At 47.9% G+C, this 62,055-nt stretch overlaps 5 protein-coding genes across 9 annotated transcripts in view; 2 read left to right on the forward strand and 3 right to left on the reverse strand.

The window, feature by feature from the left end:
- TAF12 (TATA-box binding protein associated factor 12) overlaps positions 1-4,155 on the forward strand; it is a gene marked incomplete at its 5' end in the record, with an annotated part of 21,765 nt that extends 17,610 nt beyond the window's left edge. For both annotated transcript variants that reach the window (XM_081087834.1, XM_081087835.1), the window contains 2 exons: positions 683-771; positions 2,481-4,155. In XM_081087834.1, coding sequence (XP_080943960.1) covers positions 683-771; positions 2,481-2,516 — 125 coding nt within the window. In that variant the 3' untranslated portion in view covers positions 2,517-4,155. The remainder of the gene's footprint in view (positions 1-682; positions 772-2,480) is intronic.
- Positions 4,156-9,580: 5,425 nt separating this feature from the next.
- RAB42 (RAB42, member RAS oncogene family) lies at positions 9,581-11,282 on the reverse strand. The gene is made up of 2 exons (XM_081087833.1): positions 11,021-11,282; positions 9,581-10,312 (listed from the first exon to the last, which is right to left on the reverse strand). Exons 1-2 carry the CDS (start codon positions 11,257-11,259, stop codon positions 9,892-9,894), a joined length of 660 nt encoding a protein of 219 aa, XP_080943959.1. The 5' UTR covers positions 11,260-11,282; the 3' UTR covers positions 9,581-9,891.
- Positions 11,283-19,121: 7,839 nt separating this feature from the next.
- Positions 19,122-21,641, forward strand: LOC308516754 (uncharacterized protein). Of its 2 annotated transcripts, none has more exons than XM_081087840.1 (5): positions 19,122-19,398; positions 20,328-20,373; positions 20,665-20,745; positions 21,041-21,092; positions 21,412-21,641. In XM_081087840.1, exons 1-5 carry the CDS (start codon positions 19,269-19,271, stop codon positions 21,487-21,489), a joined length of 387 nt encoding a protein of 128 aa, XP_080943966.1. In that variant the 5' UTR covers positions 19,122-19,268; the 3' UTR covers positions 21,490-21,641. The 2 variants fall into 2 exon arrangements, 1 of the variants encoding a protein (XP_080943966.1); XR_013995778.1 differs by having other exon boundaries at positions 19,123-19,398; positions 20,328-20,417.
- Positions 21,642-22,680: 1,039 nt separating this feature from the next.
- Positions 22,681-42,021, reverse strand: TRNAU1AP (tRNA selenocysteine 1 associated protein 1). Of its 2 annotated transcripts, none has more exons than XM_081087838.1 (9): positions 41,481-42,021; positions 40,639-40,736; positions 33,045-33,144; positions 32,379-32,431; positions 30,735-30,866; positions 29,621-29,740; positions 26,529-26,691; positions 26,018-26,051; positions 22,681-22,947 (listed from the first exon to the last, which is right to left on the reverse strand). In XM_081087838.1, exons 1-9 carry the CDS (start codon positions 41,505-41,507, stop codon positions 22,811-22,813), a joined length of 864 nt encoding a protein of 287 aa, XP_080943964.1. In that variant the 5' UTR covers positions 41,508-42,021; the 3' UTR covers positions 22,681-22,810. The 2 variants fall into 2 exon arrangements, with proteins under 2 accessions (XP_080943964.1, XP_080943965.1); XM_081087839.1 differs by having other exon boundaries at positions 26,529-26,688; positions 41,481-41,581.
- A 1,790-nt stretch (positions 42,022-43,811) lies between these two features.
- RCC1 (regulator of chromosome condensation 1) lies at positions 43,812-60,139 on the reverse strand. Of its 2 annotated transcripts, none has more exons than XM_081087836.1 (10): positions 60,049-60,139; positions 51,514-51,595; positions 49,860-50,047; positions 49,539-49,718; positions 48,613-48,709; positions 48,376-48,498; positions 47,526-47,681; positions 47,169-47,288; positions 46,654-46,806; positions 43,812-45,633 (listed from the first exon to the last, which is right to left on the reverse strand). In XM_081087836.1, the coding sequence occupies exons 2-10, from the start codon at positions 51,584-51,586 to the stop codon at positions 45,458-45,460; spliced, it is 1,266 nt and encodes a 421-aa protein (XP_080943962.1). In that variant the 5' UTR covers positions 51,587-51,595; positions 60,049-60,139; the 3' UTR covers positions 43,812-45,457. The 2 variants fall into 2 exon arrangements, with proteins under 2 accessions (XP_080943962.1, XP_080943963.1); XM_081087837.1 differs by lacking the exon at positions 60,049-60,139 and adding an exon at positions 50,856-50,963 and having other exon boundaries at positions 51,514-51,592.
- Positions 60,140-62,055: the final 1,916 nt, after the last annotated feature.

Raw genomic sequence — 62,055 nt, forward strand, 5'->3', positions numbered from 1 at the left:
TTATAATCATAACGTGTATATAAATTTGTATTCTGCTTTTCTACATAATAGACACTAAATTCGAGCTTGGGTTTTTCTGGGAGATACTCATCTAACATTTTATTTTTTTACATTTATAGTACTGTAAATGTATTTTTTCTTCCTTAAGATTTTCTTTTCTTTAGCTTACTTAATTGTAAGAATACAGTACACAATACATGTAACACCCAAATTTTGTTTATTAACTGTTTATGTTATCGGTAAGGCTTTTGGTCAACAGTAGACTATTAGTAAACTTTTGGGGAAGTCGAAAGTTATACACAGCCCTGGCCGGTTTTCTCAGTGGACAGCCCTCAGACCAAAGGGCACGGTTCGATTCCTGGCCAAGGACGTACCTCAGTTGCAGATTTGATAGGAGTAAGACAACTGAAAAATGACTTCCTTTCTGCATGGAAACATTAGGACTCAGCACCCATGGCTTTGACCAATTTACTTTGCAAGAAAATCAAATGGTATCCGTTACACCTTGAGGCACGACATGAGATTCCCCCATTTGTATTCCGTAGAATCCCTCTGCAGGGTTACTGTTACTCAGCTTAGCTGATTGCTGAGATTCGTCCCCCCGACCCTTGTCTGAGGGTCACACTGCACCCTGACCCTGCCTGCCAGTCCTCTTATCTCTGTGCTGGCCTCTTCCTTGCAGAGCGCCAGTGGAATATGTGGATCCCAGGATTTGGCTCTGAAGAAATCCGACCCTACAAAAAAGCTTGCACCACAGAGGCTCACAAACAGGTGAGGAGTCATCAGAGCCCCAGGGCAGCCACAGCTGACCCCTTGCGCTACCATTGCAGGTCACAGCTACCACCACTGCAGTTATCGCTCCCTCTCACAGCAGCAGAGCTCCATGGAGATCAGTCAGATGTTTCCTTGATGATTGGCTGTTCCCACACTGGGGTGGAGGGGGAGTGTCTCTGGTTTGTCTCTCAACTCTGATGGGCATTGCTTAAAGCTGTTGAATGTAGGTTGTTTAATATGGATGGAACTTGAACCTGCCCATCTCCTTAATGAAGTCGTCCTTCACTGTTGGCATTGCTTAAAGCTGTTGAATGTAGGTTGTTTAATATGGATGGAACATTATGGATGTTACTTGAACCTGCCCCTCTCCTTAATGGTGATGTGAACTACATATGGTCCTGTGACTGAGGACAGGTTAAGGAAAGCAGAAATACGTGTACTTGTGGTGAGAGGTAGCACCCAGACTGCTCTGCCAGGTATTTTGATTTCCGTCCTAGCTTAACCTTTGTTCTCTGCCTCTCTTACCGTGGAACTGAGGAGTCAGTTTAAGAACCTAACACCACTTGTGGAGCAAGTTGTCCCTGTCATTGGTCAGTCTCGTGGCAGTGGTGGCCTCCCTTGACAAGGCTGTCATTCCTGTCTTAATGTAACTGGCTACTCGGAATTGAAAAGTGAGCTTGCCCTGGCCAGTTTGACTCAGTGGATAGAGCATCAGCCTGGGGACTGAAGGGTCCTGGGTTCGATTTGGTCAAGGGCACATGCCAGGTTGTGGGCTTGATCCCCAGTAGGGGGCATGCAGGAGGCAGCCGATCAATGATTCTCATCATTGATGTTTCTATCTCCCTCTCCCTCTCTGAAATCAATAAAAATATATTTTTTTAAAAGGAAAGTGAGCTTAATCTAAGCTTGACAGGCATAACTGGGAGCTTCTGTCACTTGCTATTCCATAGAGTGGATCTCTGGAGCAGGTATGTTTCTGGAGCTCACAGAGGAAGCCCTGCAAGGAAGCTGTTAATAGTCTGAATCGAAGGACCACAGTGTTCAGAAATGAGTCCCTCCAGATAACAGATGGTCCTTTGGTCTCTGTTCCCAAATTATCCACTTTCTAGCCATATATGTATATATTTATCAACAAATATAATGTTTGGACAATCTCTTGGTCAAAAAGAGTGAGCCAAGCAAATCAGTAATTTGGCCATGGCTGGTAGTAGTAAAATTCGAAGTCCGTGATCTGACTGTTTCCCTGATGGGTTGTGGTAGAAGTTGTTGGTGTCACTTTCCTTCATTGCAGGTCAACAAGTGTGAAATGGCAGCAGGCTTGGAACAAAGGCCCTTCCTATTTTCCCCATCATCAGAGAAGAGTCTGGGTGTGGGTGGGAGGCCTAGAAATCACCTGCTTTGATGGCTTTTCCCCTTAAGTCCCCAAAAGGCAGGAGCTGTCACCTTTTAGCCTTTTTGCCATCCTGCTAGCCTAGAGCAGTCTGTGCCTTTGGTGCATGGAATGGGTCGCTGGCCTGTCTGAACATCTCTGGGGCCCTGCACATGGTACGCAGGTTAGGTGGAGCTTGCTGATGAGCTGCCCGGTGCCTGTGGTTCCCGCAGGCTCCAGGCTGTGCTGTAGGTCGTGCTGCCTGCTAGCCACGCACGGACATCCCAGAAAGTTCCTCACTCTAACCTGTGCTTTGCTTATTTCTCTCTTCTTTTAGAGAATGGCATTGATCCGGAAAACAACCAAGAAATAACACATGGAAAGATCAGGGAATGGACAACATTGTATTTGGAGATACTTGAGCTGAGACCTCAGCCATCTCATCTTTGGATTTTTTTTTTAATGCTTTACAGAGAAGCATATATTTTTTATTAACAGTGCAGCAATATCTATAATGACTGAGAGGATCTGCCAAAAGAATAAAGCCTCCTGCCCCCACTTTGGCCCCGTTTCCCTGCCGTCTCAAAGAGGAGCAATTTATCTTCCAGAGAAGATTTTATTTGTGGTTTATTATATAAGTGATTGAATATGGGACAAAGCAGTATGGTCTTGTTTGGTGAGACAGTATTAGCAGGATTGGTAGAGGTTTTTGTTTCCTTCTCCCTTCCTCTTCCCCTGTACTTTGTAATGTCAGTGTTTATATGAATATGACTTTCATTTGCTTTTCCAGAATAAAAAAGTTATAATTGAAAGACACAGGACGCATGGCTTCCAGCCTTTGAAGTCCAAGAGGGAGTTAGGAGCAGCAGCAAGGCCGATGCAGCTTCCCAGTCAGCAGGTGGCAGCAATGTTATTCATTTCTGTGGTTAAGAAAAAACCATGGGGTTTTCATTACTGTACTCGAAGGAAGGCTACACCATTCGCAGAAACTGAGTTCAGTTTCTCTGCCATAGAATTGGGTAGGGTGACTTCTCTCCTGAACCCCAAACTGAAGAGGCATCCTGGTTTTGGCAAAGCCTGCTCTTCTGGAATTCCTAGAGAAAGTTGTGCTCATCCTGAGCCCAAAGAAGGGACGGGGAAAGGCCTGTCTATGCTGGGGCCTGTCTGCACTTAGTTGCCGGTATCCCTGGTCCTGGTATTTTCACCATTGTGTAGAAGAAACAGCTCACTTAGCATCGTCTTGTCCTGTGCCCAGCATAGCCCTTGTGGGTCATGAAGGTTTCATGGGCTTCACGGGGTGTGGCTGTTCCACCCAGGGAACACCAGCACAGGCACTTCCCCTTGCCCTGCTTTGGTTCTCTGTCGCCTGAGGTTGGCCTGCAGTGGGACCCTCCTTTTCACTCCCATTTATTTTGGCCCCATGACCCCTCTCCACATCTTCATAGATCTTTTGAGTGAGCAGCTCAAAGGCTGTACTGATGGTACTGTTGCTCTTGGCTGAAGTCTCAACATAGTGAGCACCCAAAGAAGAGGCAGCCAGCTTCTCCCCTTCTTCTGGCACCACCTGTCACTCAGCCACCAAGTCACTCTTGTGCCCTACCACCAGGAAGAGGATGCCGAAGGGTTTCACTTTCTCCAGAATCTCCTGATGCCATGTTCTGTTGGTGATACCAAACAGCAAAAGGCCTCCCACCAAGTTTTGATAGTAGGAGCCAGTCACTGACCTCGGTAGCCAAGAAGGATTCCAGAATTAGTTTTGAATCCTCCATTGAGGACAGAAGGGGATGGGGAATTCGGGCCATTTAATGGAAAGAGCTGGGGTAGAGCCAAGAGACCTCAATTCTTGATCAGCTGTGTGACAGGTAAGTAAGTAGTTTCACCTGAGTCCTGTCCTATCTGCATATGAAAGGACCTTATTTGTTCAACAAGCATTTGTGAGCTGGGCCCGGGCCTGGCAGTGGGTTACTGTGATGAGTAAAATAAAAACACAGGGAGTAATCCTGTGATTGGATAAATATAAAACTGTCACTGTGACAGGCTGCAACGGAGAAGTTCACAGGGCCAGGGGGAGGGCGTCTGACGAGTTGAGCCATAATCTTTTTTTTTTTAATCCTCACCTGAGGATATTTTTCCATTGATTTTTAGGGAGAGTGAAAGAGTGAGGCAAAGACAGAGAAAAACACTGATGTGAAAGAAACACATCAATTGGTTGCCTCCTGCAGCACCTGCCTGCAACTGAAGTATGTGCCCTTGACTGGAATTGAATGGGTGTGTGTGTGTGTGTGTGTGTGTGTGTGTGTGTGTGAAGAGGCGGCTAGGGCTTGAGCTATAATTTGAGGGACCTGAGTGAAGGGATCTCTCTCGTGGAGAGAGAACTGCATGTATGCCAGCCCTGAGGCATGTGGTGGGCCAGGTCATGGTGTTCCTTGTCAGCCCCAGCAAAGGGGGTCTTTACCCAAAAACTAACAGGAACCGTTGAAGGAATTTAAGCAGGAGCATGACATGGTCAGCTTTGCATTTGAAAAGAAGATCACTGGCCAGGCAGTGGAGAACAGACTGGAGGAAGAAGAGAGAGATAAACTGTAAAAGCAGAAACTCATCAGAAGGCTGCTGCCTGGATTGGAGTGGAGGTAGGTGGTAAGGTGGAAGAGTGATAAATTTGGAAAGTTGTTTAAAGTGGTGCCCTCACATGCCTTGGTGACTGGATGTGAGGGTATAGGAGAGGGTGTCACCCAGTGAGCTGCAAGGGATTCTCTGACTTGGTGTGTCCATCTCTGGTGCAGTTCCGCCCCCACCCTGGGCATGAGGCCCTCTACCCCCTAAGCTAAGTAACTTCACAGGGTCTCTGCAGGGTTGATAATAAGCAACTAGCGAAAGAAGTAGCTCACAGTGTGTAAGCCCCTCCGTGTGGTAAGGTTCATATAATAATCATTTAATCCTTACCACCACACTGTGAGATAAAACTATTATCCCCACCTTACAGATGGGAAACCTGACATTTCTGGGGAGAGGCAGCTGGGACAATGGGCATTGTCTCTGCCTTGGAGGTGGACCCTGCCCTGGGTGGGACCCCCTTCCTTCTGGTTCTTCAATACTTGGCCAGGATTTTGAGAGGGAATGGACAGTTTTTCCTTTCCTCCAGGGATGTGGGACTTTGTTTTGAGCACCTGACAGTCAAATCCCCACCTCCATCCCCAGGATTAGCTGCTTAGCTCCCAAGCAAGCTCCAGTTCAGACCTGTATCCTGGGTGGGGAAGCTCTTGGAGATGAACCACACACAAAGTTAAGGGCATTTCCTGCTTCTTCACATCATTCTAATCTAGCCGCTAGATCTCCAATAGATTCCTAGAAAAAACCCAGCTCGTACTTGCCTCCTGGTTCTCCCTTGTACTTACTGGCTGCTGCTTTTTTTATTTTTTATTTATTGATTGATTTTTTTATAGAGGAAGGGAGAGAGATAGATAGAAACATCGATGAGAGAAAAATAATTGGCTGCCTTCTGCACGTCCCCTACTGGGTATCAGACCCACAACTATGCATGTGCCCTGACCGGAAATCAAACCTATGACCTCTTGGTTCACAGGTCGATGCTCAACCACTAAGCCACACTAGCCGGACCTTACTGGCTTCTTAACCTCTCTGGGCCTCAGTCTCCATATCAGTAAAATGGAAAATTAAAGTAACTACCTTATACAATACACTAGGGGCCCAGTGCACGAATTTGTGCACCTTGAAAGGAACTGTGGGCCATGAGGCTGCGATGGGCACAGGGGTGGGACTCGACCCATCCTTTGCACCCCTCTCGCCGCAGCTCCTGTCCCCTGTCTGCTGGCAGCCCCGCTCCCGCCGCCACTGCTCCCACAGGCTGATGGCACCCACTGACAGCGCAGAGCGATTGGGGCTGGTGCCAGCAGTGGGTACAAGGAGTGGCTGCTGCCCCAATTGCCCCTCAGGAGCAGGGGGAGGTGAAGAAGCCCTCAGGGGCAATGAGGGCCGACAGCCGCCGCTTGTACCTGCTGATGGTGTCAAGCAATCGGGACCGGCACCAGGCACCAGCAGTGGGTGCAAGTGGAGCCGTCGCTGGCAGCAGGTGCGAGAGGTGGCTGCTGGCCTCAATCGCCCCTCAGGAGCAGGGGGAGGTGGAGAAGCCCTGAGGGCGATCGGGGCCAGCAGCCACTGCTCACACCCACTGACGGTGCTGAGCGATCGGGGCCAGCTCGCACCCATGCCAACAGCAGGTGCGAGCACTAGGTAGGACCGTGGTGTGCTAGAGCAAAGAATTTTCAGTAACCACCGGAATCTCACCCCGATGACAGCGACCAGCGCCCCGCCTTAGTGTGGTGTCCCCACTCACCTGTTCCACCATCCCGACGCCTGCCATGTTCTGCGTGCACGCCCTGGTGGTCAGCGCACGTCATAGCGACCGGTTATTTGGTTGTTCAGTTGTTCCACAGTTCGGTCTATTTGCATATTAGGGTTTTATATACATAGATAAGAAGTGCTCAGCCCTGGTTGGGTAGCTCAGTTTTAGAGCATCATCTCGATACACCAATGTTGCAGGCTCGATCCCTGGTCAGGACACATACAAGAAGGAACCAATGCATGCATAAATAAGTAGGACAACAAATCAACATTCCCCTCTCTCTCTTAAGTCAATGAATAAAAGTAAAAAAATAAAATAAATGCTCAGTCGGTGCTGGCAGCTGTTCCTTCTGCCCAGATCTCTCAGCTCTTTGCTCTTAGCTTGGCTCCTTCTCCTCCAGGTTTCAGCTCAAAGGTCATTTCCTCAGAGAAGCCCTCCCCAACCACCTGCTCTAAAGGACCCACATCACCCTTATCTGTGATCTTTATAGCACCACAACTAGAAATAGTTTGGTTCACTTATTTACTCATTTCTTTCTCTTCCATTAGAATGTCAGCCCCAGGAGGGCAATTCTGTATCACCAGAGCCCAGAACAGAGCAGATGTTCATTTTTAAAAATCTGATGAAGGAATAATAATATGCTCTAAAGCAAATCATTTCCCTCTCCTGGCCCAAGCTTTCCCATCTGTAAAATGGGGATAATTGTGCCAACCTTGCAAGATTGTCATAAGGATGAGTGAAGGTTTTTTTTAGAAGAGGAGACAGGGAGACACCACCTGTCCCAGCTGCCATGGGGAGGAAGCTAAGAAACTCATCCTGATTGAAAACCTCCCAAGAACCCTAGGATGGAGGGGATGTCAGTCACCTGTTCCTGAGAAAGAATCTGAGGCTCAAAGAGGTGCAGTAACTGGCTCCAGGTCACAAAATTAAGTAGTCAGTGCTCTTTTTGCTGTGGCAACTATCCATGCCCTGCCCATGACCACTGGCACAATGACATCCTCAAGACACCCCCTCTACACCTGTTGAGATTCTTCCCAACACAAACACCATCTCCTCCATGAAGCCATCTTTGATTGCTCCAGGACATTCCCTGCCTTGCAGTTTCTGATGCAAATTAGTTTCCCCAGGAGGCAAATTCTGAGATTAGTGTGTAGACATTTACATTTGACCTTGAACAGCTCTGGGGTTAGGGGGGCTGACCTCCTGTGCAATAGAAAGTCTGGGTGTAACTTCACCTGACCTCCTTCATCCCCAAAGACACATCCATGGAGTTCACCCTTGAATAACAGGTTTGAACTATATGGGTCAATTGGAAAAATCCACATGTAAGCAGACCTGCACAGTTCAAATAGTTCAAAATCGTGTTGTTCAAGGGTCAACTGTATTAGGGCATTATTGAGATCAATACCTGCTTGGGCCCAGCTGGTATGCTCAGTGGTTGAGTGTTGACCCATGAATCAGGAGGTTGCTGTTGGATTCCAGGTCAGGGCACATGCCTGGGTTGTGGGCTCAATCACCAGTAGGGAGCATGCAGGAGGCAGCCAATCGATGGTTCATCATTGATGTTTCTATCTCTCTTTCTCCCTCTCTCTGAAAATCAATAAAAACATATCTAAAAAAATAAACCTGTTTGGGGGAGAAAAGGAAGGAAGCAGGACTGAGCAGAGGGAGGATTTATCTGTGATGTCACAACAATGGCTTCAGTGGACTCCATAACCCTATATAATAAAAGGCTAATATGCAAACTGACCGAACAGCAGAACGACCGATCGCTATGACATGCACTGACCACCAAGGGGCAGACGCTCAATGCAGGAGCTGGCCCTGGTTGTCAGTGCCCTCCCACGGAGGAAGTGCCGCTCAGCCAGAAGCCAGGCTCATGGCTGGCGAGCACAGCAGCGGTGATGGGAGCCTCTCCCACCTCCATGGCAGCGCTGAGGATGTCCTGAAATTCCCTGCACTCATCCTCACCTGTGCAGCAGTGTACAGACTCAGTGTCCCAGCCCTGGAAGGCTGCTGGAAATGGCCACATCCCAGCCAAGAGGAGTAGTGATGACAGTTCTTGTCATTTAGTTCTCAGCTAGTGGCAGTCGGACATCACCCTAGGGCAGTGATGGCGAACCTATGACACGCGAATTCATTTTTTTTGGTTGATTTTTCTTTGTTAAATGGCATTTAAATATATAAAATAAATATCAAAAATATAAATCTTTGTTTTACTATGGTTGCAAATATCAAAAAATTTCTATACGTGACACGGCACCAGAGTTAAGTTAGGGTTTTTCAAAATGTTGACACACCGAGCTCAAAAGGTTTGCCAGCACTGCCCTAGGGCTCCCGGAGTGTGAGAGGGCATAGGCGGGGCTGAGGGACAACCCCCCGCCAAGTGCATGAATTTTGTGCACCAGGCCTCTAGTGAGTGATAAAGTGAGATTTGGCCTTCAGAGTTGTTCAGCATTGAGACAAGAAGGCCTGGCCTTTGAATATCCTGCCCCCATTAGATCCACATTGGATGTGGGCTGTCCCTGAGGGGTGGCGAGTTCCCAGAGAGTGTCTTCCTCATTCCACAGCACTCCCAGCAGCTGGGGGGCGTGGGGTGGGGATAAGGGTGAGGAGGAGGCTATGGGTTCTTCAGCCCGGCCTCCCAGATCCAGATCCAGTCCCTGGCCTTGGACCAAGGGCACTGGGCAGCAACAACCACACCTTATTTCCATGCCCAGACTCATCCAAGCCTGAGGACCTAAGGAGGCTCTGAGCCAGGCTCCCCCTGAAATTCCCTGCACTCATCCTCACCTGTGCAGCGTGTACAGACTCAGCGTCTCAGCGTCCCAGCCCCAGAAGGCTGCTGGAAATGGCCACATCCCAGCCAAGAGGAGTGGTGATGACAGTTCTTGTCATTTAGTTCTCAGCAAGTGGCAGGTTCTGGCTGAGCTTATCCCATCCATTATCTCATTCATGCACCTCCCCACCCCCTACTCCCTTGAGGCAGGGTGTTTTATGACTAAGCAGGCTTAACAGGGAGCTGTATACCTGCCTCTAGAACTTTCTTTTGTTGATTGATTTTAGAGAGAGAGGAAGGGAGAGACACTGATTTATTGTTCCACTATTCGTGCATTCTTTGGTTGATACTTGTATGCGATCTAACGGACAACCTTGGCGTATTGGGACGACACTCTAACCAGCTGAGCTACCTGGCCAGAGCCTAGACCTTTCTGGTGGAAAGGGGCTGAGCTCTAAGACCCCAGACTCAGGAGCCATGACTAGGCCAGGATATTGTTTCTATGATCCCTTCGGGTATATTCCGCCATTTGAACTTTGGAGAAACAGTCTCCATCCCACCAGCACATCTGAGGTTCGCACTGGTTTAACCCCTTCCCTCCCAGAGTCAACACTGGCAGGGGCCTGCATGCTGCTTCCTGCTGGGGAGCCTGGGGATTTGAGGCTTGATGAGCCGGATGCCTCCCCAGTCCTCCTCCAGCTTGATGTCCCCCTGCTGCAGGGCTTGCTGGATGGCGTTGGCAAGTGTCTGGAAAGCTTGGTCCACATTGCAGTTCTTTTTGGCGGAGGTTTCCATGAAGGCCATGCCCAGGGAGGCAGCCAGCTCCTCTGCCTCCTGGGCCGAGACACAGCGGGTGCTCTCCAGGTCACTCTTGTGGCCCAGAAGCAGGAAGACTGCCTTGTCGGGGCCCTGAGTGGCCATGACCTCCTGGTGCCAGTCTGGAATGTGTTCAAAGGACTTCCTGTTTGTCACATCGAAAACCAGCAGGACACCCACCACATTCCGGTAAAAAGACCTGGTCATGCACCTGATGGGATTGAGGAGTAAGGAGTAAATGGGGAGAGCCCTGTACCTACCTTCAAGGCCCCCCCAGAGGCAGGACCTCCCCTGCATCCACTGCCGCCCCCCCCTTCCTTCTCCCCATTACAGCTCATTTCACACGGCCTGTGCCTCGGCTCCTGGACGCCGTCTCTCTCCCAAGGGTGCGCGCCTCCCAGGTAGCGGGTGAGTTTGATGCACATTCTCTCCCGACCATTCCTCCCGCCCTTCCTGGAGGAGGCCGGACGTGTGCCCGCCGGAAAGTCCGCTTCCCGTTCTCTGCCTGGCAAACTCCTACGCATCCGTCAAGGCCAACGCAAACCTCTCCTTTCCCATCCCCCGGACCTCGCGCTCCGTGCTCCCGTGGGCCCGCTCAGCACCCACATCCTTCATCCCTCCGGGCTTCCGTTAGGGTCCTCCCCCACCCAAGGCCTGCATTCCTGACGGGGTGGGGGTGGGGGTGGGGGTGGGGGGAGGCGCAACAGGTCTCCAGCACCTGGCTCGGGCCGCGCCCACCAGCTGCATTTGTAGGCGGCGGGACTCGAGAGGGAAGGGCTGGAGACCCGCACCTCTAACGGGGCCACTGAGGCGGACCCCTCTGAGGGGATCCCCAAACCCGAGGTCCCTCACCTCCTCGCCCCCCGCTCCGGGCCCCTCCGCCGCCCACCGCGCACCCACAGCGCGCCCTCGCCCGCACCTGAAGCGCTCCTGGCCCGCGGTGTCCCAGAGCTGCAGCTTGACCCGCGGGCCCGCCGGCAGCTGCACCGCGCGGCCGTAGAACTCGACGCCCACGGTGGGCGCCGCCTCCAGCTCCGGCTCGGGCTCCAGGGCCCCGGCCGCGCCCTCCACGAAGCGTCGCAGCAGCGATGTCTTACCCACCGTCGCGTCCCCCAGCACCACGACCCGAAACTGGTAGCGGCAGCCCTTCCCCTCCATGGCCGAGTCTCGCCTCCAGCCTGTCCCGCGGTCACCGGCCGCCCCGCCCCGCCCCGAGGCCGGGAAGGGTGGCCCCGCCCCCGCCCCCGCCCCCCGCCCCCCGCCCCCCCGGGCTCTGAGCGACCCGTCCCCCGCAAGTGGAGGACTGGAGCCCGGGTGTTACCAGCCCAGGAACCCTGACCCCGGGGAAACGGGCCGGTGAAGACACCTGGGCAAGTCACTGACTCTGTGAGCCTCAGTTTCCCCTCTGTACGATGGGGATACGAGTAACCCCACGTCACGGGTGAAAAGATTAAACGAGATGTCGGGAGGAGGGTGGGAGAAGTGGGGAGACAGTCCCGCGGGCACTGCCTAAGCTGCAGTGCTGGATCGGCCACGTCGTTCCTGCATCCGTCTGCGGGGATGTTTCTCCCTCGGCCCCACCCTCCTGCTAGGTCCCCAGTTGGGCCCCTGCGGCTGGACCCGGAGACACCACTCCAGAAAGCTGATGGGTTATAGATGCTTCTTTCCTGCCCCCGAGGGGGGGGGGCGGGGGGCGCCCGAGGCGCTTTCTGGAGCCCCACGGACCCTGACCTGAGAGGAGACCTCTCGGAGGAGGTGACGCTGAAACGGTCTCTAAGGACAATGGCAGCTGGGCGGCCAGGGCAGAAGGGCTGCTGAGCAAAGGCGGCGAGGCATGAAACAGCCTGGAAGGCAGTTTGAGCCCAGTCTTCCTAGAAGCCTTACGATCAGCACATGCGGGCAGTGCACTGTCAGCATCAGGCCCCCAGAACTTCCTCTCCCTGTGGGCAGGGGTCACGTGCCTGCCTGACCGCTCGGACACTGGAATCCAGATGTCAGCTGACCTGAGGGCAAGTCGTTTCCCCTCCCCATCCCTGCTCCGCCTTCTGCTAAGAGAGGCAAATCACATGCCCACCTCACAGGGTAGTTCAGGAAGAACTGTGTACCCTAACAGGTAAATACATGCATATTTGCATTAGACAGATCTGGGTTTAAGTTCCAATGTGGCCTTAGTCAAGTTTTATTCATTCATTAATTCATTCACTTAGTAATTATTTCAGTAAGTGCTAGCTGTCTTATATACTTAGGCATTTATGCTGCACTGAAAATAAAGAGACACAATTCCCGTCCTGGGGGTTCACATTGTATTGGGGAAGACAGACAATAAATACATAGATAATGTGATGACAGGGCGCAATCAGTGCTATAAATACAAACAGGGCAATGGCTTGAAGGGTGACAGCATGTTGTATCAAAATAGGATGATCTGGTCCAGCCGGCGTGGCTCAGTGGTTGAGTTTCGACCTATGAACCAGGAGCCCAGTCAGGGCACATGCCCGGGTTGCAGGCTCCATCCCCTGTGTGGGGTGTGCAGTAGGCAGCTGACCAATATTTCTCTCTCATCATTGATGTTTCTTTCCCTCTCTCCCTCTCCCTTCCTCTCTGAAATCAATAAAAATATATTTTAAAAAATAGGGTGGTCTGAGGTGACATATGAACAGACATCAGGGGAAGTGAGAGGGTGAGGGAGTAATGAGGCTTATGTGAAATCCAGGGAGGATAGTTCCAGGCAGGAAGAACAGCAAGAGCAAAGGCCCTAAACTGGGAGCAGGCAAAGAGTACTCCAGCCCTCGCCGGTTTGGCTCAGTGGATAGAGCGTCGGCTTGTGGACTGAAGGGTAATTCACTTAGTAATTATTCCAGCCCAGGCACGTATCCTGGCCCTGGTCAGGGTGCATACGGGAGGCAACCAATTGATGTGTCTCTCTCTCATTGATATTTCTCTCTGTCTCTCCCTCTCCCTTCCACTCTCTCTAAAAATAAGTGGAAAGCCCTCACCAGTTTGGCTCAGTGGATAGAGCATTGGCCTGTGGACTGAAGGATCCCAGGTTCAATTCCAGTTAAGGGCATATGCCTAGGTTGCTGGCTTGATCTCCAGTAGGAGGCGTGCAGGAGGCAGCCCATCGATGATTCTCTCTCATCACTGATGTTTCTCTCCTTTCCTCTCTGAAATCAATAAAAATATCCTACATAATAAAGAGGTAATATGCAAATTGACCAGCACACTCTCACACAAGAAGGCTGCCCCTATGTGGCCAAAGATGGCCGCCTCCATGTGGTCACAAGATGGCCAGCAGGGGAAGGCAGTTAGGGGCAACCAGGCTGGTAGGGGAGGGCAGTTGGGGGAGACCAGGTGGGGAGGAAAGGTCAGTTGTGGGGGACCAGGCCGGCAGGGGAGGGCAATTAGGGATGACTAGGCCGGCAGGAGAGGGCAGTTGGGAGCAATCGGGCCAGCAGGGGAGCAGTTAGGAGTCGATCAGGCTGGCAGGGGAGCGGTTAGGGGGCGATCAGGCTGGCAGGCAGAAGCAGTTAGGGGCAATCAGGCAGGCATGTAGGCGAGCAGTTGGGAGCCAGCAGTCCCAGATTGTGAGAGGGATCCCAGATTGGAAAGGGTGCAGGCTGGGCTGAGACACACACACACACACACACCACCAGTGCACAAATTTCGTGCAGCGGGCCTCTAGTATCTATAATAATAAAAGCATAATATTCTAATTAGACCAGACATCCTTCTAGACAACCTTCCAGACGACCTTCCAGATGAAGTGGGCTGTGAGGGAAGCCTGGGTCCCGGGTGCCAGAGGGAAGCCAGTGGAGGCAGAGGGGGAGGGAGGGGGGAAGGAAGGCCTACTCTTGCACAAATTTCATGCATTGGGCCTCTAGTTTAAAAAAAAAAGTGGAAAAATATCCTCAGGTGAGGATTAAAAAAAAAAAAGCGTACTCCAAGAGCTGAGAGGCTGGGAAGAGGGAACAGAAAGGAGGAAGTAAGTGGTGGCGATGATGGTAGAGAGGAGGAGGCTTCATAGGCCAGCCTGGGGACTTCAGCTTTCACACCAAATGTGTTGAGAAGTCAGTGGTTTGGGGGCAGGCAAATCACATGATCTAAATGTTTTCTTGCTGTCCCATCAGTGTGGCTTGAACAAAGAGGTCACCGGTTTGATTCCCAGTTGCGGGCATATCCACAGGTTGCAGGCTCAATCCCTAGCAGGGAGGCATGCAGAAGGCAGCTGATCAATGATTTTCATCATTGATGTGCCGGGGTCCAGCCCCAGAGGTCCGGGGGTTCCCAAAGGTGTGGACGGTGTCGGCAAAGAATGAAGGACATGGAGACAGCGTTCAGATGATCAGCATAGTCAGGTTCTTTTTTATTGCCCTGTTACAACTGTATTTATACGATTTGATTCTATAAGCATGCGTCTACAGTTACGTCATGGTATGTTTTGGGTCCTCCTTTGACCTTTTACAGTTTCTTGTTTTATGTTTACAGTTTCTTACCTGACCTTTGCTAAAAATCTTAGTTCTATTTAGCTCTGCTGATTTTAATCTTATCTATTGCCCATGTTTCTACATTCTATTCTAAAGGTTAGTCTCTGTGTTTCATTATAAGGGCTAGTTTGTTATTTCTATTCTAAGGTTACTATTCTATTGCTCTACTGTTAAGCTATAAGGAAATAACTGAAGGAGGTTTTCCTATTCTATGGCCTGAGTAAAGGTTATGTAGCTTAAGCGTGATTGTTCTTAGCTATGGTGATTAGCTACCTGCCTGGCACTTAGATTAAGTCTTTCTGCTTGCATAGCTCGCATAAGATCTTTAGATAAGGAGCCTGCCTGCATTGTTTGCAGCGGTATTTCTTTAAGTGTTTGATAGTTATCCTTTTAGCCTTACTGATGGTCTCGGGCTTTTAGGGGCACAGGTTTTGGTACTTCCTCTGGTGGGCAGACCCCTGGGGCTGTGGGCCCAGCAAGTCCTAAATTTATTGCTCACAGTCTGAGTCTGAGTTTCTTTTTCTTTTTTTTTTTTTAATATATTTTATTGATTTTTTACAGAGAGGAAGGGAGAGAGAGATAGAGAGTCAGAAACATCGATGAGAGAGAAACATCGATCAGCTGCCTCCTGCACATCCCCCACTGGGGATATGCCCGCAACCCAGGTACATGCCCTTGACCGGAATCGAACCCGGGACCCCTCAGTCCGCAGGCCGACGCTCTATCCACTGAGCCAAACCGGTTTCGGCTGAGTCTGAGTTTCTTATCAGTGGCACACGGTATTTCTGTAACACTGGGGGGTTTTACTGATTTATTCCCTTCCCTAGTCCCGTTAATCCCTAACTCCAGGGAAACATTCCCAGCTGGGGAAACAACCTTTCCCGGGGAGGTGGCCCTGGTAAGAGCACATAGCGCTAAGAAGGTGAGCAAACATATTAAGAACAGTATGCCATATACACCAGGTCCCTTGGAGCATATGCTGTGCAGATGTTTCTTTCCTGCAGCGACTGTGTCAAGCAGCAAGGATGGAATGGCTCCCAGCATTGATGTTTCTATCTCCCTCTCCCTTCCTCTCTGAAATCAATAAAATATATATGTAAAAATGTTTTCTTGCATTTATTTACTTACTTACTTACTTATTTTTGTTAATCCTCACCTGAGGATGTTTTCCCATTGATTTTTAGAGAGAGTGGAAGGGGGAGAGACAGAGAGTGACACTGATGTGAGAGAGACATGTTGATTGGTTGCCTCCCACATGCACCCTCACTGGGGCCGAGGATGGAGCCTGAAACCGAGGTATTGAACCCAGACCTTTCAGTCCCAGGGCAAATGCTCTATCCACTGAGACAAATTGGCTAGGGCTCTTGCTTACTTTTAAAAAATATCTTTATTGGGATATAACTGACACACAATAAGCTGCACATATGAAAACTGTACAATATAAGGAGTTGTGACATGTGTATACCCTTTAAAACCATCACCATTAAGATAATGAGCAGTAATTACCCCCAAAAGTTTCCCCATGTATTTAAATAATTTATATATATATTAGAGGCCCGGTGCACAAAAATTTGTGCACTCGGGGGGGGGGGGTCCCCTCTGCCCGGCCTGTGCCCTCTCGCAGTCTGGGACTCCTTGAGGGATGTCCACCTGCTGGCTTAGGCCCACTCCCCGGGGGATCGGGCCTAAGCTGGCAGTCAGACATCCCTCTGGCAGCTTGGGAGCCCTTGGGGGATGTCCACTTGCCAGTGGGGAGCAGGCCTAAGCTGCAGTTGGACATCCTTAACGCTGCTGAGGAGGCGGGAGAGGCTCCCACCACCACCGCTCTGCTGGCAGCCATCAGCCTGGCTTGTGGCTGAACAGAGCTCCCCCTGTGGGAGCGCACTGACCACCAGGGGGCAGCTCCTGCATTAAGCATCTGCCCCCTGGTGGTCAGTGTGTGTCATAGTCAATTTGCATATTACCCTTTTTATTATATAGTTTATATATAAACTTCAGAGAGGGAGAGAGAGATAGAAACATCAATGATGAGAGAGAATCATTGATCAGTTGCCTCCTGCAAACCCCACACTGGGGATCGAGCCTGCAACCTGGGCATGTGCCTTGACTGGGAACTGACTCATGACCAATTGGTTTATAAGTTATGCTCAACCACTGAGCCATGTCAGCCAGGTTCCCCATGTATTTTTTTTATTTTTTATTGATTTTTTACAGAGAGGAAGGGAGAGGGATAGAGAGTTAGAAACATCAATGAGAGAGAAACATTGATCAGCTGCTTCCTGCATACCCTCCACTGGGGTGTGCCCGCAACCAAGGTACATGCCCTTGACCAGAATCGAACCTGGGACCCTTCAGTCCACAAGCCAATGCTCTATCCACTGAGCCAAACCGGTTACGGTTCCCATGTATTTTTAAAAATATTTTTTTATTGATTTCAGAGAGGAAGGGAGAAGGAGATAGAAACATCAATAATGAGAATCATTGATTGGCTGCCTCCTGCACACTCCACACTGAGGACCGAGCCCACAACCTGGGCATGTGCCCTTGACCGGAATCGAACCTGGGACCCTTCAGTCCACAAGCCGATGCTCTATCCACTGAGCCAAACCAGCTAGGGCTTTAACCCTTTGAATGCCAACCAATATCCTAGGAACTATGCTAAAATTGCCAAGGCATTTTTGCTGATTTTACAGCAATTTAGGAAAAAAATTATGAGTTGCAAGTAAATGAAGTTACATATTCAAAAACTTAAGGAAACCTTTACTACATTTGTTTTCTGCACTTCGGTGCCATCTGTCAATAAAGAGTGAACTACTAGCATCTAATAGTGACACTGCAGGAGCGCAATAGTGCTCCTGGCACTTTTGGCGAAAGACAGGAGGAGCGCGATCGCACTCTCCAGCACTCTAGGGGTTAATGTATGTTTTAAAATTTATTTTATTTATTTATTTATTTATTTATTTTAAATTGATTTGAGAGAGAGAGGAGGGGAGGAGAGATATTGATGAGAAACATGAAAGCTGTGGTACATTTACCCTATGGAATACTATGCAGCTGTAAAAAAGGATCTCGCACCCTTTCAGAGAGCATGGAGAGACCTGGAGAGTATTATGCTAAGCAAAATAAGCCAGTCGGAGAAAGACAAGTATCACATGATCTCACTCATTTGTGGAATCTAATGAACACAATAAAGTGGTGAACAAAATAGATCCGATCCAAAGACATGGAAGCCTCCCTGCCTGCTGGTCCGAGGGCCTTAAGGGCACGCAGGCCGCATGCACAGGGAGAGGAGACGAGGCCCGAGAGAGACGTGCCCTTCTCCCGCCTGAGTCCTTGCAGCTCTGTGCTCTGGTGTGACAGGTAAGTAGCGTGGGCAGGCTGCCAGGTGCAAGGGCAGTGGCCATACCCATGGGGCCAGAGGCACCTTGACTGCCGCCCACTGCCAGTGCTGCATCAGCAATGCCTGCCATGGCCCGTGCTGCCCCCTGGAGGTCAGCACGCATCATAGCAAGCAATGAACTCCCGGTGGAGGGGACAATTTGCATATTAGGCTTTTATTATATAGGCTTAGCCTTGAAGAGACAAGCCTTGAACAAATAATGCATTTATCATATGAGCAATCAATTGCCTCTTCTTTTTAAAAAAATATTTTTATTGATTTCAGAGAGGAAGGGAAAGGGAGAGACATAGAATGGGAAAGAAAATTGATCGGCTGCCTCCTGCATGCCCCCTACTGGAGATCCAGCCCCTAATCCAGGCATGCGCCCTCCACTGGAATGGAACCCAGGACCCTACCATCCATAGGCCAACACTCTAACCACTGAGCCAAACAAGCCAGGGCTCCATCACCTCTTCTTTTTTTTTAAATATGTTTTATTGATTTTTTACAGAGAGGAAGGGAGAGGGATAGAGAGAAACATCGATGAGAGAGAAACACCGATCAGCTGCCTCCTGCATGCCCCACACTGGGGATATGCCCGCAACCAAGGTACATGCCCTTGAGCAGAATCGAACCTGGGACCCTTCAGTCCGCAGGACGACGCTCTATCCACTGAGCCAAACCGGTTCTGGCTCTACCACCTCTTCTTAAGACGCCCCCTCCCAAGACTCCTCTCCAAGACCTCACAGAGCCCCTGCCCGCAACCCACTGGGCGGCTGCTCCTCCTGATGCCGGTCGGCCCTAGCGGAACCGTCCTCTCCCAGCTTTGAAGATCTTCCCAGGCTGAACTGCAGGGCACGGAGAGGTTGATTCACTTGTAGCCCAGGGCCCGGTGCTCGGCGGCCAGCGAGCGTTGAGCTACGCGAAAGAGCCTCCGCGGCCCCTGAACAAACCATTTACCGGTTTCTCCATCCCGCGCGGAAAGATCTCCCATCCTCACGCTCCGCCCACTGGGAGCCGACGCCCCGCCCCGCCCCGCCCCGCGCCGGAAGCCGGCGGACTATAACTCCCAGCGGTCTGCGCGGGGCGCTGTCCAATCGTCAGGCGCAGCCGCGAGAGGCGGGGCCCATATATACTCCCGCCGGGCGCCCCGCCATCCTTTCTCCGAGCGCCGCGCAGCTGGTGACTTGTGTTGTGGGGACCCGCCGGTCGCCACCAGCGCCGTCCTCCACTCCCCAGCCCGTCGCTCTTGGCCTCGTCGCCATCGGCCCCGCACTCACCTGCGCTGCTCCCGAGGCGGCAGGATGCGAAGTGCGGACTGGAGCAGCCGGCCTCCCCGCCTGCTGGGCCGCGGGCCTTCGGGCGCGGAGGCCGCACGCGCAGGGGGAGGGGCCGAGGCCCGTGAGTGCGCGCGGCTCTGCGCTCGGGTTGACGGTAAGGAGCGCGGGCAGGCGGCCGGTGCACGGCAGTCCTGAGCCTGAAGTGTTTAATTTGGGGACGGCCGCGTGCTGTCCGCCAGACTGAATCGAACCTGAATCTGCCGGTGACCTTGGGGGAGGGACTGCACCGTAATTCCATGGCCGCACCACATGTGGCGGAGGGCGGGTTAGTCATTCGCGTGCCGAGTGGTAACGGACCTACAGGGTGCTGTTTGGCCTCCAGGACGATGCGTGTCCGGAGGCAAGAACGATGCCCAGGATTCGGTAGCTCGGGGCCGAGAGCGGCTGGGGTTGCCCCGCGCGGCACAGTGGCCCTTATCGAAGCTGCAGCTGCTTCCACGTAGCTGCTGCGGTCAAAAAGGAGCCCAGAGTGACAGTTTTCCTTGACGGTCGCCGTTCTGTTTGCTGTAACCGATCTGCAACATTTCAGGAAAAGACAGTTCTCATGGATCTGCCGTCTCTCACATAAACGGACCTTTATGAAAGTTGCCGTGTTTTCAGAGGCCCGCAGAAATGTAGACAGTGCGGCGATTTCCAACCGGTGTGGCAAGAATGTTTAAAACGATGCAACACCTGACTGGTCAGGGCACTGATCTCTTCTCCTTTATATGATCGTTTACTCTGTACCATGAGATGGAAAGGTTGAATGTCCCTGTGATAGGGACTTGCATATAGAATTAACAGAATAAGCGTTTTGAGAAGTAGCTTGTTGAGGCCAACCAAGATAGTATGGGGGGGGAGTGGGAGTGGTTTAGACATCAATATGGGGAAATCCAGTGGCGAGCAGCACAGATCGTGGCCATGCTTTAGGTCATTGCCCTCAAAAGTTTAAGGCGTTAGTACCAGCCTCAAAGGCCAGTTAAACCTTTATGGTTCTGAAGACCCAAGAAGGATCATTCAGGACAATTTCTGTTCTCATCTTAGCGGTGCCAGATGAAGACGGCAGGATGGTTCGAGTTGCTTCTGCTGGGTGAGCACGCTGGAGTCATGCCAGTGAGGGCACCGCAGGACCTGGTAGGTTTCCTGTGGAGACTTGAGAGCCGCCCGGTGGGTCAGTGCCGCATGTTCCCAAGGGCTGTGGCTGGTGTAGCCATGGGCTCTCCAACTGCATGCAAGAGCAACCTGGACAGACTTTGACAGCTCAGGTCAGCGTAATACCTGCAGCTGCCACTCACCTTTCCTATATCTCAGGGCCTGGGCCCATGCAGGGGGATGTACTGATCAACTTTTTGGTTTAGCGCTTTCACGCTTTTCTCCTTAGGTCGCCTCCATGTTTCCTGGCAGTGTCTGATAATGACGCAGCTGAAGATACCAGCTTTTTGCTGCCCTGTTTTAGAATAAGGTAAAGTTAGGTGTTGAAAACAACCGACCCTCCAGTTCCCTTTCCCATCGGATCTGAACACCGATCTTGGTGGTCGCAGAGGAGGAAAAGTAATAGTGAAGCTGGCCTCACAGTGCCTACAGCCTGTGGGCTAGTTTCAAACAGGGTTGAATTCACTTTGAACTTGTTTCGTCCTTTCCTATAAAATGAGATAAAGGGAGGATGGACGGATGTGAATCTGGGCAGTTGGTGTTATGATTGCTGACGAATATTTCTGTCTTTGGAACAGCTTTTAAGTGACTTTTTTTTTTTTTAGATCTTTTACCAGTAAACTGTCTTCATTCGTAATTCAGGATCTACAGAGTTGGGTAAGTTGAATAGCTACCTGCCCTGAACTTTGAGCAGCAACAACTGATTGCTGTGAATATTCTCATTTGGGGTAACCTCAAACCACAGTCTTACCCTCTTTCCCCAGGGAGAGTGGAAGATAGATTTGGTAGAAACAAGTCATGCCATCTAGTTGGGGATTTTTTTTTAGGGTGACTGGTCTGGGATGAAACCTAATCTGAGTGGACATCTATGGATGATAAATGCGGATATGGGACTGAGACCAGCTCTTACGAAAGTGCCTGGGTGGCATTTATTAATTGGGTAGTACTAACACACTGGCTTACACTTCCTTTACAGGAGAGCTCTACAGTAAGAGACAAGCGAAAAGACAAGTTTGTGAAGGAGATGGACTGTTCTGCTGTTCTACTTAAGTAACAAAAATCTCAGCAGCTCCATGCTCCAAGGCCTGCTGGTTCTTGAACTAGGCCTTTGCCCACCCCTCATTGTGGGGCTGGTTCCTTATCCATCCTGCCCTGCAGCATGAATTGTCTTGTGTGCTACATTCCCTTAATAAATTCTTGATGTAATGAAGTTGTCAGCTTCTTTCTTTGGGCTCAGCCCCAGGAAATTTTCCTAATAGGTTATTTTAGGTGGAAATTGTGACATGTCATTTTTTTTTTTCTTTTTGAATGCTGGTATATAAATCTAAATATTAAAGACCCAAGTTAATTCGTAGTCTGTCTCGATATAAAAAAGTCTGACCTCTCAGAAAGGCCAATATGATCAGTTCCATAATTGCAATTAGATGTAGTTCTCCTTTGCTGAGCCTACGATTGGACCTTTGAAGGCTTTTTGTGGTATAAGCACTTGAACTCGGAAGTTTATCTCCCCTTACTTTGCCACCCCCCAAATTACTCTGGCACAAAACTAAAATCTGAAGCAGATTTCTAGCATAGACCCAGACTTCTCAGGAAGAGGGTCCTGAGTACCACATGACAATATAAGTTGGAAAATGGGCTTTCCTGATTTGTTTGGATAATGTGTGGAAGGTCTGATGCATTTTAGCTGTGATTACTTCCTTATACCCTGAACTAGGCAGGCACCCCTTGTTGCTAAAAGTTTTACTAGTGGCCACATTTGAAGCCAATGTTGGGAGTACTTAAATGGCAGGCAGAATTTGCTCATTTTATATAGCAGGTAATCCATATATTCAGATCCCAGAGAATTAAAGGACTTAGGTGTCACCTGAGAAGGGTCCCTGGCTAAACTGATTCATATCATTTGTAATTTCTACTTTGGTTAGTAATTCCAGCCTTGGCTTGTCTGGCTTGGTTGAGCGTCCTCCTGTGTCACAGGTTCAATTCCCAGTTAGGGCACATGCCCAGGTTATGGCTTCAGTCCAGATCAGGGTGTCAACAGGAGGTAACCAATGTTTCTCCCTCTCCCCTTTTTAGATTTTTAAAACCATAAAAAATCCAAATTGTTACCTCCAGGAGTTCAGATAACTACTGGATAAATGATTGTTTGAAGACAGATGGGAACCTTGTTCAACCCTCTTCAAGTTGGTCCCTTGGTTTTCAAACTCAAACGGCTATATCAAATAAAGGCAGCAGTGTTGCACTAATATTCATAATCTCATGAAAGTTGATTATTAAAATCGTATAAAACATTTCCCAAAAGGTGAAAGTTCTTGAGTTTTTAAAGAAGTCTTTTCTCCCTCACATAGTCCTCCATTCTGGCCTGTCTTTTGTCTTGGCTACATCACAGCAGGGATCTCTGAAGACACTGTGTCCAGGGGCTGCCAGTGACAATCCATCAGTGCATCATACAGCTCCTCACTCTGCTCCATGAACTCCTTGTTGGCCTCGGTCACATCCAGCTGTGGCATGGGGTCTGGAACAGAACCAAGCATGTATTTAGGGAGCACCAAGGGGAGAAAGTACTCGGGAGCCACAAGACCATGAGACAGGTTCAGTTCCCTGTTCCCAGGACCTCTGTTTCCTAGGGCAAGTTCCCTATCTGTGCCAGAGTTCCCTCCTAACTTGGGCTGATACAATTGCCTTGCAGGATTCCTGTGAGGATGAAAATAGGATAATGTAAGGTGTAGTTAGTACTCAAATAATAGTCTACATTTATTAAAAGCAACACCTATATTTGGCTATCATGTGTCTGAATTTTCTGGTGTGGTTATTTGAATTTTGAGCTTGGAAATTGATCCAAATTTACTAAGTCCAAAGCAATAGTCTTAGAATTAATATCCATTGAAAATGAACTTTGCCCTGGCCAGTGTGGCTGAGTTGAGTATTGTCTTATGCACTGAAAGGTTGCCAGTTAGATTTCCAGTTAGAGTACCTACCCAGGTTGTGTGTTCGATCCCCAGTCGGGGTGCGTACCAGGGTGCATACGGGAAGCAACCAATCGATGTTTTTCACATCAATGTTTCTAAAATCAGTAAAACACAAAGAACCTTGGCTGCACACAACTTGAGTCTAAACTTGCATTAGTATTGAATAAAAGAAGAGAGTAGTACATTCAGTATGACTGCATTATACAAAGGCCAAAAATGTAAAACTAAACCATATTGTTTAGGGATATATTCCTAGGTGATAAAACTATAAAGAGAAGGGAAAAAATGGTTACCACAAGAAGCTGTGGGTTGTGATTGGGGGAAGGATGGCTTCTGGAGGCTGGTAATCTTCTACTTAACTGGAATTCAGGTCTCATGGGCAACTGCTTTATTATTTTTTATTATTTTATTGATTTTTTACAGAGAGGAAGGGAGAGAGATAGAGAGTTAGAAACATCGATGAGAGAGAAACACCGATCAGCTGCCCCCTGCACATCTCCCACTGGGGATATGCCCACAACCCAGGCACATGACCTTGACCGGAATCGAACCCAGGACCCCTCAGTCCGCAGGCCGACGCTCTATCCACTGAGCCAAACCGGTTTTGGCGGGCAACTGCTTTATAATTATATGTTAAACTATACATTTGCTTTATGTACTTTTCTTTCTTTTTTTAACTATGTTTTTATTGGTTTTAGAGAGGAAGGGAGAGGGAGAGAAAAACATTGATTGGTTGCCTCCTGTACAAGGCACCCTGACAGGGAACCAAACCCAAAACCTGGGCATGTGCCCTGACCAAGAATTGAACCAGCAACCTTTTGGTGCACAGGTGGATGCTCAACCAAATGAGCCACACCGGACAGGGCTGCTTTATGTACTTTACCATGTATGTGTTATCTTTCACAATAAAAGTTCAAAATAATACTTAATTACTATGATAACATTTAATATTTTTGGTCTGTGTTGGTTTAAAATGCACACACACATTGATTAAAACACATTTAAAAACAAACTGGAAGTTAACAGAAAGACATCTCATGTACTTGGATTGAAAGATGATTTTGTAAAGATGGAAAAGTTCTCCAAATTGGTCTATAGCTGCAGCTGTTTTTTTGTTTTGTTTTGCAGAAAATGACAAGCTGATCATAAGATTTTTATGGAAATGCAAGGAATCCAGACTAGCCAAAACAATCTTTAAAAAGAACAAAGTTCAAGGATTCACGCTTCCCCATTTCAAAACTTACTGAAAAGCTACAGTAAGAAAGACCAGCAGTGGTTTAAGGATAGACACAGATCAATTGACTAGGGTTAAGAGCCCCAAACTAAACCTATACATTTATAGAAAACTGCTTTTCAACAAGTGTACCAAAGACAATTCAAAGGGTAAAGAACAGTTTTTCAACAAATAGTGCTGGATTAACTATAATTATATAGGCCGGGGCAAAGTAGGTTTACAGTTGTGAGTATGCAAAAGGTTATTCTTATTTTTTGTATTGTATTTTTTATATTATTTTTTGAAAGGATAGTTTATTGATATTTAGAGAGAGGAAGGGAGGAAAACATGGATTGGCTGCCTCCTGCAGGCCCCCCACTGGGGATCGAGCCCACAACTTGGACATGTGCCCTTACCTGGAATCAAACCTGCAACCCACAGGACGACCCCCAACCAACTGGCCAGGGCTTGTATTATTATTTATTAACTGTTGTATTATTTTCCATATGAACAACCGTAAGCCTGTATTTGCCCCACCCTCTATAAGGTGACTTAACTAGATTTAGTGCAGTGATAATTTTGCAATATATCAAAATTGAATTATATATCTAAAACATACATTTTGTTTAACATATCATGTATTGGATATTTATCTGTACTGATGATTATCATTGGGGATAAAATCTTTCTAGTAAAATTACTGATTCAAAGCATATAAACATAGTAAGAACTTTTACAGAAACATGGTATATTCTAATTTGTATTTATTAATAGTGTGATAGCTGAATTTTATGTGTAAACTTGGCTAGGCTATGATGCCCAATTGTTTGGTCAACCACCAGCCTAATGTTGCTGTGATGGTATTTTGTAGATGTGATTAACATCTGCAATCAGTGATTTTTTTTTAAGTTTTGCTTCTGATTTTAATTATTTATTACTGATTGACTAAAAAAAATTTTTTTAAGCAATTTTTAGAGAGAGGAAGGAAGAAGGCGAGAGAGAAACATCGATGGGAGGGTGAAGCATTGATCAGCTGCCTCCTCCATGCCTCCCACCGGGAATCAAACCAGCAACCTTTTGGTGCATGGGACAATGCCCAACCAACTGAACCACACTGACCAGGGCCATTCATTGATTCTTGTATGTGCCCTGACCAGGGATTGAACCTGCAAACTTGGCCTATCAAGACGGTGATCTAACCAACTTAGTTACCTGGCCTAGGCTGACACACACACTTCTTACTGGAATTATGTATACACTGGCTCTCTCATTAGAATGTAAGTTCCTCTAGGCAGAATTCACCATGCATTCCTTTAGCATCCAGCTAAAGGCACAGTGCCAGCCACACAGCAATCACTGCATTATGGCTGACAGAGGGAATGAGTGATGGGCTCCTTCCTTACCTTCCAAAGCATCATCTCCAACTTCTTCATATGTCTGTCAAGAGACAGAGAGGTTGGGTGAGAGGGATCCTGGCCCATAACAAGGATGGCTTATTTTTATTTTTATTTATTTATTATTTTTTTAAAATATATTTTATTGATTTTTTACAGAGAGGAAGGGAGAGGGATAGAGAGTTAGAAACATCGATGAGAGAGAAACATCGATCAGCTGCCCCCTGCACATCTCCCACTGGGGATGTGCCCGCAACCAAGGTACATGCCCTTGACTGGAATCGAACCCAGGACCCTTCAGTCCGCAGGCCGACGTTCTATCCACTGAGCCAAACCGGTTAGGGCAGGATGGCTTATTTATTTATTTTTTTTAGGATGGCGCAACTAGGTTGCTCCATCTTTCCCCATTTTTTTTTCTGAAGCCCAAGCCCCCGTCCTTATCAATCCCACCCCGGAGAATGACCCATGTCTCTAAAGGATGACAAAACCCGAGAGAGCAGACTTGCCAAATCATGGTTACCTGCATGGTGCTCTGGGTATAGCCATACTGGGGATAACTGTAGCTGTAGCTGCCTGTATTCTGGTCATAGCCCCACTGAGCATAGTAATTCTGGTACTGCTGGTAATACTGGTTGTAGCTGTAACTGTACATCTGACTGTATTCCACGGGCTTCACACGACTACTGTGAAGAAAGAACCAAAAATAAACAAATGTGAGCAAACATTCCTATAACACTTATTAACTGAACAAGGACTTTTCTAAGCACTTTACACAGATTGACTTCATTTCATCCCCACAACAATCTCTTGCAAAAGTATACATTATTCCTATTTTACAGATGAGGAAACTGAGGTACATAGAGGTTACATAATTTGTCCAAGGCCACACAGCTAAACGTGATTCAAGCCAGGCAGTCTGGCTCCACAGCCCATGCTTTGAAGACAGTTTTCAATGGTTACGTTCCTCTCTGTTACCAAACTTTGTCAGTACTGACCTTTTCCTCTTCCCAAGATCTTGGGGGGCAAAGGGGAGGGGCGGTGTCTGCTTTTTACCACCCATAAAGGCTCAGGTAAACATGGCTAAAGAATCTAGATCTAGGATGACCCAACAAGCTTTTCAAACTTCAAAATATCTAATCATCTCTTTCCTACAAAGAATTAAGAGAAGTGCTCCAGTAGCCTTATTGTCCTCACTGTAGTCATAGCTACCATTTATGGAGTAGGTACTCAGGAGCTGTGCCAATTACTTTTCATATACGGTCTCCTGTTTTAAGTCCTGCACAATCCTATGATACAGCAATTATGTATTATTCCCATTATACAGACAAGACTACTGAGTCTGAAAGGTTAAGTGATTTACTCAATACCACGCCCACAATTGGAGCCGAATGTAACTACAAGGTTCAGGCTAACACCAGACCATTACATACAGCAGCTGGCCTGATAGACTCAAGTGTCCTACATCCTGTATTTGCCAGGAAAGCTTTCTTATTCTGATTGTACAGCTGCCCCAGCTGCTAACCAAAGCTAATGTCAAGTCCGCAAAGGACCCATTGCTCTCAAAAACAAAGTACATGTGAGTACTTATGTTTTCAAACTTCTGAAAAAGGCCTGAGGTATGACAGCAGTCCCAGCTGACAGGAATGAAAGAACATAACTGAAGACATGACAATGTTCCTCCAGAGTCATTGTACTCGGTGGCCAGAGTCTACCATAGGTGCACACCAAACACGCACAGGAGGCAAAGGCTGGTTTATAAGGAAAGTTGTAACAGTCACATAGTGCGGGACGTGGGACGTCCTCATGATTGGTGCATTCTATCTCGGAGTGAAACCAAAGAAGAAACCAAGTCATAAGCAGGAGTTGAACCACCATAGAAATCCCCATCACAGGAACCACAAAATGCTCAAGTCTGAATGAGCTCTTCCCAAGTTCTTTGCAAATTCAATGTCTGTGTGGTGAGCAGGACTCAGCCAGAGCAGTTTGAGACTCCACATCTGATCACCTCCTGACAGGGTGGCTCGATGATGTCAAACAGCATGACTCCCTCTCCCTGCCCAGGGCCAGGCTGAAAACTGACAATACTTTGTCTCCATAACGCCCCTTCCATGGTGCTTCCAAGGTCCACCACCCTCCTGCCATGTTCAGGTACTTGAAGGTACAGTCTCTCCACACTCAGCTCTTACAGTCTAGCTCTCAAAGGGAACTCTTACCTCCCTCAAATCCTACAGCCTAGAAACAGGCACCAAATACTGACAACATTCAGTGAAGAACTAGATGTAACAGAATATAACCTCTCTGCAGAAGGGACTCTGTCAGAACATACAACCAGAACGATTACCTGCAGTAAAAATTTAATGATGATTGGGCAACTATGTGGAAAAGTGAGTGTGTATACTGAGTAAACTGGGGGGAAAAGAGCACTGTTATTGTGAAATGAACAAAGAAATCAATCTACAGCATGTAAACTGACTCATATGTAGTGTGTGTATGTATATGTATATGTATGTGTATATGTATATGTCATGGATAGCTAAGGAGGAGCTGGAAACAAACTCAGAAATTATAGTTAGTCACTTGAGGGTAACGAGGAAATTTCTTTCTTTTAAATAGCTTCTTTAATGTTTTCATATATATAAGAGAGTTTAGAAAAAATAACACTTTGGGGGAGAAATCACTCAGGCTTCTTTTCTCTGTGTTAAAAGCACAAGCCATAAGGAACCTGCAAATCCTTTGCTGCTGTGAAAACATGGTCATTTGGAAGCCCCACCCTAAAGCAGCAGCCCATCTCCTATCTCTGGAAGAGCTTTTCCGTCTTGGCATTACTGACGTTGGCAGAGGGAGGGGAGCAGATAAGCGCTTGTTGTGGGGGTTGTCCTGTGCATCATCAGATGTTTAGAGCATCTATTCATTAGATGCCAGTAATACCCTCAGTTGTAACAACTAAAGTTGTCTCCAGATGTTGCCAATGGCCCCTGGGGGACAAAAGTTGCCCCTAATAGACAATTACTGCTTTGGTCAAAGGATGAAGATTCTATGCAGAAAAAAGTTGTCTTACATCTGAGTGAGAAACCTGCTTGGAGTTGTTTTCTGCCTAGCAATGACAGGTACAATAGTGATGTATATACTAGTCTATAGAGTGTTTGGATCATTAATCCTCAGCCATTCCCATAGCATGGGACAGTCACAGGTTTATAGGTTTCACTGACATAAATAAGCTTAAAATTGGGTGTAAATTTTTCCTTCTGTTCAATTCTTAATCTCTGGGTCAATGTCTAACAGTGGCACTACGGAGCAAAGAGCGGGGGCATTACGTATGTGGTACCAAACTGCTTCTCCAGCACTGCTATCAGCAATGTCTGAATGTATCTGTCTTCCAGGTCAGAGCTCTCCCCCCAACCATAAGCTCCTGGAGGGTTATGCTCATTCATCTCCAACACCCAGCAAACAGCCTGGCGAATATCAGGCATTCCTTATTTGTGAGTGAACTGAATCTCTCTATAGCCTCCCATCCAGCATGTGGATGCTCTGATGATCAACAAACAGGTGAGGAGTATCCAGGTGGGGGTCGTTCCAGAGGCCCTCTACCTTCCCTGTCAGCACAGGACTCACGCTTTAGGGATTGCCACACTCAGCCGCACTGGTTTAGATCCCAGTCCTACTGCTCCCTGGCACTCTGTCAGGGCTCGCTTCTGTTCCAGTTCATCTGTGAACTTCACAAAACCATAGCCCCTGCAGGAAAAAACACCACACACAAGATATATAGATCACAAATGGAATGAAGGTAAAGTCTAAGAATGGAAAAGGGGCTGAAAGGGATAGAGAGCCCATCAAACTATGTGGGCAGGAATGAGAGCCCCATCGGGGAGGCGTGTCGCAGAGCAATGTGAGATTCAAGCACTGGAGGATCCCGAGATCTACAGGAATCCCCACCTTCAGTTCATCACTCTCTCTCCACTTTCACTGGTGAGTCTCCTGCCCAAATAGTAACTTCCCTCCCAATCTACTAGGAAATATTACTTTCATTATGGTAACAGCAGTAGTAATAGTTCCTTCAGCAAATATTTATTGAGTCTGTCTATATGCACTAGGTCTTGGTAGTCATAAGCAGACAAGGTTCTTGATCTCCTGAACTCATCTTCTCCCAGGGGGAATAGATGGATGATAGCTAATGTCTAATGAACACTATCTCCCAGACACTGTGCTGAGCATTTTTCCAGGGTTATCTCATTGAACGGTCCAACAATTTGATGTAGTATCCACATTTTACTGAAGAGGGAACTAAGTTCAGAAAGGTTTACCAATCGGCCCAAAGTCACAGTAGAAGCAGGATTCAAATCCAAGTTTCTCAGACTTCAAAGAATGAGCGTTTTTTTTTTTTTTGAGGCTTTTCCACTTTTTAAGTAAAAATAATAAAATACAAACACATATACAGCATTTGCTACTGCTTTAGTTATATTACATCATTTAATCCCTACATTGCCCCTGTGAGCAGATACTATGAATCAGTCCTGTTCCATAGATGAGGAAATGGGCTCAGAGGTTCAGTAACCTGTCTTCTGTACTATACCTGGCTGGTCCTGGAGCCAGGATTCCAACCCAGGCAGTTTGGTTCTAGAACCTGTGCGCTTAACTACCACACTACATGACCTTTCTATGACACCTCAATCCATGAGAAAAATGCTGAAACTAACAGGGTGAGCATCAGTAACATGGAAGGCCTTACTTAGATACGCCTGTCTGGTCCAAAACCACCTTGCCTCCCCGGCAGGAGGGGTAGACTTTGACAAAGAATTCATACAGCATGCCGTCATCCACGTCTGGGGTCAGGTCCCCCACAAAGAGGGAGTACTCAGGGCTGAGAGGAGAGAACAAGATTCAGAGACAAAGACCTTTGTTCTGACAACTTTTGGCCCATTCTAGGTAAACCCTTTCTGAGCCTTTTTAGGGAATGACACATCTGGTGGGTCCTTAACCAGGTCCTAATTTGTTTCATTTGGCAGTCCCGGCAGAAGGTATGGAGGTAGTTCCCTGCTCCACCCAAGTCCTTCATCCATCCACTGCACAAAAGTTGTCTGGCTTCAAGGATTACATGAGTGCAGATGGAGGTCGAGGTCAGAGGTACTCAAAATATAAAACTAGGTATTTTGCAGTCATTGCATTTTTAAAAATCCTTACCTGAGGATATTTTCCCATTGCTTTTAGATAAGAATGGAAGAAAGGTGTGGGGAGAGAAAGAAACATCAGTATGAGAGACACATCCATTGGTTGCCTCCCGCACATGCCCCAAGCAGGGCTGTGGATCAAAGCTGCAACCCAGGTGCGTGTCCTTGACCAGTAATCGAACCCGAGACTCTTCAGTGTGAGGGCCAACACTCTAACAACTGAACCAAACCAGCCAGGGCATCATTGCATACTTTTAACTTAAATGGTGAAACACAGAGAGAATGAGAACTGGATATTATCTACTAAACACCTTAAAACCTAGCTAAATGCAATCTCCCAAATTTTAGAGTAAGGGTCATCCAACTTTTTCTGTAAAAGACCACTTTTTTTTCTGATAGCATTTTTTCACTTTTAACTTAGCCAACATCTTGACATGTCATTATTCTGCTACAACATGACTTATTAATGGATATATTGCACTTCTATTAATGCACATATTGTATTTTAAACCACTTCCCTATTATTAGATTTGGTTTTCCCCCAATTTTGCCCACTATACATAACATTTCAATTAACACCTTTGAGGCTAATCTTACCCACATGATGAATAAATTCTGAGAAGCAGAATTATGGAGGTGAGTGGGTACAAATCTTTCTAAAGATTTTGATACATTGTTTTTAAGTTTTCACACAGCAACCTGAAATGCTGAATCAAATTATACTGCTATATGCCCGGCTGGTGTGGCTCAGAAGTTGAGCGTCGTCGACGCAAGAACCAAGAGGTCGCCAGCTCGATTCCCAGTCAGAGCACATGCCCAGGTTGTGGGCTCCATCCCCAGTGGGGGCCGTGCAGGAGGCAGCAAATCGATGACTTCCTCTCTCATCAATCTTTCTCTCTCTCTCTAAAAATCAATAAAAATATATTTTTTAAAAATTATATTTCTACAAGTCAATTATTATGGAATAAAACCTCAACACTGAGGGAAGTAATGGGGTAGAAGGCTAGAAAGAGACCAAATATAGAGAAGACACAGGCCTCCACATGAAGCATGACAGTAAGGTGCCCTCCTTCAGGGGGGAGGCAAAGTGGAGCCAAACTCAACCCCCTCTCCTCCTCTTTGGTGGTGACCTGCCCAGTGGCACATCTTGTCCCTCTAGACATTTCCTGGGGCTTGAAGCTAGGTCGGGGCTGCTCTGTACTTGCCTGTTATCTGGTTGTTTCCCATAAGTAGCATAGTTCAGTTTAAAACGTTTTGCCTGGAAATTTAAAAACAAACAAACTAAAACAGAGAAAGGTGTTTTAAGAGTCAAACAATATTTGAAAAAAACTGAAATAAATTACCTTGCCAAAACATCTCCCCCTCTCTAAGCCTCAGCTTTTTCTCCTGTATAAAATGAGGGGGTTGCACGGATGACCGCTAAGGGCACTGCCAGCTCCATGGTTCTATGAGCCCCCGTGTGCCAGCTTGGTGCAGCTGGAAGCTAAGTAACTGTAGGAAGAGCAAAATGTAACTCTCTTGAAATGTGTCCTCACTTCTGCCAGCCTGTCCAACTTTCTCAATCAGGCAAGAGGTCTAGTTTCAAGTCTTCCATTAAGAGAGGCAGAGGTGCAGAGTGGAAAGGGCATGGGTTTCAGGGTCAATCTTCATTTTGCTTCCTGGCATTGCCACTTACTACCTGTTTTGCCTTGGGCAAGTTATTCCACTTCCCTGAGCTTCAGTTTCCCAGGCTGTCAAAGATAACAATGCCTACTCTTCAGGGTTGTTACAGAATTAAATAAAATAATATAAATATATAGTAGGGATTCAATAAATGACAGTTACTGATAACAATAAAAATGGCAACATCATCATTATCTAAGTGTCCTTACAGGTGTGGCTCCTGGAAGGGGTTTCCCATTAATTTTATGCAAACACTTCTCGGCTGTGGCCAAATCTGCAAATTCTACAAAACAGTAACCAGCTGGGATCCTGGAAGAAAGAAAACAGAGAGAATGGTTAAAGATGCGGTTCCCAGATGTGAGACAGAAGGGAGGGAAAAATGTTTTTCTAACCAGAGCCCACACTGTTTTTGTTCCCTGCCAAATTCCAGTTCAGAACTTACAAATAGAGGAACTGTTGCACGGCCTGCGTGGTTTAGTGGTTGAGCATCGACCATGATGAACCAGGTCATAGTTCGATTCCCAGTCAGGGCACATGCCCGGATTGTGGGTTTGATTCCCAGTAGGAGGTATGCAAGGAGGCAGCCAATCAATGATTCTCATCATTGATGTTTCTATTTCTCCCTCCCCCCCCCTTTCCTCTTTGAAATAAATAAAAATATGTCAAATATATATATATAACGACTGTCCATCTGGGCCAGTCCCAGACTTAGTAAACATTTATGTACTGTTTTACCTATGAAGTACTTTTGCCAAAAATGTTTAACACAATCCAATCAAACCTTAAGTTTACAGGAAATATTAGAAACAGAACAAGTAAAACACAAAGAAACAAAGAAATCCAGAATATAGGACCAGAATCCAGAATGTAGGACCTTATGTAAGACAATTAGTTTTCCTCTTTAAAAAGTCAATGTTTATGAGAAAAGAAGTGGACTTTTCTACACTGAAAAGTGTAGACTAAAAAACTAAATGCAATGCAATACCTGATCTCTGATTAGATCCCAATTCATTAAAAAGCAAACCAAAAAAGCTAAAAAAGATAGTCTGAGAACAATTATAAAAATTTAAAGACTGGCCAATATATGGTATATCATTATTAATTTTCTTACTGTGATATGAGCATGTGGTTATCTAAGAGAATGTCCAGTTTTGGGCAATGAATGCTTAAATATTTAGAAGTGAAGTGTCACAATGCCTGTGTTTTACTTTCCAATGGTTCAGCAAAAAGAAATCATCTATCTATATATCTTTCTAAAGATAGACTTAGCCCAGCTGGTATGGCTCAGTGGTTGAGCATTGACCTATGAACCAGGAGGTCACGGTTCGATTTCCGGTCAGGGCATACGCCCAGGTTGCAGGCCAGATCCCCAGTGGGGGGTGTGCAGGTGGCAGCCGATCAATTATTCTTTATCATCATTGATGTTTCTATCTCTCCCTCTCCTTCCCACTCTGGAAAAAAAAAGGATAGATTTGGATAAATAAGGAAAATATGGCAACATGTTAATAATTGTTGAAATTAGGTGGTGGCTGTATGATTATTCATTATACTATCTTTGTAGGTTTGTTTGAAATTTTTCATATTAAAACTTAAAAAATTTTTTTTAAATATTTTTATTGATTTCAAGAGAGAAAGGGAGAGGGAGAAAGAGATAGAAGATCAATGATGAGAGAGATGAGAGAGAGAGAGTCACTGATTGGCTGCCTCCTGCATACCCCACTCTGGGGATCGAGCCCACAACCCAGGCATGTTCCCTTGACTGGAATCGAACCTGGGACCCTATCCACTAAGCCAAAACAGCTAGGGCTTAAAACATTTTTAAATCACCTCCAGAGGCTGATACAGAGTTGGAGAACATGGTTCCTATCCTCAAGAAACTTACAATCTAGTTAGATAAAGTAAACCACGGACCTTACCTACTGGGGGATAACCATGAGGTTCCTAGTGTTCTGATTTTAATAGCATCACTAGGAGGATGTGGCTATATCTTCTTCCTACTAAAAGACACTGACAACTGTTAACTTCCTTAACATCAACCTTAAAGCTATCACCAGTGAAAGAATCCCAACTTTTCTGGAAATACTATTTTAGATCTTACCAAGAAGGTATGGGCAAGAGCAATACCTAAGCCCAAGGGTCACAGAATAGTCTATGAGCTCCATAAATGATTGCTGATGTTAAGAAAAATGGTGGGCCAAATCTGTGTGTGGAAACTTAAGGCTCACAGATGTAAAGACCAGCACCTGCGAGAACTGATCACTCATCTAGGGCCAGCCACTGTGGAACACTTCACATGCACCATCTCATCTAATCCTCACATTACGCCATGAGGCAAAAAAAGCATTACACCCATTTATATGAGAAGACTGAGACGTAACAGGATTATACAATACACCGTAAAGCACACAGCTGGTACGTGCCAAAGGTTGGATTTGAATTCAGGATAGTGTGATTACATCCTTTACCCAACATTATATTATGACAAATTCCCAACATAAAAACTGAAATAACTCTACAGCAAACACCCACACATGCATCACGTGCAATGAATATTTTATCATACTATTTTATCCAATTATCCATCCTTCTACCCATGTATCATCCTTATTTTTTTGATACATTTCAAAGTAAGTTGCAGATATTGGTGTACTTGCCTCAATGACTTTAACATGAATATTGTTGCCTAGAGTTCAATTATCATTTACAGTTTTTTTCTCTTTTGGTTTATATGCAATGAAATGCACAAATCTTCTAGATCATGAGTTATTTCTACCACAGATGAATTTTGTATATTCTAGAATTTTCAATTAGTGGAATCATACAGTAAGGCTTCGTTCATATAGCATAATGCCTTTGAGATTCATTCATGTTGTCACTATGGAAGTAGTTTGTTCCTTTTTTTAAAAAAAAATCTTTACCAGAGAACATGTTTTTATTGATTTTTAGAGAGAGGAACAGAGGGGGGCACACTGAGAGAAACATCAATGTGAGAGAGACATAGCCTGCCACGAGGTATGTGCCCTGACCAGGAATAGAACCTGAGACCCTTCCTGTGCAGACGCTCTAACTACTGAGCAACACCACCCAGGCCATTTTTTTTTTTTTTTAAGAACTGTGGTTAAATATACATAACATGCCATAGCTGGTTTGGTTCATTGGCAAGTGTTTCCCTTCACTGAAAAACAAATCTTTAAAAAAATAAATATAGCCGAAACCGGTTTGGCTCAGTGGATAGAGCGTCGGCTTGCGGACTGAAAGGTCCCAGGTTCGATTCCGGTCAAGGGCATGTACCTGGGTTGTGGGCACATCACCACTGGGAGATGTGCAGGAGGCGGCTGATCGATGTTCTCTCTCATCGATGTTTCTGACTCTCTATCTCTCTCCCTTCCTCTTTGTGAAAAATCAATAAAATATATTAAAAATAAATAAATAAATAAATAAATATAGCTGAAGCCGGTTTGGCTCAGTGGATGGAGCGTCGGCCTGCGGACTGAAGGGTCCCGGGTTCGGTTCCGGTCAAGGGCATGTGCCTGGGTTGCGGGCATATCCCCAGTGGGAGATGTGCAGGAGGCGGCTGATCGATGTTTCTCTCTCATTGATGTTTCTAACTCTCTATCTCTCTCCCTTCCTCTCTGTAAAAAATCAGTAAAATATAGTAAAATAAATAAATAAATAAATAAATAAATAAAGTCCTAACCGTTTGGCTCAGTGGATAGAGCTTCAGCCTGCGGACTGAAGGGTCCCAGGTTTGATTCCGGTCATGGGCATATACCTTGGTTACAGGCACATCCTCAGTAGGGTGTGTGCAGGTGGCAGCTGATCAATGTTTCTCTCTCATCGATGTTTCTAACACTCTATCGCTCTCCCTTCCTCTCTGTAAAAAATCAGTAAAATATATTTTTTAAAATAAGTAAATAAATATAGCCCTAGCTGGTTTGGCTCAGTGGATAGATCTTCAGCCTATGGACTAAAGCAGTGGTTCTCAACCTTCCTAATTCCGCGACCCTTTAATACAGTTCCTCATGTTGTGGTGACCCCCAACCATAAAATTATTTTCATTGCTACTTCATAACTGTAATTTTGCTGTTATGAATCGTAATGTAAATATCTGATATGCAGGATGTATTTTCATTGTTACAAATTGAACATAATTAAAGCATAGTGATTAATCACAAAAACAATATGTAATTATATATGTGTTTTCCGATGGTCTCAGGCAACCCCTGTTAAAGGGTCATTTGACCCCCAAAGGGGTCGCGACCCACAGGTTGAGAACCACTGGACTAAAGGGTCCTGGGTTCAATTCCAGTCAAGGGCACATGCCCAGTTGCAGGCTTGATCCCCAGTAGGGGGTGTGCAGGAGGCAGCCGGTCAATGATTCTCTTTCTTCTTTGATGTTTCTCTCTCTTTTTCTCTCTCCCTCTTCCTTCCTCTCTGAAATAAAAACATATTTAAAAATGAAAATATATATATATATATAACATAAAATTTATTTTTAAGTGTATATTTTTGAGGTATTAAGTACAATTTGTACAATCACTGACTGCATTATTTTTTTTTTTTAAATATATTTTATTGATTTTTTACAGAGAGGAAAGGAGAGAGATAGAGAGCCAGAAACATCGATGAGAGAGAAACATCGATCAGTCGCCTCCCGCACATCCCCCACCGGGGATGTGCCCGCAACCCAGGCACATGCCCCTGACCGGAACTGAACCCGGGACCTCTCAGTCCGCAGGCCGACGCTCCATCCACTGAGCCAAACCGGCCTTGGCTGACTGCATTATTTTTAAAGCACTATGTCCTATTGCATATTATTTTTCCTTGGGTCTTATCTTTTTGCCTTATTTTCTCTGGTCTTGGTTTTTAAATTTACATTTATTTATCCTATAGTACTCTTGTAAGCCACTAAAAGTCTTTGTCAAATGAGGCAGGATGTAAATGCAATATGTCTGTTAAGTACCACCACAAGAAACAGCAGAGTTTAGTAATCATGGGTAGAAGAGTAGTTCCAAATCTTATTTCGATAAAGATTAAAATGTGAGAACCTATGTCAGTATTTTAAACGGTAGACGGTATTACAGAATGAATTTTCCCACTAGGAGCTCATTATTGGGGGTTTTCTGTCTATAGCAGCAAGAAAAATATTTAGGCCACATGGTTTTCCAGTGAGAAAATCAACCCCTGGGTATTGAGGTTCTGAATACACAAAGTACCTGTCAACCAAACAGTCGGATTGACCATACACTGTACTTCATATTTCTCATCTATATGTTCAACCATCTGATGTTTTAGCAAGCTGCTTTAGTAGAGTAACTGGCACAGAGTAAGTGCTCAATAACCATTGTCAAATTAATAAAGGAATCCTCTCATTTCTAACTAGAACCCTGAAGAAAATTAAGACACACACACCCCCACCAAAGACAAAGAAGAAACCGGAGGCAATAGCGCACCACTATCTGAAAACATTCTCTGCATTGTTTTGTTTACATAATTCATTGCCTCATTCTCCCATTAGAATGCAGTAAACTCCATGAGAGGAGGGACTATGTCTGGCTTGTTTCATGGGAAGCTAGAATAGGAGTACAGAGTAGCGTCTCTTTAAATAAAATTTTTAATGAATAGCATAAAAGTTAAGGGCACTCATGGCTTTGAGGACAGGACTGACTTTGAGTCCTGGCTTGTCATTTAATAGCTGCGTAATTTTAAGATAGTTATCAAGCTTCCCTAATAACAGCATTTCACTCAGAAATTTTTGTGATTTTAAAAAGTGATTTTGAAGTATTTATTACCTAACGGATCATAGTCTGCTTATATTTACTGTGCACATACTATATGCCAGACACAATTCTAAATGCTGAATGTGAATTAACTCATTTAATCTTCACCATAACTCTATGAAGTAGGTGCCATAATCATCTCCATTTTTATAGTCAAAGTGAAGGAGACAGAGAGGTTAAGTAACTTACTATGGTAACACAGCAGACATACCTTTCAAACAGACTGGCTCTGGAATGAATATATTATACTTCCTCTCAATTAAGGGCCCAATGTTAGCTTTTATAACATAACTAGAGGCCCAGTGCACAAAATTCATGCAGGGGGTGGGAGGGTTCCTCAGCCCAGCCTGTGTCCTCTCCCAGTTTGGGAGCTCTTGGGGGATGTCTGACTGATGGCTCTTCAGACAGCCTTAGCGCTGCTGCGGAGGGGGGAAGAAGCTCCCACCACTGCCTCTGCACTCGCGAGCCATGAGCCCGGCTTCTGGCAGAGCAGTCCTCCCCTTTGGGAGTGCAGGGACCACCAGGGGGCAGCTTATGCATTGAGCATCTGCCCCCTGGTGGTCAGTGTGCATCATAGCGACTGGTCGTTCTGCCTTTCGGTCTATTTGCATATTAGCCTTCTTTTTAAAACATATTTTTATTGATTTCAGAGAGGAAGGGAAAGAGAGAGATGGAAACATAAATGATGAGAGAGAATCATTGATCGGCTGCCTCCTGCACGTCCCTCACTGGGGATCAATCACGCAACCCAGGCATGTGCCCTTGACTGGAATTGAACCCGGGACCCTTCAGTCTGCAGGCCGGCGCTCTATCCACTGAGCCAAACCAGGTGGGGCTAGCCATTTATTATATAGGACTAGGGGCCCGGTGCACGAAATTCGTGCACTGGGTGTGTGGGGGGTGGGGGGTGGGGAGTGTCCCTCAGCCCAGCCTGCTCCCTCTCACATACTGGGAGCCCTCAGGCGTTGACCCCCATCACCCTCCGATCGCCTGATCGGCCCCTTGCCCAGGCCTGACGCCTCCGCCAGAGGTGTCAGGCTTGGACAGGGGACCCCCCTCTCCCCCCGATCACTGGCTCTGGCCCCCGACCAGGCCTGAGGCCTCTGGCCCAGGAATCATGCCTGGGCAGGGGACCCCCATCTCCCTCTGATCGCTTGCTCCACCCCCCGCCCAAGCCTGACGCCTCTGACCCAGGCTTCAGGCCTGGGCAAGGGGACCATCATATCCCCCCAATCCCCGGCTCCGCCCCCCACCCAGGCCTGATGCCTCGGCCAGAGGAGTTGACCCTCATCACCCTCCGATCACCAATCACCAGATCGGCCCCTGGACCAGGCCTGAGGCCTCCGGCAGAGGTGTCAGGCCTGGGCAGGGGACCCCCAGCTCCCCGCGGTTGCAGGCTCCGCCCCTGCCCAGGCCTGACACCTCTGGCATAGGCGTCCGGCCCAGGCAGCAGGGACCTGCAGTGGCAGCGGGGGGCGCCGTGATCATGGGCTTCGCTTTAGGCCCAGGCAAGGGACCCCTAGCTCCTGGGACTGCCAGCTTCGACCGTGCCCAGCTCCCATCGCTGGCTCCACCCCTATTTCCTGCTATCACTGGCCAGAGCGGCAAAGGCGCCTGATTCTCTGATCATGGCTGGGGGGCAGGGCAAAGGCGGCCCCAGGGCCGCCTTTGCCCTGCCCCCCAGCTCTTAGCTCCCCCCTGGGTTTCAGATCACTCAGTGGCAGGGGGCTTCTTCCTGCTTTCCCTTTCGCCTCCCTGCATTGTGCCTACATATGCAAATTAGCCGCCATCTTGTTGGCAGTTAACTGCCCATCTTAGTTGGCAGTTAATTTGCATACAGCCCTGATTAGCCAATGAAAAAGGTATCGCTGTAAGCCAATTACCATTTTTCTCTTTTATTAGTGTAGATAACTATTACTAGGGTGAGAAGCCCGGACTTTCTGCGATGTTTATATTTACCCAAATGACACTTGCCGCATAATTAAGGGAGAACTAACTGAGCACATGGAAGGAAAGAACGTACCCCGTGAGGCGGTTTCGGATAATTTTGACGCTCATCACGGTCTCCCCCATGGTGGCAAAGGCTCTGGAGATGAAGTTCTCATCCATGTAGGGCTCCAGCTGCGTAAATACAAGGGCAGAGCGACTCAGGCCAGCAGGCAGGCTCCGGCTTCCGGCTTCCGAGTCCCTGCCCTCAGCTCAGCGGTGGGTGGCTACCTGCTGCGGGCGGTGAGGGTGCGGGCAGGTTCCCACCGGCAGAGCGGTCTCAACCGCAGCTCCATCCCTTGCCACTAAAGCTGCAACCTCGGAGCCTCCCGCTTGGACTTCGGAACCCACCCCTCCAGTCTTAACACCCAAGAGCCTGCCGGGGCCAGTGGCGGGTACCATTCCCCGTCAAGAGCGTGTACTTAGGTTGCAGGTACCCCACGCGCCCCCCCCCGCAAACGGGGCGCCTGAGGGAGGGAACCAATCGACCTGTTTCTCTCGCATCCAAGTTTCTCTCTCTCCCACCCTCCCTCCCTTCCACTCTAAAAATCAATGGGAAAAAATATCCCCAGATGAGGATTAACAACAATAAAAAGACTTTAAACAAAAACAAAGAGCCCTTCAAAAGCCTTGGGGTTCCCCCATTCTGTTCCCAGAGAACCTCCCTTTCGCCTCCATGACGACGGCGAGGCCCCAGGACCTCTCCCCCCAGACGCAGTCCCTCCCCCTGGATGCTGGGACCCGCTTCTGTCACCAAAAGAACCCCCCTTCCTGTTCACTTCCATCTTTTTAGGACTCGAGGACCCCTCCCCTTCAGCCCGCCCTCCCTGCTGACACTAAGATTCTTCCTCGTGGACGCGGAGAGCCGCCCTCACTCACGTCGCCCATCCACAGGCTTGCCGCCATGGCCCCCGTCGGGCCGGACTAGGGGGCTGCGCCGCGCTGGCGCGAGTCCTCCGGCCAGGACCGCCACGGAGCATGCGCAAACGACGCCTTCTGCGCACGCTCCGAAACGCAGCTCCTCGGGCAGCGCCGGCCGGTGCCGCTTCGGAAATGGCTTCGGAATTTTCCGGAGACTCAGTAGGGCGCAGCTTCCGGGTCCCTCTGTCCAAGGCGCGGTGCAGGGTGGACTTCACTCTGCGCAGGTTGGTGGGTTGCTGGGGTAACTGGCTCTTGGGTTTCTTTCTGACTTTTATGTAGTTAAACAGACGTACAAATAGCATTTCAAAAGTAATATACGCTCATTGTAGAAACTTGCAAATACAAGTTGTTTTTTTTTTAAGGTGAAATGTCCCCTTTGGGAGCCGGGACGATCCAGTTCCACGAACTCTGTGGGCAAGCCACTGATCTGCCCCAGCCACCCAGTTCGCAAGACGAGATTTTTGTTGAAGCTGGAATGGGATTCCTCCATCATTCCCGTGAATCGCCGGAGGGGGCGGGGTTAAAAGGAGTGTAAATTGGGGCAACCCTGTCATCTCAACCAGTCAATCCCCAGTCTTCTCACTCTGCTTTCTTGAGTCCCACATCCACTACCCTAATCCAAACCGCCAGGGACTTTAACCTGCCCCTGGAAGGCCTTGGTAAACACGATTTCTATGACTTGAATCCTGAGTTTAACAGTGTCCCAGGCCATCGGCTCACTTTGGTGCCCATTTCTCAGAATGGGACCTTCTGTTGGTGATAGTTGTCTCAAACAGTGAAGTTCATAACAGATGCTTCCGGATCCCTTTGTGGGACTCCCAGCTGGGCTGATGGGCCCCTATGTCAGGCACTCATGGGTCTGAAAACGAGATCCAACCAAGAGTTGCCAAAATGGCCAAATTTCACCGCAATAGTAATGTAGTGGTTGGGTGCTTTGGCTATAAATTCAAACAAATGGAGCACCAATCCCAGCCCCTTCTCAATTATTCTGGCAAGTTATTGAACCTGAGATGAATGTGGATAATAGCAGTGCTTACCTTATGCAGCCGTGGGCAAACTACGGCCTGGCCCACGGGCCGTTCGGCTGTTCTATCCGGCACCCAGAGCCAAAAGAGCGGAGGGTTCTCTTGCTCTCCCCTCCGCTCCTTCACCAGCAGCAGTGTTAACATGTATTAGTTCACACAAACACTCCATCCATGCTTTTGTTCCGGCCCTCCGGTCCAGTTTAAGAACCCATTGTGGCCCTCGAGTCAAAAAGTTTGCCCACCCCTGTGGGCAAATATAGTGTTGTGAGACCTTCAAATGATAACTTATAGCAATATATTTAGTTCTGTTTGACAACCTGTGCTGTGCTCTTTGCTTACTATTTTTAAAGTATGGAAAAATGTTAAATACTTATTTAGAATATAAGCTTCATGAGACAGGGACCTTTATACATTTGTTCCTAATAAAGTTCCTACAATGTTTGGGGGTAGGTATGTACTGAAAAATTTGCTGAATTTATGATATAAACGGCAGTCCCTTACCCCATCTATCCTCACCCCCAACTCTCACTCTATTGGGGCAATGATTTTGAAATCTTTTCCTTAGAATGTACCTGCATATTTCTAAATAACATATTCATTTATAGTTTCAGATATTTTAACAACTGCCCCTCCTACATACATACTTCTCCATCTTAATTTTTGTGAAAGCAGTATTAAACATTTACATTATTTACAGCTGAGCCACATGGGGTACTATGACTGCATTTGTTTTGGGGTAATTAATCCAGGATGGAGGAAGATGAGGGAAGACAGAACTAAGCATTTGAAAAACAAGGCAATTAATTAATTCTAGGGAATAAAAAAAAGTACAATAGTTATACTAGAGAACACTATGTGCCTGACAGTTCTGATATACATAAGGCACCAACAGCGAACTTTACAATTCTTACATGCAACACAAGGAAAAGGACTTGAGTTCTGGGTTCAGGTAGAAGCTGATTTAGATTCTAGCCTACACTTCAACTCTCAGGGACTGTTTCCTGAGACAGCAATTACTTTAAAAGCTGGTGTGAAATGAGGATTAAACAAACTATTATTGCCTATAAAATGCTCAGCACAATGCCTGGCCCATTTTGGTCCCACTCCGTAAGAGCTATTATTAAAAACAAGGCACTTCCAACCCGCTATACTGTCAAAGGGGAAAACTCCAATAAATCTAATCCAATTTAAATTGGTGGTGGATGGGTATGAGGTGGATGGGGGAGAGGGATCGATCAAAGTGTGATATTTTTTTTCCTTTTAAGAAGTCAATTTCTAATCAGTATAGTGCCTGTATCAAAACTAAAAATTCAAAAGGGGGGGAAAAATCACAGACTACATTTTAAGTTATTTTACATTACATTCATTTTTCCAAGAGTCATTGACATCCAAGAAAAATCCTCCTGGCCCCAATAAAAATGTCGTCTTATTCATATACAGACCTGCTGTATCAACAATATTCATCGCAGCTTTCTGAAATTATAGAAACGTTCTATAGCCCAATACCATAGGCACTAACCACATGTAATTATTGAGGACTTGAAATGTGGCTAGTGCAAAAAGGACGTTAATTTAAAATTTTTTACACATTTTAATTGATTTAAATGTAAATGGCTACATGTAGCTAGTGACCATCATATTAGAAAGGCCAGCTCTATGATTCTGTTTGCTCAAATGCCTGTGAAAATCTACATCAATATGAATAAGTTGTCTTAGGAGTTACTGTGCAATTAATCATGTTTTATCAATTAGATGAGCTGTTGAAAATGATAAAACAGCAAGCTTAGTAAAAGTATTTGTAGAGATGTACCATCCTGATTTGGGATTAGGATGTTGAAAGAACCATTCCATGTCTCTCATATTATGCAGCATAAATTTTCTTAAATACAGTGATTCCTGAAACATAAATACCTAAGCAAAAATAAAATCTTTTTGATTTGTATGGAACAGGCACAGCTGACAGGCACACATCAGGACATCACCTTAAGTCCTAGTCTTGACAAAGTTTATCCTGCCCTTCCCAACACAGCAGATGTTCCCTTAAAAAAGCAGGGAATGTGTAGAAAACAAGTGGCCTGTTTTATAAAACTCTAAATTTATTCAAAATGTTATAAGATTTCACTCTCTCTTCTAAAATACTTTACATTAAAAAAAAACCACCTGCTTGGTATTTTCTCAGACACGGTACAAGCAAGCTTCTGCTTCCCTTTCTGGGAACCAGCCTCTGCCCATCCAACCCTCTTCCCTGCCCTCCCTTCACTCTTGATATTGCTGTTTGTTTATAAAACCCTCCTTCCCTCGCCCCCATGTCCTGCTCTGCAGGCCAGCTTCCTTTCCAGACTTCAGGCAGGTGAGGCAGGCTGGATGGGCAGTGCAGGACAGAACACTTGTGCTTCTGGGAGAAAAGCTGATTGGCCTTTTTCTTGATCAAGTGGAGGATCACTCTTTATTTGCCCCTTTGGACACCTGTTCAGGGCCAAATACTTGGCTTGGGCTTGCCCATGGCTGGTAGCCCTGCCCCTTCTCCAGTTTCCCCCAGGCATAGGTGCATGACAGCTGGGTCCGACAACTGTACCATCGGTCTGCCTGTGGACTGTGAAGGACATAAGAGTGGCACATGACTAGAGTAGGGCTCGATGGAGCCCCAACTCCTCAGGGTGTGGGAATCAAACATTCCAACAAAACCCACTCCCCTCTTCCATTCCGCCCTCTCCATCCTATAGGTTACAGGCTAATTCCAGAAAGGAGGAATAAAAAAGAAGAAAGTGATTCTGTTCCGTGGATGGAAAAAAAGGCAGGTGATGACAAAGTACTTGGGGCTGGGGAAGGCCTGCTGGAGTCTGTAGTCATCACAGCTTCTGTGTTCCAGGAGGGAGGGGTGGGGCCGGGAGCCAGGCCCTAGAAGCTTCATCAGCTCTGTTGCTTGTCCCTGACTAGTAAGACTGTGTGCTGGCCCCCGCTGGACACAGATAGAACCTGGCGGTTCTCCAGCTGTTTGCCTGTCATCTCCACGGGGATCCAGGCATCCTCCTCCTGTCCCGTGCCCAGCTGGTAGTTGGTGCCCATGCCCCAGGCAAAAACACGACCTACAAGAGAGAGACACGGGCAGCAATCTTCAGAATCCATAGCCTCACCTTTCTTGAGGACAGAAGCCTGGGACAGAAGGGTGAATTTTAGCCTTGGCCTATAGCAGCCTGGCAATGACCCAACCTCTGGGAGTTCAGGGAAACTGGGAAAAGCCAGGGAGATGATGGATAAGAGCTCTGTCATCCTGGGACCACAGCCCTTAACCACCACCAATTACTTCTCCCTATTCCTAGGCATGGCATTCAAGACCCTATTGTGACTAGCCACTCCAAAAAATCCTACACCACCCTCCATCCGCAGGACCAGCCACCTCTGAGACGGCTCTGGATGTTTCTGTGCCAGGATGCCCTCCTTTGCTTATCAGAAATCTTCAAGGTGTAAGTACAAGCCCCACTTCCTCAGGAACTCTACCACATCAAGCACCTCCGCTAGCCTGACTTCTCAAGGCCTCCATGGCTGTGACCCTCATCCACTCAGGCTTTGGTGACTGCTCACTTACACCCTCCATGGTGGGAAATGTAAAGAAAAGCCTGAATCAGGAGTCTGGAGACCTGGGTTCAAGTCCTGCTGCCTGGCCAGGTCTCGGTTATATATCCCCTTTTGCTGTTTTTTTTCCCCCTCTACAGAACAAATTACCTTTATTAAAATAATTTGTTTATTCCCCTGGCCAGTGTTGCTCAGTGGAGAGTGTTGGCCCATCCACCAAAGGGTTGTGGGTTCGATCCCCAGCCACGGTCATGGCACGTGTGGGAGGCAATCAATTGATGTTTTTCAAATCAATATTTCTCCCTCCTCCCCTTCTGCCTTTCCATTCTCTCTCTATAAAAAATAATTTTAAAATTCATTTTAAGTTCATCAAAGTCAGAACTTTTGACAATCAGGAGAAAAACTATGTTTTCATAAATACTGCTCTGCAGCTCAGCTCCATCTCATGGTGGCCATCAGAGCCTGCTGGGCTATTTGACAGGAGTCACAACCCCCAGGCCCCAATCAGACTGAATATGGGCAGCCCCACTTACCATCCTTGGTCACGGCATATCCCACAGAGGCCCCACAAGCCACTGAGGAGACGATGGGCAGCCTGGAGATGAGGGTGGGCATGCTCTTCTCCTCGGCACCCTCTCCCAGGCCCAGCCTCCCGTACTCAGCCCGGCCCAGGCTGTATGCTTTTCCTGTGGGAGGAGGGAGAGAGTAGACAGGAGTTGGACTTAAGGTGTGGGTGGAGTAGCAGAGGGTGTGTTCCAGGTTGGCCAGCTGAGTTCCCATATCCATGGGAGCTGGTCCTCATTCCCTGGGTGGTGAGGAAGAGGTCTTCAGTACCTCTTCCAGTTTTGGGGAGGCCTGGGAGAGCCTCCACAGGTCCCCACTGAATTCATACTTGGAAGAGCACCAGGACTCTGGGGGGTTAGTTGTGACCCTCATAGACCCACATCTGGCCCAACCTATGAAGCAGACCCAGGTTCCAAGAGCCATGGTCTCAGGATCAGGCCAGCCCCGTGCAGAGATGAGGGCATTCCTGATCCAAAGGTCCCACCTTCTGAATCCATGCAGACTGTATGGTGCTGGCCACCAGAGAAGCCCACCCAGGACTTGGTAGAGTTCTTGAAGGATGTCAAGTTCTGGGGTACAAAGCAAGATTCTGTGCCTGCGGTTCCTGGAAGGCAAGGCCCGGAGAGAGTTTTTAGGGGTAAAAGTGTCCAAGGAGCTGTTCTTCTTCATCCCCCTCTGAGGCCATCCTACCCTCTACCAGCATATGAATATTCTCCCTTTACAGATGACAAAACTGGCTCCGAGGGGTGACTCCACCAAGGGTGTGCAAGAAATGAGTAGTGGAGCCAGGATTGGAACCCAGGTCACTCTGGCTATGCCCGATGCTGGGTTTGGGACTCACCAAGTTGATGGTAGTTTGAAAGGCCAAAGCCATATACATGGCCCTCGAGGGAGATGGCAAAGGTGAAGTAGGCGCCACAGAAGGCATCCTGGAATTTCACATGGCCACGGGTTCCCCTGGATTTCAACATCACACACTTGGGGACCAGGAGTCGTTCTGCAGGCAGAGAAGAAGCCAAGGTCAGTGGCAGACACACAAAGCCTCTCCTCTCTTCCCCGTGGTGGTTTCTCCCACATCACTAAAGCCCTCGAAGGGATGCTAAGGAGGGACTTTTCTCCCTGTTAGACAGAAGAGGTATCTAAGGCCAAGAGAGTAGAGAGCCTCACTCAGACTCCCACAGCCCTAAGAGGTGCCATTCTTCTCTGCTAACTCATTTAACCTCACAACAACCCAATGAAGTAGGTAGGTTTAGAGATGAGAAAACTATGTCCTGGGTCCCATAGCCAACAGGTGGTAGAACCAGGATTCAAAACCAGGGTAGCCTGGCTCTAGAGTCAAAGTTCTTATCTATCTATCTATCTATCTATCTATCTATCTATCTATCTATGAATTTATTTATTGATTTGAAAGAGGGAGGGAGAGAGAAAATCGATTTGTTGCTCCATTCATTATGCATTCACTGGTTGCCTCCTATATGTGCCCTGAACAGGGATTGAACCCATAACCCTGGGGTAATGGGACGACAGTCAAACAAACTGAGCTACCAGCCATGGCTAGAGTCAATGTCCTTAACTACCACTGCAAGTCTATCTGATGTAAGCCTAAACGCACAGAGAATCCCTCCTGCCTATGACCTTCATCAGGGGGTGCATTGCTGAGTTGCCCTGGCAGAGGGACCTAGCCCACCTACCAAGGCCCTGCCGGCCACCACGATTGGCAAATAATTCAGGGACACGGCCCAGCTGGCCCTGCTCCCCGCAGCCCAGAGTGTAGAGGTCACCATCAGCTGTCAGCATCACCAAGTGGTCGTTTCCTGAGGGCGAGAGGAAGGCAGGAGATGCAGGACTTGTCTGTAGAGCCCAAGGCTTGGCCAACACCAGAATAAGGTTCTCCAACTCCTGCCCAGAGCAAGTGACCCCAGACTCACCCGAGGCCACCTTCACCACAGGCGCACTCAGCTGCACTTGCACAGGTACCATGCTCTTCTTCATGGGCTCCAAGAGCCCAATCACACCATTATTGTCCTAGAAGGGAGGGGCAGAGCACTTAGCCAGGCCTGCATGCCCCATACCAGCCAGACCAACCATAGAGCTGTCTGGTAAGGGGCACTGGTGCCAGATGGGGATGGAGAGGTGAACAGCAATGAGGGCATATAGTGAAATGCTTATGAATGAAATCACACATGGTCTACCATCAAAGGAGTGCCCTAGCCGGTCTGGCTTAGTGCAGTGGTCACCAACCTTTTGGACCTCACAGACCACCAGTGGTCTGCGGACCACTGGTTGTCAACCGCTGGCTTATGGATAGAGCTATGGCCTTCATACCAAAAGGTCTTGGGCTCGATTCCGGACAAGGGCACATGCCTGGGTGGGAAGCTCAATCCCCAGTAGGGGGCGAGCAGGAGGCAGCCGATCAATGATTCTCTCTCACCACTGATGTTTCTGTCTCTCTCCCTCTCTGAAATCAATAAAAATATATTAAAATAAATAAAAATTAATATAAAAATCCAATATTTCTGAGAAGCATGGAAGACAGCTAGGAAGGGAGGAGAGGTTGAAGGTAGCAAGATGGGTGAGAACAACAGACTTCCTGGATCAGCCTCGGCCAGAGACATCCTTGACCCACCTCTCTCCTAAGACACACTTCACAACATCAGATTCTAGGCAGCAGCCAATGGAGTGGACAGGCCTGAATGAAGAAGCCAGAGACCTGGCTGGGTCTGGGCCCAAGCTCTACTTCTAGGACTTGATTTCCTCACCAGTAAGTAGAATAGGGGCATGGAGATAGGTTATCCTTGGGGCCCCACCAGGTAATTCTGTCGACCAGCCCATGCAGTCCTGCAGCCCATCTTACCCGGAAGGAGCCCCAGAGGAAGACACGGCCATCCTCGGTGAGCGCCGCTGTGTGACTGTCTCCTGCGGATACTTGTACCACTTTCTCTTGCAGTTCCACTTTCCCAGGAACCGTCTCTGAGCCCTCCACTGATGTGTCCCTTCCCAGGGCACCCTCATCATTGCAGCCAAAGGAGTAGACCTATGCCCAGGATGCCCCCATTAGTGCAAGATCTGGCCTTTCAGTCCATTCTTGTTCAGACCACCCCGTGCAGCTAGCCAGCTCCATCACCAAGCCTCCTCCCCCAGACCCTATCCATCCCACGCCACGCCCCCAACCTACCTGGCCACTTTTGCTTAGACACACGGTGTGCATGCCCCCAGCCTCAGCCTGTACAATGTCTTCCGGAATGGTTACTAGGGCTGGTTTCTTCCTCTCCATCACATTCTCGCCCAGCCCCAACTGGCCCACGTCACCCTGGCCCAGTGTCAGCACCAAGCCCGGTTCTGTGCGGTGGGACCTATGTGAGACTGAGGAGTGAAGAAGACAGCCGAGTGTGTAGGATGGTGGGAGAGAGGAGAGGTCACTGCATGGGCTCTGGGTTCAATCCCCTGCTCTGCCACAGACCTCAGTATGACCCTTCTGAGCCTGTTTCCTCATTTGTGAAATGGGGATATCAGAAGTCCCTACCTCACAGGGTTTGTGTAAAGGTTAAAAATCGAGCACATTATTAATCGAAAGGAAGGAAATAGAAACAAGGAGACACTCAGTATTGTGAAATGAATCTTGGTGGGGAGAACAGTGAGCACCCAAGATAGTTTTCCTGAGTAGCTCTAAGTTCTTGATAAGACTCCATGGTGCCGAAAGTGAGGGCTCAGGTGTAAAGTCTACTCTTTACTGGCTGCTTACTCCACTAATGCTAAATTGCTCTGCAGTTCCCCAAATTATGCTACAGACTTAAATATGCTTCCATATTTAAGATCCCATTTTATAGGAAAGGGAATGGAGCCTCAGAGAGGTTAATAGAGCTAATAAGTAATAGTGTTTGCACTGAAACCAAGGGAGCCTACATGGGTCTACAGTTAGCCTCCATCCTCAGGGTGTCACGGAACTCCTGAACACAGTCACACAGACACCCTGGTTCCAATAAGTAGATACACAACCACAGCTGAAGAGGGAGGAGCAGCAGTAAGAGCTAACACAGGTTTTTGCCGAGGTAAGCGCCAACCAGTGGGCAGTCCAGGACCATCTGCTGGCCAATGGCAACCGTCTGTGCCCCTGGACAGCCAATGGTGTCCAGTCCCTCCCCCAGGGTTGCCAGGCAGGGCAGGGAGCCACCTGGTCGGGGTTTCTGGTTGGCAGGGCTCGGCCTGCAGGCACCTCGGGTGTAGCAGGCGCCTGGAACGCGGTGGGAAGCACCGGCCCTCACTGCCTGGTTACGAGGGTCTGCAAAAGACAGACACTGTCTGAGTGTGGGCCCACACCACCCTTCTCAGATGGGGGCGGCTCTCCTCCCTGTCTCCCTCCAGGGTTCCAGAACAGAGGAAACCACAGCCACCTCCCTCAAATGCTTCCATGACATTATCTCATTTTCCTCACAACAGGCCGGTGAGGTTGGAATTGTTCTCGCCTCCTATTTCATGAAAGGGTAATCCAAGCTCAGCGAGAGTAAGATACTTGTTCAAAGCTACATACCTAGAAAGTGGCAGGGCCATGAACCCACATCTGGACGCCAGTGGTCCAAACCATAAGCCACTACTGCCTGGGGCAAAGCCTTCGGGTCTAGTGTTTTGCTAGTACCACCTGAGTGCTTTGAACAAGTCTCTGTGCCTTTATGATTCCTTGAGGTGGGATTCAATGACCTACAGGACACCTGCCAACTGGGTGGAGCTTATGGACTTCCAGGCCCCTCAGCTTCAAATGTCAGCGGGGAAGGAGCCCAGTCCCAGATTTTGGGGCTTCAAGAGGCCATACATAGAGACAGAAGCCAACTTACCCTTCACTTTCTTGCTTTTGGGGAGAGCATCTTCTGGGGGTGACCTTTTCTTAGCCACACGCTTGGGTGGCATCTTCCTGTCCTGAAAAGCCCAGGCAAACACACCATGTCAGATGGCAATCAATGCCCTGCTCTAATTAGGCAATATTACCCAAAGAAAAAGACCTTTACAAAGGCAAGAGGCACTGCCCAGCAATTCCACTTCTCAGAATTTATCTAAGAACAAGAACAAAATAATACGCCCAAAGAGTAAGTTCCACAGACATTCTCTACTGTATGCTTCATAACATTAAAAAAAAAAAAAAAAAAGTGGAGCAACCCATGTGCTTAATAGGAGAGTGGCTATGTAGTATATTCATGATCGAACAGTATAAAGCCACTAAAAGTGATGCTTTCAGAGACTTATTGAATAGGAAGATGTTTACCATTGCCAAATAATAAGCACATCAGAAAACAGTCCATCCCACTTTTGAAATATAATGCATACACACATGTAAAAATAAGTGTAGAAAAATGTGAAGGAAATACATCCATTATTAACAATAATAACCTCTGGAAAATAAGATTATGGACAATTTTTTCTTTACACTTTCCTATATTATATAAGATGTTTATTAAGAAGCATTACATATCCTATCTAATAAAGAGGGAATATGCTAATTGACTGTCACACCCTCAAAAAGATGGCGGCATCCACAGCCATAAGATGGTGGTGCCCAGTCCCCTCAGCCCTGCCGGGGCGGCAGGTGCACGGCAAGGCTGGGCCCGCTCCTAGGCGGGCCCGGCCGCTCTGCATGCCTGCCTCCGGAGATCTCCAGTCCCCTCAGCCCCCCAGCCCCCCAGGGCCAGCCCAAGGCACAGGCAAGCTTCAGATGTCAGCTCCCAGCCGCGCAGGGCCGGCCCGAGGTGCAGGCAAGCCTCGGATGGTGGCTGCCCAGTCGCCCAGGGCTGCCCGAGGCTGAGGTTACCAGGGCCGGCCGAGGCTTGCGCTGCTGGCAGTGGCAGCAGCAGAGGTGAGATGGGGCGTCACCTTCCCCTGATCGCTGGGTCGCCTCCCACCCCTAAGGGCTCCCGGACTGTGAGAGGGGCAGGCCAGGCTGAGGGACCCCCCCTCCAGTGCATGAATTTTCATGCCTCTAGTTTTTATTATAAAAAATGAAAAAGCTGGTGTGGCTATAGCTGAAGAATATTAAGTATCCCTCATAACTGCCCTCAAACCCTGAGATAATCACTAGTAACTTTGTAACTAATGGTTAACTACATAACCACTATGTAACTCTGATGTATTACTGTTATTATGAGACATTACAAAGTTATTCTAATCCTAATTAAGTAAAACCAAACCAGGCCATTTGTGCCCTTTGATCCCTAAGTGTCACTTCTGGGAGGAGCCTGGCTTTTCTAAAGAGTCCCACAAGGGCACACAAACACCAAGTGTTACAAAAGAGTGAAAGGAAATCACCTATGGGTGACAAGAAGGGTTGTTAGGCCCTAGCTGGTTTAGCTCAGTGGATAGAGCTTCAGCCTGTGGACTGAAGGGTCCCGGGTTCGATTCCAGTCTGGGGCACATGCCCAGGTTTCGGGCTCGATCCCCGGTGTGGGATGTGCGGGAGGCAGCTGATCAATGATTCTCTCATCATTGATGTTTCTCTCTCTCCTTCTCCCTTCCTCTCTGAAATCAATACAAATTAAAAAAAAAAGAAAAAAAAGAAAAGAAAATAAAAGGAAGGAAGGAAGGTTGGTTATTGGACCCAGGATGATCCAGGGCAGCTAAAAGCCTGTCTTGAACCCCTCCCCTCCTTTAACTGCTACTACTCCCCAAGGTCTTCAGGTCTTCCCCAAGGCTGCTGAGAACAGAGGCATTCTCTCTCGATGTCAATCCAGCCAATTTGTGCCCCCATTTTCCTCCACAATGCATCTTTATTGAGCCCTGGTCTTTAAGGTTGTGAAGTACAGTCAGGTTGTCTAAGCCTGGGGTGCCCAAACTCTGAACTGTGATCTTTCTGTAGGGATGACCGGGGCCAGGACACTTTAGAGCTGTCCTGATGCAGAAGTGGTACAGCCTGTGGCAGTTAAGAGTCTAGCCCAGCCGTGGGCAAACCACTGCCCGCGGGCCGGATCCGGCCTGTTTGAAATGAATAAAACTATTGAAAAAAAGAGACCGTACCCTTTTATGTAATGATGTTTACTTTGAATTTATATTAGTTCACACAAACACTCCATCCATGCTTTTGTTCTGGCCCTCCGGTCCAGTTTAAGAACCCATTGTGGCCCTTGAGTCAAAAAGTTTGCCCACCCCTGGTCTAGCCTCTGGCCCTAGCCACTTTGACTCATTGGATAGAGCACGGGCCAGGCAGACTGAAGGGTCTTGGGTTCAATTTTGGTCAAATCCCTGGACCGGTCAGGGTGTGTGTGGGAGGCACCCAATCAAGGCAACCAATCGATGTCTCTCTCAAATAATGATGTTTCTCTCTGTCTCTACCTCTTCCCTGCTACTCTCTCTAAAAATCAATGGAAAAATATCCTTAGGTGAGGATTAACAAAAAACAAAACAACTGCAAAAAAGAGTCCAGCCCTAGCTGGTTTGGCTCAGTGGAAAGAGTGTCAGCCTGCAGACTGAAGGGTCCCAGGTTTGATTCCGGTCAAGGGCACATGCCTGAGTTGGGGGCTCAATCCCTAGTAGAGGGCGTGCAGGAGGCAGCCGATCAATAATTCTCATCATTTACGTTTCTATCTCTCTCTCCCCTCCTCTCATCTCTCTGAAATCAATAAAAATGTATTAAAAAAAAGAGTAACTAACCAATATTGGATTACAATGTCTATGGCCTGCCCCAGGTAACTCTCAGGCACAGATCTAACTAACCTAACCCTCCTCTCCCCCATTTTCATAGATAAGGGATGGAGACTCTACCCAAGGCTACAGATGGAATTTGTAGAACAAGAGCTCTTTTCAGGCTCAGCTGTGTGGGTCTATCCAGCAGCCCACTCCCTCTTTTCCTTCCTCCCTCCCTCCCTTCCTTCCAGTAGGTCCTGGAGCCTCACCCTCTCCAGCTCCCCACTCCACAATACGTGAATACAAAGAGCAGTAGCCTCTAAATTTTGGGGGACATTCTGCTGACTACCCTGAGAGAGAAGAACAAAGTACTGAAGATAAGGAAGTAGCTGTGCAGGTTGAGCTTCTACAGGTTCTGACTCTAATGAGGTGGCAGTTCTGAGCTTCACCCAACTTTTTTTCTCCCAGGCCGGGAAACCTCCCCTCCAACCTACCTCTTTGAGACCCCTCTTCCTACACTAAAAATGCACATTCCTTGGGATTAGAGGGATCTGGATTCACCTGCCAGAGCTGTGGCTTGTTCACCTGGCTTTTGTGACCATGGTTGGCCAGCAGCCTTAACCTCTTTGAATTGTATCCTCATCTGTAAAAGGGGTTGCCATACTACTTCTTAGGGCTGCCCTAAAGACAGAATGACATGTACCACTGCACATCTATTAGAATGGCCCAAACCTGGAACACAATGCCAAATGTTGGTGAGGATGTGAAACAACAGAATTCTCATTCATTGGTGGGAATGCAAAACGGCACGGCCACTTTGGAAGACAGTTTGGTAGTTTCTTACAAAACTAAATACAACTGACCCTAAACAACACAGGTCTGAACTGCCAGATCCACTTATATGTGGAGTTTTTTCAATAAATATGTACATTGCTATAAATGTATTTTCTCTTCCTTATGATTGTTTTTAAAAATTATTATTATAGCCGAAATCGGTTTGGCTCAGTGGATAGAGCGTTGGCCTGCGGACTGAAAGGTCCCAGGTTCGATTCCGGTCAAGGGCATGTACCTGGGTTGCGGGCACATTCCCAGTGGGAGATGTGCAGGAGGCAGCTGCTCGATGTTCCTCTCTCATCGATGTTTCTAACTCTCTATCTCTCTCCCTTCCTCTCTGTAAAAAATCAATAAAAAAAAAAAATTATTATTATAGCCCTAACCAGTTTGGCTCAATGGATAGAGCGTCAGCCTGCGGACTCAAGGGTCCCAGGTTCGATTCCGGTCAAGGGCATGTACCTTGGTTGCGGGCACATCCCCAGTGGGGAGTGTGCAGGAGGCAGCTGATCGATGTTTCTCTCTCATCGATGTTTCTAACTCTCTATCCCTCTCACTTCCTCTCTGTAAAATATCAATAAAATACATTTTAAAAAATTATTATTATTATTGTCTAAAGTTTTACATATGTCTCCTTTTTCCCCATTGACATCCCCCCCCCCAGCCATTCCCACCCCGGGCAAGCCCCCACCGCCCAGTGTCTGTGTGTTGTGATTTTCTTAATAACATTTTCTTTTCTCTAGCTTGCATTTTTTTTGTAATACAGAATGTAATACATATAACATAAAAAAGACTTTATAAAGAACTTTTAAGAGCCAAGCACACAATAAATAGTAATTTCACACTTAACATTGTCAATAGGTTCTGTGACTTTAAGTGAACAGATTACAGTGTCTCATCAACATTATAATGAAACAATGTTGAATGCAGTATCATTATTCAAGGACCTGCTGTGTTCAATACATGGAAGCTCAAGTGTTCATTCATCCCACAAATACTTACTGAGTGTCTGTTACCACTGTGTGGCTTTGGGCCCGAAGTAGTAAGAAAAAAAAAAAGAACAGTAACCCTCCCCCTGTTCTCATGGAGCTTACATTCTAGCGGGAAAGAAAAAAATTGTTACAGAAGGTGCTGTGTGAAGTATAGACAAGGTGATACATAGAGAATAACTTGGGGGTCACACAACAATGTGAACGCAATTAATGCCACCAAACTGTACATTTATAAATGGTTGAAATGGTAAATTTTATGGTATACATATTTTATCATAATAAGAAAACAGAGAGATTAATTGGACTAGGGGAGGAGAGTGGAGAGTCAGAAATAGAACCCAGGTATATCTGATGGATTAAAATAAACAAACAAACAAACAAATAATAAACAAACAACCCACAACAGGTTGGCTAAAGGTAGTCCATGATCCGGGCAGGGGTGGGGGCAGCGTGGGCAGGCCTCCCCAGGGTCCCCCATGAACTTGGCCAAACACAAAGGGCAAAAGGCAGAAGGAAGCTGAGAGGGAGAGGATGGTGAGACCAGAGAGGAGACAGGCGGCGAGGCTGGGCCGGTGGGTGAAGAACCTGAAGGACATGGGAAAGGCCAACCCCCTGCTGTGGTTGACCTCTGGCTTTAGGGTCTAACAACCCCAGTTCTCTGGGCCTGAGGATCCTCATCTCTCAAGTGGAGGTCTCTGGGCACTGCAGTGCTGCTGTGAGCAATCCTCCGGGCAGGACAGGGAATGAGAGGGCACCTCCTCAAGGGCGGAGCCTGACCCCCACTACCCACCTGCATCCTAGAGCACAACCAGTCCTTGTGCACACGCCCTCTCTAACTGCTCTGGGTGTGTTTTCCTAGCCAGACAGGGAGTGTCTGGCGGGGAATAGGAGTAGTCTTTTGTCCACCCACAATCCACACACACAGCTTCCATGTTTGAGGAGCTGACAATCTGGGAGAAGAGTGAGACACAGTCCCGAATAATTAAAAATCAGACACAGTCAACTCTCCTAGAATGCTCACACCTGCCTTCTGGGTTAAACGTGATCACCCTGGTTTCACAGGTAAGAAAGCTGAGGTTCAGGGAAAGGCACCCCAGGCCGCACAGGAGTGGGGTGAAAGGGCAGGTCTCCCGACCAGGGCCAGAGCTCCCCCTTCCGACCTCGCCCTGGGCCTATTCTTCATGTGATGAATGAAGGCACATCAGACTAGACCAGCGGTCGCCAATCTTTCGGACCTCACGGACCACGGGTTGGCGACCGCTGGACTAGACAGTCTACCAGGGAGGGCCTGTGTTCCTGCTGTGACCCCCTGTAACCCCACCACAGCCTCGTTTCTACAAAGGGAGACAGAGCCCTCTCTCTAACCACAGCAGCTGTCCCTGCCACCCCCTCATCCCCAGTGTCAGGAGGCAGACAACTGCGGGCCAGACCCAGAGGCTGATGAATCTCTTTGTGAGAAAGGTCCCCAGGGAAGGGAGGACAGGGGCTCATCTGTCAAAAACATGTGCTGAACTCCTGCTGCGTGCCAGGCACACTCCCTGCCCGGGATACTCCACCTCAAGTGTTTCCTAACCAGCCCTGGCTGGCTTGGCTCAGTGAATAGAGCATTGGCCTGCGGACTAAAGGATCCGGGGTTCGATTCTGGTCAAGGGCACATGCCCAGGTTGAGGGTCCAATCCCCAGCGGGGGGTGTGCAGGAGGCAGCCAATCAATGATTCTCTCTCATCATTGATGTTTCTCTCTCTCCCCCTGTCCCTTCAATAAAAAAATATATTTTTTAAAAGTTTCCTAACCAGGGGTTCCCCTTTGTATACAGAGCTGTGTCTGGGTTTATGTGTTTATTTTTCCTAAGAAAAGGGGCCACATTGTCCACCAGATGTGAGAACTACCGCTTTATGGAAAATACAGGTATCAGTAATTCTCACCACATGCCTTTTACCTTCATTTTACAGATAAAGAAACCAATAGGAAGATTTAGTGGGAGGCCCAAGGGGACTCAACTAGTGAGTTGCAAAACTGAACAGGATCCCTGCTCTTGGGATGTCCCGGAAAACACCAGCATGAACCCCTAATTCATTGTTCCAGACTCCATTCTAATACTCTTCTTGGGTGAAACCACCCTGCCTTTTCCACCTCCACCCAGTGTCCCTTGGTCTGGCACCTGAGACCTTTCAAGACCCAGTCCCTGTTGTAGCATCTTGTTCCTCCTCTCCTTGTACCCTGTGTTCGTCAGACTCAAACATCTGTGGAACCCCTGACCACTACACTCACCTAGACCTTCACGCCTTTGCATGTGCTGTTTCCTTTGCCTGTATCACCCCAACCCCTCCACCTGAACAACTCTGCAGCTCCTTTAAAACCCGGTTCAAGCGTCACCTCACCTGGAAAGCCATCCCTGACCCTCCTGGGCTGAGTTCCTGTGTAACACTCCATACACCCAACTTCTGCGAGGACACGCACGCGAACCACACTTGGTTGGAGCACCTCAATTGCTATTTGATGAACGACTTGTCAGCAGCAGTGCCCCTGGCTCCGCGGCAAACATCCCTGATCACACTGGCACTTACGTAATTGTGGCCCCGCATGGGTCTCCCCAAGGAGACCTGCAGTTCCGCAAAGGCCACGTGGGGCCCTTCTCACCATCGCTCCCCAGCCCTGCCAGCGCAGCACGGGGTAGACAGCAGTAAATAACCTGCTGACAAATGCGTTTATGGACCAAAAAAGGGGGTGGGAGGCCCACATGCTAACCTGACTAGTTCAGGGAAGGCCTGCATGGCGGTTCTGCAAACTCAAAGACCTAAAGTAAGTACAGAGAATGGTCTGAAATGAAAAATTTAACTAAAAGCAGTTTATAGAAGGCAGTCATTTCCTAGGCCAGTGTTTTCCCTGACAAAGATCAATTTCCAATCTTTACTGAGCCTATTGTCTTTCTGCATGTGAGATAACGTACCTGTGAAACGTCTGGGTACCTAGTAACTTCCCTCTTTCAGGACGCCTCAGGGCGCAACAAATGACCCCCGGGCCCAGACCACAAACTCCCTCACTGTTAGTCACCATGTCAACTGTTAACTATCCTGCACCGCCTCAGTAAAAGGCATGTGTCCATCACTTCACTTTTTATCCAATCCCAGAGGTGTCCCGCTTGGCCTTCTCCCACCTCCCGAATCTATCACCAATGGATTTCATGTAACCCACTTCCGGCTGCTCCTTTGACGGTAATTTATAAAAACAAGGTAAAAACCCGCCATTCTCCGGAGCATCATCCCCATTCCTTGAGGTTTTGCTTCCCGGCACTTGTCCACAGTTCGGCTCAAATAAACTCACAAAAACTCTCTACAGGTTTGAATGTGTTTTTGCATTAACAAGTGGATGCGGAGTTCACAGCAACCTCTACGGTCCACAGGGGTCCCGGTGCCCAGGCTGCCCTGCGGCAGCCCCTCCCCGCCGACCCTGCAGCCCCTGCAGCCGCCCCTCCGGCAGGGCTCCGGGCCCCTGCAAGCCCAACGCCCCCGCGGAGTCCGGGCAAAGTCACTCTCCGCTCCGGAAACGGGCCCGCACCAGGGAGCGCTCCCGCCGCAGGCCAGCGGGTCCGCGCACGGGCCAGTGAGGTCACCGCGGCCGCGCTCCGGCCGTTTGAATCTCCCGCCCGCGCGGGCGCCGCGGGCCGGACGCGAGAAGCGCTGCGGCGGAGGGGCCACCGGGCTCGCTCAAGCGAGGCGGGGCCGGCCCTCGCCCGGACGCCCCGCGGGACCGGGGACACGCGCGCCCGCACTTGCGCCTTCCTGCCGCCCGGCTTCACGTGGAGACGTCGCCACGCGACCGGGCGCGCGCGCGCGAGCCACTGCGCCGCCCGCCGGGGACCCCCACCGCGCTCTGGCCGTGGTCGCTCGGCGCGCCGCCGTCCTCCAGGACCCCTCGCCCACCACGCGCGCGACCTACCTCGGTGCCGGTCAGCTCCTAGGACTCCTCCGCTCGCCGGCTGGGCCGCGAACTGCCCCAGAGCATGCGCTCTGCGGGCCTCGGGCCGCCCTGACCCGGGCCACAGAGGAAAACAAAGAGCCCGGCGGCCCCTGGCGGCCGCCCCGGGTAGTGCAAGGGACACGCTCCCCACAGGGAGCTCTAGACCAGGTTCCCCACCTGTACTCCGCAAGTACAGTGGGGGTGCATTTTGGAGACCCCAAATCGGGACGAGTGGACTAACAACCAGAAAGACCACTTGAAAACAGGGTTGGTTTATGGGAAAACAGGGTTTGTTTGTGTGATAGGAATTGTACAGAGAAAAGAGATACTGCTCGTCCCTGTTCTCAAGAGGTTCTCTGTTGGAGAAACATGAGAAATCAGACCACCAACAGAGTAACGGCAAGGGTACGTCCAGGGGCATCTGACTCAGCCTGGGACTTAAGAAATGCTTTCCAAGTTAACGCGGAAAGCCTCCCTTGTAATGACAGGGAGCGATGAGAGCCTAGGGTGGTGTGGGAAACATGTCTAACTGGAGCAGAGGTGCCTGCAGGAGTGACAGGGGAGAGCGCTGGAGCAGGAGGGCTGGGCCAGGGGTGCACGGTCTATGCCTAAGGAATGCAGCCTCTATTCCGAGGCAGTGGGGAACTGTGAAAGGATTTGACCACATGAGGAGGTTTTTGTTTTCCAACAGAATGGAGAAGGGACTTGGGGGAAGCAAATCGAGTGAGGGAGACCATTTGAACTGGATGTGAATTGGGGTTGGGGGCTGGAAAAGGAAAAGAGGTACCAAGCGGACGACCCTCTCTTGTTAACATGCTCAGTGGATACAAACAGTTCTTGAAGATTTCACGTGTTCCCTGAGGTGACTTCCCTGGCCATTTGGTTGTCTGGGGGGGTTCCCAGGTCAGGGCAGTGACCTCTGCAGAAGGATATTTTCTCCATTTCATGTTGATTCTGACTCTGAAAGTCATTCTATCATAACCAGATAGATAAGATACTTTTGATGAGTATTTACCAGCTGAATTTCTTTTTCTGTGGAGTCCACCCCAAAGCACTCCCCATCTTGAGAGTCTTACCTCTTCAAGTTTACCTCTGCCTCCATCACGGCCTCCTCCTTTGGATGATGTAGTACCCTGAAATTTCTCCAAGTTTAAGCTCTGGGATCTCTGATCTCTCTCTGCTGTCTTCCTCCAAGTTCTTACTCATTCACATGCTTAATGTAATTATAAAAATGATTATTATTATCACCTATTTTGTAAAACCTTTTACTTTGTTCACTGCAGAAACATTCCCACCCATGTTATTTAGCACATTTGTTCCTCACAAAAACTTCATGACAGTTGTAAAATGAGAAAAACGAGGTTCAAAGTGGTTAGGGACTTTCTCTGGAGTCATCCTACAAGTGGTAGAGGGGGCAGAATTCTTGTTCAGGGCTGAGCTATCACTTTTTGAAAGGGAGTCCATCTGCCCTCCCCTGGAAGTTTCAGCCCTTCAGCTCTACCCGTGACTCATCACCCATGGAACTAGACACCACCCCGACTTCATCTTTCCAGCCAAAGTTAAGGTTCTCTGAGAAATAAATTCAAACCTTAAATGCTTTGCTGATTCCTCCCTCTCCTCTCTTCATGTTTCCATTTCTGCCCCTCTGATCAAAAGGACCACCCTCCTGGACTCTGCTCCTACCTCTCATTTCTTCCCCTCCATTTCATCCCACCAATATCCCGAGGTTAGTCTCCCTAAATCATAGCTGGGAGACCTTGCCCTGTTTAGAAATCTTTAAATATTTAGATGTTTTGGCCTGAGGATTGAAGGGTCCTGGGTTGGATTCTGGTCAAGGGCACAAGCCTTGGTTGCAAGCTCGATCACTAGCCCCCATAGGGGCTAGTGCAGGAGGCAACCAATGTATCATTGCCCTTTCTCTTTCTCTCTCCCGATCCGTTCCACTCTCTCTCTAAAAAAAAAAAAAAATCAATCAATGGGAAAATA

Source organism: Myotis nattereri (assembly GCF_964212035.1).
Source record: "Myotis nattereri genome assembly, chromosome: 3".
In the NCBI taxonomy this organism is placed as follows: Eukaryota; Metazoa; Chordata; class Mammalia; order Chiroptera; family Vespertilionidae; genus Myotis; species Myotis nattereri.

What these genes read in the sequence shown, in the direction of transcription:
- TRNAU1AP (XM_081087838.1), bottom strand. Translation starts at nt 41,507, where the DNA reads ATGGCGGCAAGCCTGTGGATGGGCGAC. An exon ending in CCCTTCCAGGAGCCACACCT is followed by an intron (nt 32,432 to 33,044) that starts GTAAGGACACTT and finishes TTAAATTTCCAG; the next exon opens with GCAAAACGTTTTAAACTGAA. An exon ending in TGGAGATGATGCTTTGGAAG is followed by an intron (nt 22,948 to 26,017) that starts GTAAGGAAGGAG and finishes GTTCTGTTCCAG; the next exon opens with ACCCCATGCCACAGCTGGAT.
- RCC1 (XM_081087837.1), bottom strand. Translation starts at nt 51,586, where the DNA reads ATGCCACCCAAGCGTGTGGCTAAGAAAAGGTCACCCCCAGAAGATGCT. An exon ending in TTCAAACTACCATCAACTTG is followed by an intron (nt 47,289 to 47,525) that starts GTGAGTCCCAAA and finishes CTTGCCTTCCAG; the next exon opens with GAACCGCAGGCACAGAATCT. An exon ending in ATATGCCGTGACCAAGGATG is followed by an intron (nt 45,634 to 46,653) that starts GTAAGTGGGGCT and finishes TCTCTCTTGTAG; the next exon opens with GTCGTGTTTTTGCCTGGGGC.
- LOC308516754 (XM_081087840.1), top strand. Translation starts at nt 19,269, where the DNA reads ATGCGAAGTGCGGACTGGAGCAGCCGGCCTCCCCGCCTGCTGGGCCGC. An exon ending in GCTCTGCGCTCGGGTTGACG is followed by an intron (nt 19,399 to 20,327) that starts GTAAGGAGCGCG and finishes TTCTCATCTTAG; the next exon opens with CGGTGCCAGATGAAGACGGC. An exon ending in TTCAGGATCTACAGAGTTGG is followed by an intron (nt 21,093 to 21,411) that starts GTAAGTTGAATA and finishes CTTCCTTTACAG; the next exon opens with GAGAGCTCTACAGTAAGAGA.
- RAB42 (XM_081087833.1), bottom strand. Translation starts at nt 11,259, where the DNA reads ATGGAGGGGAAGGGCTGCCGCTACCAGTTTCGGGTCGTGGTGCTGGGG. An exon ending in GCGGGCCAGGAGCGCTTCAG is followed by an intron (nt 10,313 to 11,020) that starts GTGCGGGCGAGG and finishes CAATCCCATCAG; the next exon opens with GTGCATGACCAGGTCTTTTT.